Source organism: Physeter macrocephalus, chromosome 11, assembly GCF_002837175.3.
Source record: "Physeter macrocephalus isolate SW-GA chromosome 11, ASM283717v5, whole genome shotgun sequence".
Taxonomy (NCBI): Eukaryota; Metazoa; Chordata; class Mammalia; order Artiodactyla; family Physeteridae; genus Physeter; species Physeter macrocephalus.
This window is the reverse complement of record NC_041224.1, coordinates 24,520,445-24,576,282: the sequence shown is the minus strand read 5'-3', so window position 1 is coordinate 24,576,282 and position 55,838 is coordinate 24,520,445. Positions and strand designations below refer to the sequence as shown.

The 55,838-nt window shown below is 37.7% G+C and overlaps 3 protein-coding genes and 1 pseudogene across 16 annotated transcripts in view; 2 read left to right on the top strand and 2 right to left on the bottom strand.

The window, feature by feature from the left end:
• Nucleotides 1-4,153, bottom strand: part of ANKRD26 (ankyrin repeat domain containing 26) — a 93,413-nt gene extending 89,260 nt beyond the window's left edge. For 7 of the 11 annotated variants that reach the window (XM_028494976.2, XM_028494975.2, XM_028494977.2 and 4 more), the window contains exon 1: nucleotides 3,769-4,153. In XM_028494976.2, coding sequence (XP_028350777.1) covers nucleotides 3,769-3,998 — 230 coding nt within the window. In that variant the 5' untranslated portion in view covers nucleotides 3,999-4,153. The remainder of the gene's footprint in view (nucleotides 1-3,768) is intronic. The other 4 variants (XM_028494981.2, XM_055087822.1, XM_055087824.1 and 1 more) reach the window with 1 other exon arrangement.
• A 14,860-nt stretch (nucleotides 4,154-19,013) lies between these two features.
• Nucleotides 19,014-52,388, bottom strand: YME1L1 (YME1 like 1 ATPase). The gene is made up of 19 exons (XM_007113666.4): nucleotides 52,181-52,388; nucleotides 47,675-47,806; nucleotides 41,715-41,877; nucleotides 41,106-41,204; nucleotides 36,852-36,961; nucleotides 35,118-35,268; nucleotides 34,627-34,710; nucleotides 33,442-33,524; nucleotides 30,755-30,845; nucleotides 29,868-30,020; nucleotides 27,006-27,138; nucleotides 26,247-26,309; nucleotides 24,834-24,946; nucleotides 23,818-23,973; nucleotides 22,656-22,807; nucleotides 21,519-21,645; nucleotides 21,353-21,426; nucleotides 20,620-20,706; nucleotides 19,014-19,379 (listed from the first exon to the last, which is right to left on the bottom strand). The coding sequence occupies exons 1-19, from the start codon at nucleotides 52,211-52,213 to the stop codon at nucleotides 19,236-19,238; spliced, it is 2,148 nt and encodes a 715-aa protein (XP_007113728.1). The 5' UTR covers nucleotides 52,214-52,388; the 3' UTR covers nucleotides 19,014-19,235.
• LOC102979989 (synaptophysin-like protein 1) lies at nucleotides 27,504-28,715 on the top strand (annotated as a pseudogene).
• An 858-nt stretch (nucleotides 52,389-53,246) lies between the features above and the next one.
• MASTL (microtubule associated serine/threonine kinase like) overlaps nucleotides 53,247-55,838 on the top strand; it is a 59,262-nt gene continuing 56,670 nt past the window's right edge. For 3 of the 4 annotated variants that reach the window (XM_028494838.2, XM_007113676.4, XM_055087820.1), the window contains exon 1: nucleotides 53,274-53,525. In XM_028494838.2, the coding sequence (XP_028350639.1) occupies nucleotides 53,340-53,525 (186 nt within the window). In that variant the 5' untranslated portion in view covers nucleotides 53,274-53,339. Of the gene's footprint in view, nucleotides 53,526-55,838 lie in introns of all 4 variants that reach the window. The other variant, XM_007113675.3, reaches the window with a different exon arrangement.

Below are 55,838 nucleotides of genomic sequence, written 5' to 3'. Positions count from 1 at the left end.
CATTGATTAGCTCTAGTAGTTTTCTGGTAGCATCTTCAGGATTCTCTATGTATAGTATCATGTCATCTGCAAACAGTGACAGCTTTAATTCTTCTTTTCCGATTTGGATTCCTTTTATTTCTTTTTCTTCTCTGATTGCTGTGGCTAAAACTTCCAAAACTATGTTGAATAACAGTGGTGAGAGTGGGCATCCTTGTCTTATTCCTGATTTTAGAGGAAATGGTTTCAGTTTTTCACCATTGAGAACAATGTTGGCTGTGGGTTTGTCATATATGCCCCTCTTTATTATGTTGAGGTAAGTTCCCTCTATGCCTACTTTCTGGAGAGTTTTTATCATAAACAGGTGTTGAATTTTGTTGAAAGCTTTTTCTGCATCTACTGAGATTATCATATGGTTTTTATCCTTCAGTTTGTTAATGTGGTGTATCACATTGATTGGTGTATATTGAAGAATCCTTGCATTCCTGGGATAAACCCCAGTTGATCATGGTGTACGATCCTTTTAATGTGCTTTTGGATTCTGTTTGCCAGTGTTTTTTTGAGAATTTTTGCATCTACGTTCATCAGTGATATTGGTTTGTAGTTTTCTTTTTTGTTACATCTTTGTCTAGTTTTGGTATCAGGGTGATGGTGGCCTTGTAGAATGAGTTTGGGAGTGTTCCCCCCTCTGCTATATTTTGGAAGAGTTTGAGAAGGACAGGTGTTAGCTCTTCTCTAAATATTTGATGGAATTCTCCTGTGAAGCCATCTGGTCCTGGGCTTTTGTTTGTTGGAAGACTTTTTTTTTCCATTTTTTCCAGGTTGTCCATTTTATTGGCATATAGTTGCTTGTAGTAATCTCTCATGATTCTTTGTACTTCTGATGTCAGTTGTTACTTTGGAGAGTTCGATATTTTTAAAGAAAACTTTTGGGAAGTAAAGCAATACTTTTGCAATAGTAATAATCATTTACATTTATATTTTTGATTTTTTATTTTCATAAGTACACAACTAAAACTCTATAAACTTTTGCAATAGTAATAATCACCACTTATATTTACTATTTTTTATTTTCATAAGACTGCAATAAAGTAAAATGATTAATTTATAATCATTTACATATTATAGGTAATAAAGTTACACAAAATCAAAAACGTGTATATAGCGAAATGTATACCTAGTAAAATCTACAGGCACGGATAAAAAGATTCCCTTCTGAAGAGGCTAAAAGTTGCCAGAAGATATCAATCCTTGAAAAACTTCCAAAAAAAAATAGAAAGTGAGAAAATATTTTTATCTGTACAAGATTCATATTCCTGCTCTCTCCCAGGATTATTTCACTAATACTAAACATTTACTAGAATTTTTGTACATGTTCACTGTAGAAATCACAGATTTTTTTAAAGGAAAAGAATGCTTCACTTATAATACAAGTGCTCAGAAATAACAAATTTTATCATATTTTTGTACATATTTTTGGCTAAGATAAGACCATAGTCTTCTTGTGTTTCTATATAATGAAACTGATTTTTTTTTCTCAGTGATCTACCAAAGTACATCTCTGTGGGTCAACATACATCTGTTATCTATGCCACCTTCAATGGTCACATATTACTCCATACCAGATACACTGCAATTTATTTATAAAATCCTTTGAGTTCGTCTTAATACATTGCTATTTTAAGCAGTGTTGAGAACAACAAATTGTATGTTACCTATCTCTAATTTATCTCTAATTATTTACCTCTAATTTGTATAAAGAGAATTGATGTGTAAAGGGAATATACATTTTTTAAATGTGGTACTTGTCACCAAATTGCCTATTTGAAAAGTCAAAAGCAACTTAAACTTTAAACAGCAGTATAAGTACCACTGTTCTTCATCTTCACAAACTTTGTGAAGGGAAAATGGTTTTTCATTCCTCTTTAACTTAAATTCCTTTTCTTACCAGAAATGCTAATTTTTTTTCCTATATCCATTGGTCACTTATGGATATGCAAAAAAGTACTTTGCTCAATTTCAAATTAGAGGTTTTTTCCCCTTACTGATTTCAAAGAATTCTCTGTAAAATGAAGATATGTTTTCTTGCCTGATACAAATACGTTGCTATATTTTAAAAGCTCATTGTCTTTTATTTTGTTAATCTTCTTTTCTGATCTACAGAGGGTTTTAATTTTTTTATGTTGTTAAATCAACCTCCAGAATTCTTGCTTTTGAAGTCATCCTTAGGAAGGTCTTTGACAGCACAAAAAATGTATAAATAGGAATTCTGTTTTCTTCTGGTCGTTTTCTCACTTTGTATATTTAAAATTTGTGATCTGTACTCCATCTGAAACTTATTTTTGTGAGATAAAAATCTAGTTACTTTTCTCTAAATAGTTAGCAGTTTACTTCTCCACCATTTACAAACAATTTATTTTTTCCTTCTAATATGAAATGTCATCAGTTCAAGTTCTAAAGTCTTACATATATTTGGGTGTTTGGGCATTTTCTATTCTGTTCCATTCACTTATCTGTCTTTTCAGTTGTTAGTAAACGAATAATTTGTGGGAACTTACAGCACATTTTGATATCTAGAAGGGCAAATCTTTGTCTACTACATAAAACTTTTAATTTCATCACAACAAATAAAGAAAGCATGAGTAACTCAAAAATTTTTAAACCACCATATGCTTATCTGGTTTAAATATGGGAAGACCATACATTTTAAGAAAATGAGTCTTCCTATTCAAGGACACAGCCATCTTCACACTTCAAAGCTGTCTTCTAAGGTCCTTCAGTAGAGAACATATATACATAGGTGTACACTGATATAAAACGGATACTGCAGGCTTCCCTGGTGGCACAGAGGTTAAGAATCCGCCTGGGAATGCAGGGGACACAGGTTTGAGCCCTGGTCCGGGAAGATCCCACATACCGTGGAGCAACTAAGCCCGTGCGCCACAATTACTGAGCCTGCGCTCTAGAGCCCGCAAACCACAACTACTGAGCCCGAATGCCACAACTACTGAAGCCCGCGCACCTAGAGCCCATGCTCCACAACAACAGAAGCCACCCCAATGAGAAGCCCACCCGCTGCAACTAGAGAAAGCGCACGTGCAACAGTGAAGACCCAACGCAGCCAAAAATAAATAAATTAAAAAAAAAAGAATCCTCCTGCTAATGCAGGGGACACGGGTTCAAGCCCTGGTCCAGGAAGATCCCACATGCTGCAGAGCAACTAAGCCCATGCGCCACAACTACTGAGCCTGCGCTCTAGAGCCGGCAAGCCACAACTACCAAGCCCACGTTCCACAACTAACTGAGCTCGCGCACCTAGAGCCCGTGCTCCACAGCAAGAGAAGCCACCACTATGAGAAGCCCGCGGCACGGCAATGAAGACCCAACACAGCAATAAATAAATTAATTTTTTTAAAAAAGATATTGGATTGTATCTTAAGAATTTTTAGTCCAGAAGTTGATCTGTCATGAGAATTATTTTCCTCATTATGCACTTCTCTGTAACATATTACATTACGGTATAAAAATGTGTACATTAAAAATAAGATGCTGTTCATGTTTCATTTCGTTTCTGTGATTACTGACATTCAGTCAAATGACTTTAAAACTGTCAGTAAAGTGCTCTATAAGGGGAATCATGAGCGGGTCCGAAACCAGCTAAGGCTTTTGCTGCCTATAAAGTCTGCGGGGCGCGGGACCCCACGTAGGTGTGCACGAGCCTCGGAGGGGAAACTGACAGCAGGGGCCCCACCCAGGCCCGCTCCGCCTCCTCCCGCCCGCCCCGGTTACCTGTTCATCTTGTCCCTGTCGTTCAAGCCATTCTTCCCAAGCAACAGAATCTGCTGCACTTTGGCTACGTTGCCCACGCTGGCAGCTTTGTGGATCTTCCCGAGATCCTTGTCTCGGATGTGGTACTCGGGCCGGGAGTTGACTCTATTACCGCTTTCTCTCCGTGGGCTGGTGGAGGAGCCGAAGGGCGACTCGCCCTTCTTACTTCCGAAGCCAAAAATCTTCTTCATCGCAGAGCCTACAGGCTTCAGACACACCTCACCTCCCCCTCGGCTTCTCACAGTCTCCTGAGCCTAACACTAGCGGTACAGATAAGCCAACGCGGTCTGGCCACAACATCCCAGCTGGGAAGCTCCGCGGTTTCTCATCTTTCAGCCCAGAATAACCCTAGCCAAGCGATACAGCTAAACACAGTGCGCGTGCGCGCCTTGTAGGAAGGCGTCACTGCGCTTGCGCACAGAGGCCCGGAGAGCAGGAGTGCCCAATGCGCATGTGCGACGCCCAAGCGTCTGAAATCTCTGCGATTCTCTGTGGGCCGCGCTGGGTTCTTTTCCGATGTTGGTGCGCGCTGGGTTCTTTTCCAACGTTGGTGCGAGTTGGCTGAGCGTTTCTGGACATTTGCAAATGTTAGAATCTCCCGTGAGAAAGTCGCCTTCGCATGCCACTGGGGCTAGAGTGGCGTGGATCTTCAGGATGCTGAAGGCCTCGTCCCCCAGAGAACTCCCCTAAAATAACTCTCAAAATCTCCTTATCCCTCAGTTTATTCCTTTCCACATCCCTCTGGGCCCCAGGCTTTCTCCATGGAATTTAACAGATGTAACTACAGAAAGCTGTTTTCATGGTTCCAGAGATTGTGGCAACAGGTGTCATAAAGTGCAAACTTAGGAGAAACCAACGCAGTTTCTCCAGATGAGACGAAGACGCATTTCCGCATGCCTCCTGACCCTCCCCTGTGGCCCAGCGTTGCGTCTGCACATTTTCTTCACTTATATTTTAGCTTTTGCTTTTATTTTCCCCTAATTAAATCTTTAATCAATTCAAGATTTATTTTGGAGCATGGTGTAACGTTTGAGAAAAAATGGTTATTCACATGTCCCAAACAATCCATCTTTCCTCATCTAGTTTACCCCTTAACCTTACATTTAATTCTCGGATGTTTTTTTCTGTTTCTGGGTTTTCCATTCTGGTCTGCTTCTTCTAGCGTCAGTAGTGTATAAAATATAAATATCTATTACAGGTTCCCCTCATTCTTCCTTTTCAGTATTCTCTTGGAAATGTTTACCTCTACATTATTAGAGATGAATTTTTAATCACTATGCCAAGCTAAAGAGAGTTCTTAGTGAGATTTTGATTGTAATTAAGAGAATTTTAACTGAGAATCCGTCTCTTGTATCAGTGTATCCAGGTACATGTTATGTCTCTCAATTTGTCTTATGTCCTTCATTAGCCTTTGGTAGCTTTTTTCATTATGTAAATCCTGTACACTTCTTGATATATCTGTATCTGGGCTTTTTTTTTGTAATGGTATATTATTCTTTCATTATAATTTGTAAATGATTATTGTTTGATATCTGTATTCTTTTGACAACCAGAGTGAAGAACTTTTTTAAACTATAATTTTGTAACAGGAGAAAGAGTTGATAGTTTCTGGCAGTACTTAAGGAAGGCACAAACTGGTTGGTATAGATTGAAGAATATTGAAGAATAGTATGCAGATAAAAAAAATCAAGTAGAATGCAAAGAAGATACTCTGTTTTTATTGAAGTATAAGATCGTTGCTACAAATTTTAAAAATCAATATAGCTAAATTTCCCTAAAATTCTACTAGCCAAATTTTTCAGTAATTAGCTAACTAATAGGGACATCTAACTTTTTTTTTTTTTTTTTTTTTTTTTGCAGTACGCAGGCCTCTCACTGTTGTGGTCTCTCCCGTTGCGGAGCACAGGTTCCGGACGCGCAGGCTCAGCGGCCATGGCTCACGGGCCCAGCCGCTCCGCGGCATGTGGGATCTTCCCAGACCGGGGCACGAACCCGTGTCCGCTGCATCGGCAGGCGGACTCTCAATCACTGCGCCACCAGGGAAGCCCCGGGACATCTAACTTTTGTGTTTCCTTTTAATAGTTTCTTTGCTCCTTTGCTTTATCCACCCAAATCTGTTTCCCACTCCTAAATCTAATCATCATAGTGACCCTGTGGAATCTTATCATCTCCATTTTTATGAAACCTCTTATGCTTTATACTTGTCCCATATTCTTTAAAATTTCCCAAACTTTAAATAATCTTTTCCCTTGCTTCCATCTTTCTCTATCTGCAATTTGTGTTTCCATCTTTATTCCATTTCTTAGGAATAAAGCAAAATAGGTTGACTCCATACTCCATACTGGTAGAAACAGGCGACTGTATACAGAAACTCCTTTTAATGTAGTACTTGATCCAGTAATTATACAATTACTGTAATTATACAGTTACAATACAATTAAACCAAGCCTGGTATTGTGGGTGAAACAGACAAGCAGAAGCAGGCTCACAACAACAGTTAATACAAAACCAGCTATCCCCAAACTCAGCAGCTTCCTATTACATTTGTTAATGATTTCAAGATCAAAATCATGTTAATGATTTTAAGAATTTTGATTAACCAAATTAAAAAGTAACAGATACCACCATTGCACAAGATGCACCAGCAAAATTTGAAAGTTTGGCAGCCATGTTTTACAGCAAGACAAATGCATAGATATTAATTTAGGTACTTATTCTTCAGAGGCCATTTAATGCCATTTTGTGCTTTGTAGGTTGAATGATTTGACAACAAATTGTTTGGAATTAGTGACTCAGAAGTCAGATGTCCAGACCTTCAGCAGAAATTGCTGCTGGGGGAATTCCCTGGAGGTCCAGAGGTTAGGACTCCTCGCTTCCACTGCAGCAAGCATGAGTTCCATCCCTGGTTGGGGAACACGTCACAGCCAAAAAAAAAAAAAAAGAAAGAAAGAAAGAAAGCAATTGCACCGAAAAACTCTGGAGGGAGGCAGGGTCCCTGTTGAAGTGATAGCTGGTTCCAGGACAGTGTCTTCACTGGTGAAAGAGCAATGAACAAAAACAGAACAAAAAACAAACAAACATTTCTCAGGTCTATCCAGCTTAGCTGGACCAAATGGTTTTGGTGTGTGTGACTGGTTTCAACGCTGATCACCCACAATTTTCTTCCTATAATAGCCCAACCAGAAAATTATCTTTTGTCCTCTATTTGTCTCCGCAGTACTCCCCACGGTGACCTATGAGACCAGTAAAGGCTCCCTATAGTGATATCTGAAGAAGACTCTGACACTTGCTGATGCAGCCTGGAATGGGGGTCAAAGACACTACCAAGCTGTAGGGAGATAAGAACCACACACCAGCACTCCAGGTAGGGTGTCAAGATTTGGTTGACTCTAGTGTTTCTGTATATTCCAGAGATACTCAAGGAGTATATGCTAGGCCAACTCTGAACTTTCGTATGTCCTTTGTCAAATGCTATCTGGATCCCCAAGCACTTGAAAGCTAAGATTCCCAGATTTCTTTGCAAACAGATGCCTTCTAGAAAGTTGTTTCTTAGGGACTTCCCTGGTGGTCCAGGGGTTAAGGTTTCATGCTCCCAGTGCCAGGGGCCCAGGTTCGATCCCTGGTCAGGGAACTAGATGCCACATGCTGCAACTAAAAGAGCCCACGTGCTGCCAACTAAGACCTGGCACAGCCAAATAAATAAATAAATTTTTTTTTTAAAAAAGGAAAGTTGTTGCTTAGAGCTCCCATGCCTATCTTAAGACTCAAATAATGCCCTGGTGGTTTCCTGCATACTTATTTAATAGATATGCTAATAGAATTAATAATATCAGAGTAATACCTGTTTTATGATGAAAGACATGTTATGGATGCCTTAACAAATTCAGGTGGGTCCAGTGTAATCACAAGGGTCCTTCAAATGTGGAAGGAGGAGGCAGAAGTGTCAGAATGATGTGAGAAAGACTCGACAGGTCACTGCTGGCTTTGAAGATGGAAGGGGCCACAAGCCACGGAATACATGTGGCCTCTACAAGTCAGAAAAGACAAGAAAACTAATTGTCCTCTAGAACCTCCAGAAAGGAATGCAGCCTTGAGTTTAGCTCAGTGAGAATCATTTCAGACCTCTGACCTCCAGAACTATACTATAAATATGTGTGGTTTTAAGCCACAAAATTTGTGGTAATATGTTAAGTGGCCATAGAAAATTATGGAGGGAGGGAGCTAGGAAGAATGGAAGAAGTGGAGGTAGAGGGAAACAAAGAGGATTGGGTAGAGAGAGTCTAAAACTGCAGCACAGTTCTAACAACATTTCTGGCCAGGCCAAAGGGGAATCCTGGAGCCAAAGTCATATGATAAATAAATCCCACATCTTCCAGGAATGGGCCTGTATTTTACCCCTATGTGGGTACAATGGCTAGGAGCAGTCGTGGGAAGCATGGGCATAGGACAGACACAGACGTGAATCCAGAAGGACAGCTGCTGGGGCTGTCAGTCTACTATGTGTCCCAAGTAGGTTCCCCAGTTTGCCCAGGACTGGGGCATTCTTGGGACACAGGATTATCAGTGATAAAACCAAGACAGTCCTGGGAAAACTGGCACGGTTGGTTACCCTGTCCCTAGCACTGGAGACCTGATCTGAGCATTTTCATGCCCAACATACCCCTCATCTCTGTGGCCCCCTTAGGATAATTTCTGCTTATCATGGCAGTTTATAGCCAGAAAAAAATTTTCACCCTCTTCCTACCTTCGCTACCTAGCCAGAGCAGACACCATCTGTGACTCCCGAGTCCGAGTCCGTAGGCAGACTGGGGTGTTTGTAACTTTTCTTTGTAACTCTCAAACATTGAAACTCATTAGGAATGCAAGTTAAAATTTCAGCTGTTTTACTTCCATACTTCTCTCCCATAGAATCCAGACTCTCCCCTGTGTCCCTGACCCTCCAGCATTGTGAGGATATGGAGCATCAGTTGGCAACGTGCCTACTTTAGCCCTTCCAACGAGGGTCTTTGCTTCCTATGAGGAGAAGGCACTGAGCTTATTTTCTCTTATTCTTATTATTATTCTCTTATTGGTACCGAGCTTATTTTCTCATGACTACAGTCAGCCAGCAGTGCGCGTCCATCTACGAGAAAAATGGGTCGGCATCTCTACTTCATAAAGTCTTAAGCCGTTTTTTGCTCCAGAGTCTGTGGCAAACATAGGACCTCTTAGTTTTATAGGGAGTTGGTACCAAGAAAGGTGTTATGGCCATCCCCTTTGTGGCCAAACTTTTTTCACTGGAAACAAATTAGGTGCCTCAGTCACCAACCTGGGACCCAACTGGGTTCTAAGAGGGGAAGGAGGTAGGGCAAAAGCTTAGCATCACCCCTCAGAACCTTGCACGTGGGGGACCCAGTGTTAGGAGAATGAGGCATAGCTACATCCACTCTCACTACTAAGGTCTTCCTTCTTTCATATTTATTTTCTTATTTATATTTTCTAACTTTTCAGCAAAAAACATATGTTGCTTTTGCATAGACATATAGTGATTTGTTTCTAGTTAAAATAAAATAGCTTTAAATGTTTAAAGTTAAAATAAATTAAATTTTTTCTGTTAGATTATAAAATATATAATTAGTAAATATAAAAATATAATTATTAAATACTAGCCTACAGAAGAATAAGCATATTACTGGAAAACAGTAAGAGGTGAGAACTTATTAACATAAGAGAAACTATACAAATCAATGAGAATGATATAGATTATTAATAAATGGTTTGGGAAATATCAATTAGTGATAAGAAGTTAACTACATATCTCAACATATACACCAAAAGAAACTCTAGGTTAGTAAAAATGTTTGGTCTTTTTAATGAAACCATTAAATATTTTAGAAGAAAATATGGATGAGTGGTATTATTTATAAGTTTTTGAAGATTTTTCAACAAAAACAATGGAAGTGTCAAAGTATCAGTACATTTGGCCACATAAAATTTGTGACCAAAAAATTTAGTATAGGGCATTCCCTGGCGGTCCAGTGGTTAGGACTTGGCGCTTTCGCTGCCAGGGCCGGTGCAGCCACAAAAAAAAAAAAAAGAAAAAGAAAAAAATCAGTATAAATGCAAATATAGAGAAGGCATTAACATGCATAATTAATAAAACATTCTTTCTTTGTTTACCATCAAGGAACTAAATTTTTTAAAAAGATTTTTTGATGTGGACCATTTTTAAAGTCTTCACTGAATTTGTTACAATATTGCTTGTTTTATGTTTTGGTTATTTTGGCTGTGAGGCGTGAAGGATCTTAGCTCCCCAACCAGGGATCAAACCCACACCCGCTGCATTGGAAGGCGAAGTCTTAACCACTGCACTGCCTGGGAAGTCCCCTAAATTTTTTTTTTAATGATCAAAGGATACAATCAGTTCACAAATTAACCATGGGTACCAGAAGCTTTCTACTCTTACTTGATATGGTTAGGGGTTCAACTTCATCATCTTGCCTCAAGACAACATTTGCTCATCAAATGCTGATAATTCTGTGGTAATTTAATCCACCAAGATCTTGATATTCTCACTACCTTACAGGACATCAAATTTACCCATTATGTGGATGACTTCATGCTGATGGTATTAGGTGCATAGGAAATAGGAGATAGTTAGAAAGTTCTGGTACAAATTTATTTTCCCACTGTTATGATTTATGTTAACCCTCTTTAAAAAATCAGCATTATCCATTTAAAGAAATATTTCCCCCAGAGTTAAGCACAAATCCTAAACATCACCTTGGCATCACAAGTAATTTACAAAATATAATGCTAACCATATAATCAGTTCTAACAGTGACCAACAGCAGCTTTGGTGGATAAATGAAATTTGTGATTCGGGGTACTGAGAAGCATAGTTAACAGTTCACTTGTAGAAAAGGTGTATTTAAAAAAAAAAAGAAAAGGTGTATTTTTTATAAAACCTAACCAAGAGAGACATTCTTTTTACCTTATATGTACTCCTTTAACAACTCTTTCTTCAAATTTTATATGAGAGGATTTGAGGAGCTCTTATGACACTAAGAAGTATGAACTTAAGAATCTTAAAATCTAACAAGGATGAAGAAGCATACAGAAAGTGGAACCAGGGTACAAGTATGTACTTGCCCTCCTATCAACTTCCCAAACAGGAAGAAAAAAAATCACATTAAGTTTTGATAAATTTTGAAGTCAGTTTTCTTTGTGCTATAACGGTATAAAACATTATCTTTCAGCAAAATTAAAAATAAAAAATTATGAACCTTTTGGCCTAGCAGAGTTAATGCTGACAAGATGCTTCTACCTGGAAACCAGGAAACACTGTGCATCAGGCTTTGCATAGTTGTTTTTTTTTTAATTAATTAATTAATTTAGGCTGCGTTGGGTCTTCATTGCTGCGCACAGGCTTTCTCTAGTTGCGGCGAGCGGGGGCTACTCTTCATTGCGGTGCGTGGGCTTTTCACTGCAGTGGCTTCTCTTGTTGCAGAGCACGGGCTCTAGGAGCGTGGGCTTCAGTAGTTGTGGCTCGCAGGCTCTAGAGCACAGGCTCAGTAGTTGTGGCACATGGGCTTAGTTGCTCCGAGGCACTTGGAATCTTCCAGGACCAGGGATCGAACCCGTGTCCCCTGCATTGGCAGCAGATTCTCAACCACTGCGCTACCAGGGAAGCCCCAGGCTTTGCATAGTTTGATTCACAAATTTCTTATAATCAGTCATTTGATATTTTGGTTATAGTTGATTTGGGTTTCTTTTTAGATAACGATGCTTATTTCCGAATAATATAAACATAGTCTCTCTTTTGTTCTTCCTGCAAACCCTTTAGCAACCATCTTCTGCAATCCTCTATATTTTGTCTCTTCTTTCTCTGTCTTCTTGCACCTCTGTCTCTTTCATCACCTAGTTCAGAACTTCCAGGAGAGTTATACAGACATTCCTAACATCTCAAGTTTACCAACAACTGGTCTTTAACATGCCTCAGGACTGTGAATGGAGGCAACTGGTTGATCAAAGATAAAACACATCTTGTATGAAATCAATCCAGAATACTTAAGGAATTTCATACGCTGCAGGTCTTAAAGTTATCTTTTTAACCAGTTAACAGATCCTTCTATGTAAAAGATACTGTTAACCTGGCACTCAGTCCTACCTTGCACATTTTATCTTCCAAAAAAGAAGGCAGATTTTCCTCAGGAAGACATTCCATCTTCTTTATTGTTATAGTCACTGCGGTATTTTCAAAGATGAAAAAACTGCTTACTGCTCATATTCTCTATGGCATTATTTAACCGTCTATGGAGAATCTGACCCATCTGTTCCAGTGCTCTGCCTGATGGGGGAATTAGGATCAATCTACTGAATGCCTATTATTCTTCCACTCACTGAAAATTTATTAGCTGTCTACCTATAAAGCACTCCATTTAGTCTTAGAGATACAAGTGTTCAAGATTTCTTCCTAGAACTCAATACCAGGTGGGAAACGGCAGACACAGAAACAATAAATTAGAGAACAGCTTTTTTTCTTCTTCTTCTTCTTTTTCTTTTGGCCGTGCCATGTGGCATGCAGGATCTTAGTTCCCGGACCAGGGTTTGAACCTGCGCCCCCTGCATTGGGAGTGCAGAGTCCTAACCACTGGACCACCAGGGAAGTCCCCAAGAACAGCTTCTTATGAACATACAAATCAAATGCTATGGAGAAAAACAGTTGGACATGTAGCCTAAATGGAAAAGGGCTGTTGAGAAAGACTAAGAAGTCATCAGCATACAGATGATACAAAAATACAGAGAGAAGCTAAAAGGACCAAGGATATATAACCTTAGAGTTTACCAATATAAAATGGAGAGCAAAGAATAAGAACCCACAAAACAAGATCCCATAAAATTGCTGAATTTTAACATAATCATAAGAATGTTATCAATAGAATAAAGGGGGAAATAAGAGCTGTAATCAACTAAAAGCAGTTTCTCTTGTCCCCATTTTAACAATAAATAGATCATTCTACTAAATCCCTAGATTAGCTATTTCAGTATTAAAAGCATTAAACTGATAATGATTATGGAAATATAACATGACTAAACTGCATAGGAATTTTAAGGGGAAGGAGGAAATAAAATCATATAAAAAATACCAAGACATTTATGTTGCTTCCATGATGTTTTGGATATTGCAAATAGTGCTGCTATGAACACTGGGGTACATGTATCTTTTCAATGAATGTCCACTGACAGGTGAATGGATAAAGAAGATGTAGTATACATATACAATGGAATATTACTCAGCCATAAAAAAGAATGAAATAATGCCATTTGCAGCAACATGGATGGACCTAGAGATTATTATATTAAGTGAAGTCAAGTCAGAGAAAGACATCATATCACTTATATGTGGAATCTAAAAAAAATATGATACAAATGAACTTATTTTATTTACGAAGCAGAAATAGACTCACAAACATAGAAAACAAATTTATGGTTACCAAAGGGTATAGCAGGGGGGCGGTGGTGGGAGATAAATTAGGAGTTTGGGATTAACATATACATACTACGATGTATAAAACAGATAAACAAGGACCTACTGTATAGCACAGGGAACTATACTCAATATCTTGTAATAACCTATAATGGAAAGGAATCTGGAAAAGAATATATAGAGATATATATGTATAACTGAATCACTTTGCTGTACACTTGAAATACAACACTGTAAATTAACTATACTTCAATAAAAATTTAAAAAAATACCAAGACATTAGAAGCTTTGTTAAAAATTACTCACACACATATCCCATACATGATTATGATGGAAATTACACAAATATTTCAATTTTGAAAAATCTTATGAATAGAATTATATCACCCAGAAAAGTGTTCAAACAAAAATCTGTTAGGGCTTCCATGGTGGCGCAGTGGTTGAGAGTCCGCCTGCCGATGCAGGGGACATGGGTTTGTGCCCCGGTCCGGGAGGATCCCACATGCCGCGGAGCGGCTGGGCCTGTGAGCCATGGCTGCTGAGCCTGTGCATCCGGAGCCTGTGCTCCACGGCGGGAGAGGCCACAGCAGTGAGAGGCCCGCGTACCACAAAAAATACCAAAAAAACAAAACCCTGTTAATATAAGTAACCACTATTTTTGACTCATGGGATATAATTAGAAGGCAACTTCATCTCCCACTACGCTTTTAAATATTCAGAGGCTCTTCTCCCAACCCAGGTTGAAAACACTTACTCTCAAGTAATAAGAAGTCCAGAGTTGCTTTAACTCACAAAGCACTGAAAAAGAATGTCCAGCCCCACATAACTATACAGAACTATAAAAATGTCAAGTCAGAGTTAATCAGCTAGGCCATGCTACAGGCAGACCACCTGCAGTAGGGGTGGAAAGCAGGCATGGTCCCCTTCTTTCCTGCCTCATCCCATCCTTCCTCCTTCAGCTGGCTAATTATGGTTTCCCATACTGCCAGGTTCAAAACTGCAGGGGACGGTAGAGTTCTTATGTGAGATGGTTTTGAGCAGTCTGGATCTGGCAATTGTTTTAAAGCTGACTCTTTCTCTCAGGGGCGTTTCTGTGCCCACAGCTGTTCTCACCTGTAACTCCCTTGACCTAAGTGAATGTAATCCATTCTTTCTTCTTAGCTCTTAAGGAATCCAGAGCCCCACTTTGGACTATCCTGTTCTGAGGCCTGTTCACGCCTCTAAGTGGCCCTTTTGTGCAGTATCCAACGTGGATCCACCACCATGGCTCACTTTCTCTCTTTCACGCTTGACTAACATCTGGTCCTCGGTAAGCACTCAAAGTGTTTGTCAAAGCAAATGCTGAGAGTGCAGAACAGTCTCAACACATTAGCAGTTCTTCTCCTGTCCTGAGCCAAAGTAACCTACCAGTTCCTTCAGATTCCAGGTTCCCTGGGTATGAGTTACATACCTGCTCCCAGAACTGCAGATTAGATTCATATCGAGTTCCCCAAACTAGGTTTTACGACCTCTCTCCCTCTCACCCTGTCTCTTTGGCAGCTCTGTAATTTCTTTTTTTCATGAAATACATTCTCAAATTCGTAACGGATTAGCCACCCATTATATTCCCATATGAAGCATTGATACATAACTAAATTAAGTTTCTGTTTTAAAAGGTGGGGAGGAGTGTGTGTCGGGGAATCACATTCTTGCCCAAAATAGGGATTCATGTGACAGAATGGGGGCAGGGGAGAATCTGCATAGAAATAAAATCCTCGGTTCAAATGTATCAACTCTCCAAATTTTATGTCCACGACTAGGTGTTATTTCTTCAGTTCAAAGATCAAGTCTACATTCCAACATATTTTATTAAAATATTACATACTTACATTAAGAAAAATGCTTATAACTAGCCAAATTGTAGTAACTCAGTATTTACTTTAAAATGAATATGAACAAAGAATATCTAAAAATAAAACATGTATCAATTACCACAAGTAATCTATTTAATAGGTATAGGTTACTTGTAAAACTCTGGCATTGTGGTAGCTTTCAATGGACAGCTTTAACAAGTTTACAAGTCCTCTCAAAGTCCATTCTTATTAAACTGATTTGGTTGAAATGTGATTCAGAATAAGCTGGGGAAATACACTTTCAGCATAATGAGGGGAGGAGCTTGACAAATCATCTCCATTTTTTAAAAAGCAGCTATAAATTTGGATTAACTGTTTAATAAAACAACCATTTCAGCACTCTGGAAATTAACTGAAGATCTACAACAAACTAAGAAGTACTTATTTATGAAACCCAGTTAGGGAAAGAACCTGTGAGCCTGTGGGATTCCTGTGCTGCCACATCCTGGGCCAGGTCTACAGGTGCAGTAGTTCAACCAGGGCAACAGCAGACCCAGGGAACAAGGCTTGTTGTCACTGCCAGAGGGGACTCATTTGATATGATGCATTGTAAGTTAACCTGGGAGCTCAGTGGTAAGCAAACAAGGCTCAATGAGGTTGTAGTCCTGTTTGGGGCAAACAACAGAGTAGCTAGGGATTTCACTGGAAGTTCTAGGAGGTAAGACAGCCATCTGGGTTTGATAAGCACTCTATATACTCCAGATGTACAGGCATGCAAAGCGGAAACTGAAGCTGGTTCAGGCCACCCACATACCCATGGCTGCTAAAGCCTGCACATATGCACAAGGGAGAAGAAAAAAAGCCCATCAGAAAGCACAGACCAGGGCAGACTTGAAAATGACCTGAACACTGAATGTACTTGCCAGCCCACACAGATCCATTGGCAGAGTGGAGGCCTGACTGATGGGGTTTGAACACAACCTCTGTCCAGTCTTTGGTTATATGCTAAGCTATGCAATCCAGCAGCAACGCTTAGGAAGCAAGATTTATTATTTTAAAAAATGAGTAGAGACATCGGTGACTGCACACTGCCATGGAGACAGAAAGTATACCCTTACTGAGGAAGAAAAGCATTCAATAGGAACTGAGTATCTCCAGATGTTAGAATGAGCAAAGACTCAAAAGCAGCTATTATGAACATGTTCAAAGAGCTAATGGAATTCATGTTTAAAGAATTAATGAAAAAAAAAAAAAAAGAATTAATGAGAGCTATGATGAAAATGACGCAATGCATGAAGAAACTTCAGTAAAGAGATACAAGGTATATGAAAGAACCAGATAGAAACTTTGAGCTGAAAAATATAATATCTGAAATGAAAAATTCAGTTGAAAGAAGAAGAAAGAATCAGTGAACTTGAAGCTGAATCAACAGAAAGTATTCAATCTGAAGAGGAGAGGGAGAAAAGCAATGAAAAAAACGAACAAAGTCTTTCCTAAAGGCACCAACACATGTGAAAGGAGAATCCCAGAAGAAGAAAGGGCAAATAAATATATTTGAAGAAATAATTGCCAAAAACATCTCAAATCTGATTAAAAACATTAATCTACAGATCCAAGAAGTTCAACGAATCCCAAGTAGGAAAAACTCAAGGATATCCACACTTATACACATCATAGTCAAACTGTTAAAAGACAAGGCTAAGAAAAAATTCTTGAAAACAGCAAGTGAAAAACAACCTATCGGAAAAGGAGACCAAAATTACCATTAACAGCTGACTTTTCACCAAAAATAATGGAAGTCAGAGGCTGTGGGACGACACATTCAAAGTGATTAAAGAATAAACTGTTAATCATGTATTCTATATCCAGCAAAAATATCCTTAAAAAACAAAGGCAAAATAAAGACATCCTCAGATAAAGACAGAGGACTTACGATTATATAAACCAGTAGTTAATCATTGTATTTGTTGTAACACGTACAGATGTAACATGACAACAACAGCACAAAGAAAAGAAAAGGAGATATACTGGAACAAATTTACTACATTTTGACAGAATTAAACTTGTATTATTTTGAAGGAGACTGTGATTAAGAGTGATAAATGCATATTGTCATCCCTAGAGCAACTGCTAAGACATAACTCACAATAGGAGGAACAGGGAATTTCCTGTTAGTCCAGTGGTTAGGACTCTGTGCTCTCACTGCCAAGGGCCCGGGTTCAATTCCTGTTGGGGAACTAAGATCCCATAAGCCATGCTGTGCAGCCAAAAAAAAAGAAGAGGAACACAGGGATCTCTTTCGGTATGACAAAAACAGAAAACAAATAGCAAATGGCAGATGTTAAAGCAACTACATAAATATTAAATATGAATGAACTAAACACCCTACTCAAACAACAGAGATTTTCAGACTGGATTAAAAAAAAAACAAGATCCATATGATAAAGGACTTGTCTTTAGAATATATGATGTCTTACAACACAGAAGACAACAACCCAAAGAGGGGAGGGAGGATGATTTCAACAGACATTTCTCCAAAGACGATATACAAATGACCAAAAGCCTAGCAGAGGATGTTCAAAATCACTAGTCCTAGGGAAATGTAAATTAAATCCACAATGAGATTCTACTTCATACCCACTAGATTGGCTTTGTCAGAAAGACAAGACTATAAGAAACACTGTACAAGATATGGAGAAACGGGAACCTTCATACACTGGTAGTTGGAACATAAAATTATATAGTTACTTTCAAAACAGTTCATCAGGTTCTTAAAAAGTTAAACAGAAACTCACCACATCACACAGCAATTTCTAGAAGTCTACCAAGACAAATGAAAACGTGTCCACGCAAAGACATGTATACTCATATATATATAAACACAGAGAGAAGGGAGGGAAGAAGGGAGGGAGGGAAGAGAGGAGAAAGGGAGAAAGGAAGCAGGGGCAATAAAAAAAGGGCAAATGAAAATAACTGGTATATCTGAATCAAGGGTGTATGGGAATTCCTTGTATTATTCTGGTAATGTTTCTCTAAGTTTGAAAGTACATCAAAATTTTAAATTACCCAAATAAAAGGGCAAGAATATCATGTAGCAAGCTCCCTCTACCAACCTCAACGAAGACCATATACAGCTTAAAAGTTACTAGAAAACGGTAGGTAATTTTAATAAAATCACTTAAAGAATATAATATGGTTGTAAAACCAATACAAGGTGCTCTAAAATAATTTTTCTACTGAGTTAAATAAAGTCATCTGTAAATCCTATAACAACACATTCATATTTACAAAATCTGACTGAAAAATAAACACAACTTTCCATTTCTAACACAGCATAATTCAAAAGTTCACTCTGAACTGGACTGGGTTTTTGGTTTTATTTTGGTTTTAATGCAAAGCATAATTACATAGTTATTCATAATTTGAGGTGTGTTACTTGTTTATTTAACAAAATACTGCTGCTCTGAAATAAACTTCATTTTCAGAGTGACAGTAATGTTAAAAAAAAAAAAAGACCATGAAAATGCAAGCTGCATTTTAAAAAGCTTATAATAATCATTTAAATTCCGATTGTATCTGTAGGTTCACAATTCTCTACTCTTAGATTTTTAAAAAAACACTCTATATATGGTCAATCTAGATCATAATTAAGTGCATCTTAATGAAGTTTCCACTGATGTATGTAGAAATATGATTTACCAATAGCCAAATAGCATCATTTCTTTATCAAAGATAAGTGGTACTATCTAGAAATAAAGACAATCCTTCAAGAATTTTATTTTCCTAAGTAAAAATACTTCCCAAGAGCTAAAGGCACAATTTCTATTCACATCTAGCACTGTAACCAACCATAAAATCATTACTTATTTTCAACTTCATAACTGATTGACATTTCTCAAACAAGCTGTTTTCAATCCTGATAGTTCTTTATTTTCTTTAATAAATTGCTATTTGCAGTAGGTGTCCATCATGAGAATAATCAAAATTAGATAAATGTGACAAAAGACTGACAAAGTGTTTCACACCCTTGAGTGAGATACCAAGAATGGGAGAAAAGTGTTGCAAAATACGACTACTGCAGTGCTACTTATGGTCTTGCAATAAAACCAACAATGCATCAAAAGCTATCATCTCACATCCAATTTCTTCCCCTCAAGAACAATCTGAATCTCTTTGGCATCCAAAGTCTCATAGGTCAATAAAGCTTCTGCTAGATTCTTGTGCTCTTTTGCATGAGTCTTCAAGATATGTTTTGCTCGCTCATATGAATCCTGAAATACAAAGCAGATATGTAAGAGGCAGAAACCTTAGGAGAAGCAAAAACCCTAAATGAGATAAAAAGCCTTTATGTACCCTAAAAAAACCATAAAATCTATTGACTTCTATTTATAAAAGATAAAAGCATTTAAAAGCTTGGTTCCCTAAAGATAACTCTTTCATACTTTCAAATGTTGTATTTTTAACCTCAAAATCTATCATGGAGATAACTGAGGACTACTTAAACAAAAAGCTACTTTAGAATTAAAAGTATACATTGTACTCATCTGCTTTCTAAATAAGGTCTGTGAACAAAGAAATCTATTTCTCTTTTCAATATACGTGCTGAAAGGAAAGGGAGTTTGCTCCTTTTGCCTCTTGAGATTTCACCAATTTACTCAATCTAGAATGGCCAGAAAAGATATAATGTCCATTCTTTTACTTGGTAACACACTCACCTCTCAATACTGTAATACAGTATCATTAAAGGTGATCCCTGACTTCCATATATTTGATTTTTTTTTTTGCAACCCACCTTGAACTCTTCCCTTAAATCCTTCAACTCTCTTCCAAAGGTGAGTCTGAATTAAGTTTATCAGCTTATGAATAACGGCAGTAATAACAGTTCATTTTTGGCAGTGTCATATTTGCCTGTACAATGTTTATGCCAATATTTAACTAGCGAATTATATTTTTGTCCTTATAAAATTGGGTGGAAAATGTAAAAATGAATTTACCAATACCAAGAAGCATAGGTCATATAAACACAATACAATTACTAGACATTTTGAACATAACCATGTCCAAGTAAAATAATCAAACTAAAGAAAATACATAAAATATTAGAAATATATGAGCTAAAGTAGAACTGAATATTTAAATCACAATGTAAATTGTTCTGGGCTTCCCTAGTGGCACAGTGGTTAAGAATCCACCTGCCAATGCAGGGGACACGAGTTCAATCCCTGGTCCGGGAAGATCCCACATGTCGTGGAGCAACTAAGCCCATGCGCCACAACCACTGAACCCCCGCACCACAACCACTGAAGCCCGCGCCCTAGACCCCGTGCTCAGCAACAAGAGAAGCCACCGCAATGAAGAGCAGCCCCAGTCTACGACATATTTAATCACGGCAGCAACGGTGCACCTATTAACTTTATAAAACAGAGGAACTTTAGTTTTTTTGCAAGCACCCAAATATTTAGGCACGTTTTGACTAAATAGATAACATTAAAAAAAAAAAGAGATCATTACCCTCAGAAGGATTCTGATTTCCTGTTCAATAGCAGATTGCGTTTCTGGACTCAGTTTCCCTGTATCACTGTAGGTCATAACTCCAAGCTAAAATAATGAAAAGAAAGAAACCCAACAGAAAAACCTCCAACACTAATGTACGTCACAGAGGAAGTACTATCCTATACATGAGAAAATAAATATCATGGGGGCAAGGAAAAAATACAATATAAAAATGCCCTTGAGGGCAAAAAAACTTCATTATTCTTCTGAAAGTATAATACTAAAAAGTGTGAGCAAGAGAGAAAATTTTAAATTCTAAGTATCGTTCTGAGTACCTTCTTAGAAAACCTTAGCAGCTATTCTAGTCCAGAAATCCACAATTCACAGAGTATTGGAATTGCTTTATGGAGCCACAGTGATAATGTAGGAACGTGAAATATGTGGAAAGGGCAAAGTAAAGCAAGCTCAACAAGTAGGTCTTCGATGTCATATGAATTTAAAAAGCTAAAGAATTTATATTATCATTTGGTTAATTCATGAAGTAATAACTCTTACTGTTTGAGCAGCTGGAATGGAAAGAGTATGTTACATTTCTCAGAAAATGACATTTAGTTTAGAGTAAGCTTTGTTAAATCCATTTGGAATGAGACAGGGGAAAATCTATCAATTTATAATGAGAACCCTATCTAACAAAGAGACACTTGGCACATCAACATTTGATACATGAGGAAGGATTAAAATTAGCCATTACCTTTTCACTCATTCCAAATTTGGTGACCATCCGCTTTGCTATTTTGGTTGCATTATCAAAATCACTGGAAGCACCTAAAATTTTAAAATATACATAAAACTCAAGTTAAAAAAAATCTTTAAACCAACAAACACAATTTGAACCAAAGCTATTCTTTACAGCCAACCTGTTGTAATATGATCAGCTCCAAATATAAGTTCCTCTGCCACTCTTCCCCCCATACTGACATCCATCTGAGCAAGAAGCTGAGCTCTAGTTTCGTTCCATCGATCATTCTCAGGCAACAGGGACACCTAGACAATTGAAAAACAAAGAAAAAATTCAGACACAGTTTTGAAACACTTACATTAATAACCTGAATTATCATTTGTCTCTCATGACCTTACTTAATACCATGATGCTGAAAGCTCAGCGGCATTTAATAGAAATGGTCATGGTGATTGATGACCAAACCAGCTATGTATAAAATGAGGAAAGCAAAAGTGCAGTTTATAAATAATAAGTAGTTAATGCTGCAATACAACTGTTTGTCCCTCGTTGCACAAAAATGTTTAAAACGTCTATAGGGACGTCCCCGGAAGTGCAGTGGTTAAGAATCCGCCTGCCAATGCAGGGGACATGGTTCGAGCCCTGGTCTGGGAACATCCCACATGCCACGGAGCAACTCAGCCTGTGTGCCACAACTACTGGGCCTGCGCTCTAGAGCCTGCAAGCCACAACCACTGAGCCCATGTACCACAACTACTGAAGCCCGCGCGCCTAGAGCCTGTGCTCTGCAACAAGAGAAGCCACTGCAATGAGAAGCCCACGCACCGCAATGAAGAACAGCCCCCTCTCGCTTCAACTAGAGAAAGCCCGCGTGCAGCAAAGAAGATCCAACGTAGCCAAAAATAAAATTTTAAAAAAATAAAAAAATAAAACGTCTATAATTAGAAAGATATGAAAATGAAACTTGTACTCAATGAGAAAAAACTTAGAAAAACTATTGAACCAGTCACTATGATACCTAATTTCTTTTGAGGGGAAAAGAGCAACTACATACTTAAGAATTATATTTTGCTGTCATTCCTGAATTACATTTCATAATGTAAATATATTATCTGAAATATTAAGGATATGCTTTATTAGCAGATAAATTTCACAAGTATGTCTGATTTCAAGACAGTTGAGGAAGTTAAAGAAGAAAGTATCAACACACCGAGGAAGTAGCTGAATTTTCTTTTGAAATGTTTTCATCAGCAATTTCCTACATAAGCTCCTGGGGAGCACTATTTGAAAGAAAAGAAAAACTAAAGATACTCACATGTCCAAGTGTTGGCCCTCGTGGCATGATTGTAGCTTTGTTGATAGGCATTGCATCTTTAGTGTAATATGCAATAATAGCATGGCCAGATTCATGATACGCTGTGATCGTTTTGTTTTTGTTATCAATTTCCACACTTCTACGCTCAGGCCCTAAGAATAAAAATTTACTTAAGTAAAATACTCCATTAGGAAGGTATATTTAAATGAATGAAGCTCCTTTGCTTCAAAGTCATTCTTAGAGTAATATGATTTAATATCATTAATAAATATTTTAAAAGTGTGAAAGTTTAAAAAATGAGTAGACTCCACTCTACAACACATGTAAACCATAATTTGTCAACTGAAAACCAAACTGTAAAAACTATCATCTTAATCCTTCTATCAAAAGGAAAAGCTTAATTCTATTTCTAGAAAATAAACTTCTTATTTAATAGGAATATCATAACTAACCTGTTTTGAAGGCAATTCAAGATTTAAAATAAAAATTAAATACTGAAAAACAGTAAAATTAACTATTCTTTTATCAGCAATATCAGACAAGAGGAAAGACATGGGCACTCATGCCCCCCAAAAAGTGTAATATAAGTTATAATATATTTGTTCTGTAAGAGGCCAAACTGTGTTGCTCTGTTAGAGTATATATTTGCATGTTTCTATACCTTTCTTTTTTATAAACTTTCTCTCAAAATTAAGAGTTTTTTCTTGGACTTCCCTGGTGGCGCAGTGGTTAAGAATCGCCTGCCAACGCAGGGGACACGGGTTCGAGCTCTGGTCCAGGAAGACTCCACATGCCGCGGAGCAACTAAGCCTGTGCGCCACAGCTACTGAGCCTGAGTTCTAGAGCCCATGAGCCACAATTACTGAAGCCCACGCACCTAGAGCCCGTGTTCCACAAAAGAGAAGCCACTGCAATGAGAAGCCCGTGCAACACAATGAAGAGTAGCCCCCGCTCACCGCAACTAGAGAAAGCCCGCATGCACCAACGAAGACCCAATGCAGCCAATAAATAAATAAATAAAAATTAAAAAAAAAAAAAAAAAAGAGTGAAGTACCACCAAACCAAAAATTACCAAGTGGCAATTTTAAAAAAAAGAATTTTTTCTCTAACATAATGAACAGTATAAGACAGGGGAAAAAAAGAAGAAAAAAAGAAAACCTACCCATTAGGATTTTATCTTTGGAAAACTCTAGTTCCTTCATGGTAACCATTTCTTTTCCATCAACAGCTGCCTTTAAAGCAGCTTGGTTCACAAGATTCTCCAACTCTGCTCCAGAAAAGCCAACAGTACCTCGAGCTATGATTTCTGGATCAACAGCTATATGCAGACAGGACACAATATTAAAATTTCAGAAGAGCTAATAAAAAGCTCTTCTTAAAGAACTCACATTGCAAAAGAAAAAAGAAGATAGCCATCATGAACTGTAATTTTACAAAAGCTTACTTCACTAAATTCTAAGGGGAAAAAGCCAAAACTGCTATTAAACACACCATTAAAATTGTCATTGGGACAAATCACAAAAGTTCTTATATTTAAATAACTTTGTGATAAACAAAGAAAGGTAGAGTTGCTAGATAACGATTTACAAACCTTTAATTATGGCCTAACCACAAACAGAAAAAGCACATTCATAGACAACATTTTGTTTTCAAAATTTCATCTTGAAATAACTTTGGACATAAAAGCCCCCCTTATTATCGGAAACATATTTGGTTTTATGAATTGATTCAGATATCTTTGAAAATACTGCAGCTTTAATAGCTGCTTTTATTACTCAGGTGGTTCCATAATATTTCCATGTGTTTTGTTTTATAGTTTGCTTCCCCTCTTTTGGCCCCCAAGTGACTATATCATGAGGTACTATGCTCATAATATACAGGTGCTTTTTATATTATTTTATATTTTACATTCATCTAAAGAAACATTTATACATAGATTCATCAAGTATTATCTAAGTACTCAAAAGAAAACTTTCTTTAGAATCGGGATTCAAAATGACAGAATCTCTGGATACACATTAATTGAGAAATGGACTTTATGGACAAACAAGAGGAGAGAAAAATAGACATTTAAAGGAATTTGTCTTTTAAGACATCCTGAGTAAGGACCACAAACAGGGTGGATTGATATATTACCATTTTATGGAGATAATGTCTGTATCATTGAATTAGACTTACACTGATCAAACTTTATTTTATTGAGATACCACTTCAAGATTTCTGTTCGACCTTTTACATCTGGCCTTGGAACTGTAACCTGCATGTCAAAACGACCAGGACGTATTAAGGCGCTAAAGGGAGAAAACAAAAAGAAAATATAAATTAATAAGCTGACTGTGCTGAAGGTCAAGTTAAACAGGACTGACATCCTAAAGAGAAGATGGAAAGACAACGGCAACCAATATTTATTTTGAACATAAATATTCAGATTGGTTCCTTATAAAACGCAGCTCAAATAACAGTTTCAATAACCGGAAGGCAGAACAAAGGTTCATATAGATAAATGTGTGCATCTAGATAGCATACAACCCTTCAGAGACAAAGACATGCAAGTCAGCCAGTCAAGGAACAAATAATTCTACAGAAATCTATTATGAGAGCTACACATCCATTTTACTGCTATTAAGTACAAAATGTTAAACTAGAGTCTTAGGCAAGAACCAACTATTAGATCAAATGAAAGTATGAATAACTTCTATATAATAAAATCAATAAAAATTTTAAACTGTAGTAAATTTTATTCTAAAAATCCTCTCCACCCCCCACCCAAAAGCTTTGTGATGTTTAAGTTGTGAGAAGATTCTTTTAGCAGCTTTACTGAGATACAATTTTCATATCATAGAATTTGAAGTCAAAAACCCAGTGTTGTTTTTTTTTAACATCATTATTGGAGTATAATTTGCTTTACAATGTTGTGTTATTTTCTGCTGTATAACAAAGTGAATCAGTTATACATATACATATATCCCCATATCCCCTCCCTCTTGTGCCTCCCCCCCCACCCTCCCTATCCCACCCCTCTAGGTGGTCACAAAGCACCGAGCTGATCTCCCTGTGCTGTGCCGCTGCTTTCCACTAGCTATCTATTTTACGTTTGGTAGTGTAACCCAGTGGTTTTTAATATATTCAGAGTTGCCCAACCATCACCACAATCTAATTTTAGAGAATTTTTACCCCCTCACCCTCTTCTCCCGCTGAAAGAAACCCCAAATCTACTGGCAGTTATTCCCCATTTTTCCTAACCTCTGGCAACCACTAAATTACTTTCTGTTGCTATGGATCTGCTTATTCTAGACATTTCATATAAAAGCAATCATATAATATGTGACATTTTGTGATGGGTTTCCTTCACTTAGCACTATGTTTTTAAAGTTCATCACTATTCTAGAATATATCACAAATTTTTTTTTTTTTTTTTTTTTGCACAGGCTCTGGACGCGCAGGCTCAGCGGCCATGGCTCACGGGCCCAGCCACTCCGCGGCATGTGGGATCTCCCCGGACCAGGGCACAAACCCGTGTTGCCTGCATCAGCAGGTGGACTCTCAACCACTGCACAACCAGGGAAGCCACACAAAAATTTTAATACTTACTTATCTAATGCCTCTGGGAAGTTTGTGGCTCCTATGATGATAACTCCTTCATTGGGTTTAAAACTATTAAAAAAAAAAGTACCTTTTCATTGAAAATTAAAACAGCACACATGTAGAAATGTTCTATGCAAAACTGTTTATCATTAATCTTACTAACAGCAAAGAAAAGGGATTGATCTTTTTAATGCCCAAGATGATAAGGCATCTAAAATGCCAGTGCACTTCAATAAAACTGTTAATAATAAATCACCAAATCATCTGTGGTTACATACCTTCATAATAATTTTTCTAGTTAGGAAGAGATGACCTGACACAAAAAGCTTGAGTCCCCGACTAATTTTTGAAAAATTATTTTCAAGTTTACCAATTCAAATTATTTGCTCCTAGACTTCCAGAATGTCTTATATGACTTTAAGAAACATTTTTTGGATCTACAGCAACACTCAAAGCTAGTCACAAACAGTGCAGGGATAAGGGTATTCTCCCTTTACATCTCCAGAGAGACTACTACTTTCAGCTGGAATCACTGCTTTCCTGTCATGCTACAGTAAATGAAAAATCTGTTTTTTAATTTAAGAGAAGTTGATATAACAATTATCAATGATCCCATTAGTAAAAACAATACAATAGTCAAAATAGCTTGTCTTTACTTCTTGCACGAGGGACTACTCTGTTGCCTATAAACATAAAATTTTTCCTATCTCTGGTATGCTACCAAATATATCACCAAATTCTAAAGCCAGAGGAAGATTCAATTACCCATCCATTTCAGCAAGAAGTTGATTTATGGTCTGCCGTGAATATGGATGCATTGGAGATTCAATTCGCTTCCCACCAACAGAATCTAATTCATCAATAAATATAACACACGGGGCATTTGCTTTTGCTTCCCCTAAGAAGACAGAAAAGATTCAAATAAGTTTAATAAAATCAACACTTTTAAAATAAAATTGCATAAATATTTCACAACTTGTAAGATAGTTAAAAAGCCAAAAAAAGACATTCAGTAGGGAGAAAATACATAAAAGGAGGTCCTTCTTAACTGATTTAAGAACAGTAGCCTCAGAAGAAAAAAAAAAAATTACACCATTGAGTATTCATTCTTCCTAGCTGTACAAACCATATACAATGAGATTTGAGGCAAATACTTTTTAAATACATACTAAAGAATTGATAGGCCCGCCCCGCTCGCCCTTTCTCACGGCCGGGCAGCTCTGTCTCTTCGGTCTCCCTCCTCCTCCACCCCACTGTCCTGACTCTCTTTCCCTCCTTCCCTCAGAGGATGTCCTCCTTCCAGCTCAACCTCAACCCGCTCAAGGAGCCCCTCGGCTTCATCTGGGTCCTCGAGTGGATTGCTTCTATCTTTGCTTTTGCCACCTGTGGAGGTTTTAAGGGCAAAACAGAAATTCAAGTGGCTTGTCATCCTAAAGTTTCTGACAATAGAACGATTACAGCTTCTTTTGGTTATCAATTCAGGTTGAATGAAGCATCATTTCAGGCACCTCAAGGTGTAAATATGTGTGATGTAGATTGGAAAAATCATGTCCTTATCGGAGATTACTCTTCTTCTGCACAATTCTATGTTACTTTTGCAGTCTTTGTCTTCCTGTACTGCATCGCTGCTCTATGTTGGTTACATGAACCTGTATCGTGATAGTCGAAAACTTCCCATGGTTGACTTTGTTGTTACTCTTGTTGCCACTTTTTTTGTGGTTGGCGAGCACTTCAGCCTGGGCTAAAGCTCTTACAGATACTAAAACAGCTACTGGTCGCATTATTGTTCAGGAACTTCTGCTTTGTAATCAACAAGGAGTGATAAGTCATTTTGGCTCTGTGACTAGTATGGGATCCATAAATGTATCTGTGATCTTTGGCTTTCTGAATATGATACTTTGGGGAGGAACTGCATGGTTTGTGTACAAGGAGACCATCTTACACAGTCCCTCAAATACTTCTACTTCCCATGGCCAAGGAGGTATTCCTCCTCCAACTGGAATATAATTTATAATTGAAGAGAGAAGTACACTGTTTGAAACAGATGTCTATACTATGACTTGTTGCCAACATCTTGAGAAGCATTTTTTGTTTCTAATAAAAGTAACGGCTTTTTCAGTAAATTGGTGGGTTTAAAATTTTGCTTTTTTACATAAAGCTTGTGCCTTTCCTAGAAATTGAAGATGTAAATGTATTCTCACATGTGAATTTGAAAATTCTGGGGCCTATTATGAGATGATACATATTTTTAAATGAACAGTAATTTCTTCACTAAGTAATTTGCCTTCCAAAGTGTTTACACCTTAAGCCTTAACATATATCTTCACTCAGAAAAGAGTTATATTGTTATATCATAATAGGAAGAAAATCTCTATTGGAATATACACTACTGTAAGTTTGTACAGATCATATTCCTTAGACCTGTCTTCGTTTAAGAAAGTCTTGATTACATAAATCATATTTAGAAAAAACATTCAGTTTAGTTTATATCTGAATATTGTTTATAGGTTATGAAAATTTTTAATACAAAGGCTGTGTGTTATGTTTTATTTCTGTTTTTCTAAATGACCTACAGTACTTGATAGGACTAAAATTGTTTTGGGAGTGGGGTTTAGAAATTTCTAATAGATATATAGTTAATTTAGTAATTCTCTTGCATGAGGTGTCAGCTTCCATTATGCTGGTTATTTAATAGATCGGCTATATAAGTAGAACGTGGTTCACCAAGATGTTTTGATATGTACGGGCATTACTCCTCATGATATTTGCTCGCTGTCCTTTGTTGCCCATACTCCTTCAGTGCAGGCTGAGGCTAGTCTCGTCATAAGTACAGTAAAATAATCTATCTTTTTTTGCAGACTCTATTCATAGGGTTACAAAAAATTAAGATTGCCTTTTACTTTAGAAACATTTAACATTTATGTTCAATGAAGTTGCTATTTTGAGTTTAGTACTGATATTGTGAAAATGAATGCAATTTGGATCTCATGTTTCTTAATGTTTATTCTTATTTCACAAATGGATAATTAAGGAATTACACGTAATAAACAAGGAACCTAAGTGGGTTCTATTATGGGTGTGCTGTCTTTGCTCACACATTTGGGTATCTTCTGAATACAGGGCTTATTCACATTTTGCTACCTAATATTTTTGTTGTACAGGGCCAGATTTCCTACTACCGCATGATTGTTTATATGTGAAGCACATCTTACTATTGCCTTATTTTTGTTGCTTTTGTTCATGACAAGAATAGTCAATATGAGAACGTATATCTTTTATGCAACCAGCTTAATAAAGAAGTTAAAAGAAAAAAAGAATTGATAAATAAGGTGAAAACAAAACACACCCCAAAAACCCCCAAAACAAAACAAACAAAAACCCAGCTTTTCAGTAGCCCCCAGCCTCACCCAGTAATCTAGCACTTCCACTAGCTCTTCCGACTAATTGGGGAAAAAAAGTACAGTTCTATTTTAGCTCACACACTAAGTTACCTGAAACCAGAACCCTACAATGGCTATTTCAGCCAACTATATCAATCAGAAACAGGTAGCAAAGAAAGGGTAAGAAACCCTCTTCCCCTAAAGTTAAGAGAAATTAGTACTGTATGAAAGATACATTAAAACCTACTAAAAAGATTTCTTATACGGCTGGCTCCCACACCCACAAACATCTCATCAAATTCTGATCCAGAAGCATAATAAAAAGGAACATCAGCTTCTCCAGCCACAGCTCGGGCAAGAAGTGTCTTTCCCGTCCCTGGTGGTCCAACTAAAAGAATTCCTAAAAGAAAAAATAAACAAGAATGGTTCAAATTAAAAATCAGAAACAAAGCCAGACATGAACTTATAACAAATAATTATTAATTTATATAGCTTTGCAGTTGAAGGCACATCAATGACCAATATTTTGAAACATAGCCAAAACGTATTTGTCTCTACTAATGATTCACTTCAGGATCTGCTCCTTAACTAATTCTCCTATATCATTTAAATACTGTTTACATATTGGGACAAATGCTGAAAGTTGAATATGACTTTGAATTTGATAATAGTTTTGGATCTATGTTAAATTTCCTGATTTTAATAACTGTACTGAAGCGGTATAAAGAGAATATACATAATTTTTAGGAAATACACAATGAGGTATTTAGGGGCAAAGGAGCATGACATCTATAATTTACTTGCAAATGGTTTAAAAAATACATGTTACGTAAAGAAAGGAATGAGCAAATAGAACAAAATGTTAAAAAAATTTTGAGTCTCATGAGTTAAAAGTATGGAGGGAGTTCTTTGTACTATTTATTGTTGTAATTTACTTAAAGTTTGAAATTATAACAAAATTTTAAATTACCAAAAATTAAAAAAAAAAGATTACAGAACAGTATGTTCAGAATGAGCACTTATTTGTAAAATAGCAATTAAGAATTAAACTTTGATCAGTCAAATCTGATAAAAGTTAAATTAGTGACATATTACAGTATTTTGTCAAGTTATGTGAAAGGGAAGATATCTTACCTTTCGGAAGTTTACCTCCAAGAACAGTAAATTTTTGTGGATTTTTCAAGAATTCAACAACTTCTTGTAATTCTTGTTTAGCTTCCTCCACCTAAAGTGATACAATTTACCAAATAATTATTATATTACCAAGATACCCTCTTTGAATATCATAAATTTAACTGCAGATTAAATTAACTTGGCTTTTTGTTTCAGTGAAAGTATACAAAAAGGCCCCTTTAGAAATACTCAAAGAGTTTTCTCCCGACCCTCAATGCCAGTTATATGAAGTCTCCTTATATATCCCAACAAAAACCCTTTTTAACTGCTTCCTTTGGTTAAAAAGAACTGTTATATTCAAAATTCTCGTTAAATGTGTCAGTGGCATTTAATATAAAGAGTCACCTAGTAAGTTTCAAATCCAAAACTTTTTTGGACCTGGTTATAAGCTTCAAGGGCAAATTATGTGGACTTACTATATATTAATGATAAGAGAGTCTATGTTTAAGTTATAACATTAATTTGTGATTAGTTATGAGATCATTTTCATTATAAACGATTTACTTCCTGACAAATGCCAAAGGATAGTGACAAAAATTAAGCTATAGTGTACTAATATTGTTTTATAAATGGCTGTGGTTAAAAAAAATTTTTAAGATTTAATCTCCAAAATATAAAATATTGCAGAATTGAGATCCCTAGCAAAAATAAAGCCCAATCTGGCCAACAAAAATGGCAATCAGAATACTAGTTCAACTTTAAAAGTCTGATATAAGATTAAGAAAGCTGCCTATCAGAAATGGTGAGCCATTTTCCTAGTCAGCATATAACCAGAAGTCACAAATGCAAATTCCTAGTGGCAAAACGGTATCAATCAATGAGTGCAGAAGGCCAGATGTAAAACAATAGTGGTGGCAATGTGCTGAACTGGAAAGCAACAGTCCCTTTAAAGACAACCACAACATGGCTCTGCCAAAGAATACAGGCCTAGCGCTCCAGACTTCAATGTTCAAAAAACAAATGAACAAACAACCAGGAAATCTTTTTGTGGGTGAAACTTCAATTTAAAAATGTTGGCTACCAATGTAAATTAAAAATGCCTCTGCATGTGTACTTTCACATATGTATGTATGTATTTATTTATTTATTTTTGTGCGGTACGCGGGCCTCTCACTGTTGTGGCCTCTCCCTTCGCGGAGCACAGGCTCCAGACGTGCAGGCTCAGCGGTCATGGCTCACGGGCCCAACCGCTCCACGGCATGTGGGATCCTCCCGGACCGGGGCACAAACCCGCATCCCCTGCATCAGCAGGCGAACTTGCAACCACTGCGCCACCAGGGAAGCCCTGTATTTATTTTAAATTACACTGCCGTAATAACATATTTGCAGCCAACCGGCAACCTCACATTACACAACTTTAAATAACTCTCAGTGAGAAAGCTCAAGTACATTGGGCAGTGTTAAAAAGAAAGTACCTGGGAAGGGGTGAACATGAAACACATCTTTGGGCGGGCCCAGCCGCTCCGCGGCATGTGGGATCTTCCCGGACCGGGGCACGAACCCGTGTCCCCTGCATCAGCAGGCGAACTCGCAACCACTGCGCCACCAGGGAAGCCCTGTATTTATTTTAAATTACACTGCCGTAATAACATATTTGCAGCCAACCGGCAACCTCACATTACACAACTTTAAATAACTCTCAGTGAGAAAGCTCAAGTACATTGGGCAGTGTTAAAAAGAAAGTACCTGGGAAGGGGTGAACATGAAACACATCTTTGGGCCAAAGTCCCACAAGACTTAGCACCACACACACACACACACACCTCAGATGCCAATCCCAAGTCTAGGTTGTCTCTTTGCTTCTACCAATTGGCTATAAATTGGAGGTTCCCACAACCCCTCCTTGTGTTTGATTAATTTGCTAGAGCAGCTCAGAGAACTCAGGAAACCAGTTTAGGTGCCAGACTACTGGTTTATTATGAAAGGATATAACTCAGAACAGCCAGAAGGAAGAGACAGGTAGGGCAAGGGACATAGGAAGAGGCATAGGCCCCTCCACGTCCTCTTTGAAAACGCTACTCTCCTCACACCTCCACGTGTTCACCAACTGAAAGCTCCCTGAACCCGGACCTGTTGGGATTTTTATGGGAGTTTCCTCACATAGGCATGATCAATTATTAAATCCCTTTCCAGCCCCTCTCCCCTCTCTGGAGAACAGAGTGGAGGTGAAAGTTCTAAGACCCTAATCATGGCTGGGTCCTTGTGGTGACCGGCCCCATCCAGGCGCCCACCCAGAACCACCTCATTGGAACAAAAGACACTGCAGGAATTCCCTGGTGGTCCAGTGGTTAGGACTCCCACTGCCGTGGGCCCGGGTTCAATCCCTGGTTGGGACACTAAGATCTGGCAAGCTGTGTGCAATGTGGCCAAGGGGGAAAATAAAAAAGAACAAAGGACACTGCTATCACCCAGGAAATTCTGAGGGACTCAGAAGCCCTGTGTCAGGAACCGGGGTCAAAGACCAAACAGTAAAACAAAAGATGCTCCTGGTGCTCTTCGCACCTCGGAAATTACAAGGGTTTTAGGACCTCTGTGCCAGGAACATGGGGCAGAGACCAATATATATATTTTCTATTATTTCAACCTTTAGAATAATAAAATACAATTAAGATAATGTTTGAGGAGATCAGGTTAACTTTTTAACTTACTCCTTTAACATGTTCAAAGGTAACATTTTTCATCTGCACAGGATCTACGGCAGAATCAAGCCCTGTTGTTGTCCGGAAGCGGACTAAAGGGACAAAAACAAATGTTTACATATTTGATAGATTCATAAAATTCGAACTACCTTATTTTTCACATGCAAGAACGCCCAGAAAAATTAAATATCTAAGTTCACATATATTTAATCAGTGTGAGGAGTAGATATTAGGTCTTCTGGATTTTGAGACGGTGTTCAAGGAATAAATGATTCATAATAAAATGACATCTTTGCCTTTCCAATTAAAACTAAGAATTTTCCTCTTCTTATATCGAATAATAAAAATTTAAAACAATGGCTCTCAAACTCCATTGTACATAATTAAGAAACACAAAGGAATAATCATCAGAGCTCATCCCCTCCACCACCCTGCTGATATCACCTATCATCCCTATATTGGTTTTTTTTTTGAAAAAAAGGAAACAAGAGAAGGCAGATCTAGATATAAAAAGGCTATTCCTAGATGTTAAAACCTCATCTCAGGTTTGATGCCACTAACAACTTTTAAAATAACTGGGGCTACATGCAAGTTCTGGGAATGATTCCTTATACAGGTCAACCAATGTTCTTAATTGTAAATCAGTTTTTTTCTCTCAAGGTAATCCATCATAAAGAAAGGAGAAAACACGGGGTAAAAACTGAATGATAGTTGAAAAAGCAACTGGAACCGCTTAAACCTGACATTATTACTTCATTTTACACTTGCAAACTGAGAAAATCTGTGACTCTATTTAAAGTAATTTTCCATTTAAGTTAATTTTTGAAATTCAATTATTGTCTTTGAAATAGATGACTATTACACTTTGTATTGCTATTTTAAAATTCTTGTACGTTTTTAAAATTTTATTATTGGACAGGTATCATTTTCTAAAAATCTGGGGAACTAACCACTACCAGAAGTAGATCTAACATTTCCACTCTAACATAATCCTTGGAACTTTAATTTCAATGCAAAAAACAATCTTAAAGTGACCCAATCTGAGAAGTCTTGACTTAGGAATGAAAGACCTAGACCCTGGAACTATAAACATTAATGTTTTCTTATCTCTAAGTCTTAGATAGACTAACTATAAAAAATAAATGAGTATATAAAAGACAAAAAAAAAGTCAGATAAATATAAAGAGCCTCTACCAGATAAAAATGGGTTTTTTAAGAGTCCATAAATGCCAACTACCAGCAGAATAAAGACAATCAGGCGAGTTCTTCTTAGAGAATCTGGAGAAAAAAGAAAAAGCCTTAAATCAAATTATATCAATGAGAAATGACAGCTCAATGAAATGCAAATATTAGGTTACTGATGGTAATCACATTTCACCACATGCAATATTGGAGCCTGGCATGTTTTGCATCATCTCCATGATTGCCTTTCAGCACCTGTTACCAAAAACTTCATGAAGCCACTCATGCTTCTATCGCTGACTTTGGCTTCTCACTTCAGAAAGTGAAAAGTGCCAGCAGATATTCCCACTTCTACACCACAGCTTAAGATACAAATATAACGAAATATAACCAATAAAATGTTGGAAAATTGTTAGAAAAGTTATTATAATCACTTAAAGGCAGGACTATAACTTTCTTTCAGATATTCTTCCCTAAATATGGACGCTGTCAAATCAACTCACCATTGGTTTTTTGTGTCAGTGCTTGAGCTTTCAGAAAACCCTCTGCAAAACCAGTTTTAAATGCATCTTGGTGAGCTTCAGGTATGTTTTTGGTTTTCATGAGTTTGTCCAAACTCTCAATGTCTGATCCTCTGTCCCGCAAAAGAAACCCCTAAATACGCAAACAACACATCAGTATCAGCTGACTATACAGATAATACTCCCCCAAAATATAACAACCACTCACAAAAAAATTCATTAAAATTCCAGAATTAAAAATTTTTATTGTCAATGTGAAGAATTAAGATTCGACAATAAATAATCAATGGCTAGGAAACACTGGACCCTATACTTGCATCAATTAATATAGAGAAACTCTCTACATAAGACCACTAACTATACTGAAAACAGTTAACAGGTCACATGTTGACTTAGGGTTCTAATGGCTTAGAATAGGTCACATTCCTTTATTTCTGCTGGAGGAAAAACCTCATTCATTTATTAAATGTTTACTGAGCACCTTTTATATACTTGGTCCTGTATAAGTTCTGAAGATGTAAAGATAAATAACCAATCATCTGAATGTTTTCAGTCTATTGGGCAGAGATACACAAATAACTAAGTTTTTGAAGTCATTTTGATACTATGTTAGAGGTACTAGGTATGGTGGTAAAACAAATGCTACCTAAGAAGTCAGTAAAGGCCTTACAGAGAATGGCATAGCTAAACCATGGGAACACAGAGCATGAATAATTTGACAGAGCCATGAAACAGCAGCCTTTAGTGCTCAAGAGCTATAAACAATCTTGTTTGACAGGACTGTAAAAAACCAAGAGATGAGGTGGGTAGGAGGAGAGGAGGGGGCACACTGAAAGATGAGAACACAAAAATGGTAGGCAGGGGCTTCCCTGGTGGCGCAGCGGTTGCGCGTCCGCCTGCCGATGCAGGGGAACCGGGTTCGTGCCCCGGTCTGGGAGGATCCCACATGCCGCGGAGCGGCTGGGCCCGTGAGCCATGGCCGCTGGGCCTGCGCGTCCGGAGCCTGTGCTCCGCAACGGGAGAGGCCACAGCGGAGGGAGGCCCGCATACCACAAAAAAAAAAAAAAAAAAAAAAAAAAAAAAAAAAAAATGGTAGGCAGAATGCCAAATGATGAAATGCCATATGTACCATGGCAGAAGTCTGACAATAACGCAGAGGAATACAACCATTACACTGACACATTTCAGACAGTCTGGTGGACGGCAGTCTGGAGGCTGGGCTAAAGGTAGCAAAACTAAAGGCAAGGAGACTAAATGAGTGTTTATGAGAGGAATCTAGGCAAGAAATAACTATGGTCTATCTATGCAGTGGAACTGGGGATGAAGACAGATTTAAGAAATAAATACTTAAGAGGCTGGATCAACAGGATTTTAGTGATTAATGGATGTGGGAGGTGAGAGAAGATGGACAGATCATAGCTGTCCAGCCGGTTTCTAGCTTGGGTGAATGCTATTTATCCAAGAATGCATAAGCAGGTGTAGATTGATAGGGAAAAAAAACAACAGAGGAAGATGTCTAATAGGCTACTGGAAAGATAAGCTTGGCACCCAGGAGAGTTCTAGCTATACTGATTACACGGGATATTAATCCTTTATCCTAAGTAGAAAGATGGAAGGAAATCTATTAGTCTGCAGTAGAAATCAGATATTGAAGGTTCTTTTTAATAACTTGAAAATTACTGCTTTTTCAAACAACAGCATAAAAGGTCTAATTACCTTCACGAATGATGGTGCTGTATGTTGTGTTTCTGCTAATCTTTCAGAAGTGGACTGTAGACGTCGTGTCCTTGATTTTAAAGTTTTAAAACCCCGAGACTGTACGAAAACTGAATCAAACAGTATCACATTTACTTCTCATTTTAAATTTTTACAAGGAAAGTGCATAAGAATCAAAACTCTGACACTATTCCAGTACATACTAGTTATTTTCTTATTTTTTTAACACAGTTCTTTGTTGTTGTTTTTACATTTTAAAATTACCAAGAAAAAGTAAAGTTGATGTACAGATTCAATCCGTTTTAATGACTTTAATTACAAGTGTGCTGAAGTGTTCCAGAAGTAACCAATTGAACAATTACATGACTATACTTCTATGTATTAAAACATGCTCTTTCTAAAAAATAGTACATAACTTTTTGCAATTGTCTTCTTTCCCTTAACAATTTATCATGGACATTTTTCAGAACAGATCAGACAGTGCATTCAGTTTAATGGCTGTTTACAGTTTTCCCATTTATCAGGATATGGCAATTTACTCAACTACTTCCCTACTATGGGCATTAGCTGTTTCCTAGTTTTTATTGCTAAAAATAATGCTGCAGTTAAAAATCTAGTACATGTTATCTTTCACCACACACAGACTACATTCCTAAAAGTGACACTGTGAGACTTGAATTGTTTAACACCAAGAGACTGTCCTCCAAAAGGATGTTGTCGAGAATTTATACACCCAGCAATGAATATGAGTGTCCTTTCCTCCATATCCTTTGCAGTACTGAATATAAATAAAAATCTTTTTAATTTGTACAAAATCTGATGGGCAGAAAGTAACATTTTGTTTCAATTTGCAATTCAGATTAGAAGTGAGGAAAATTTTTGAAAACATTTTTAATTTTTATTGATTATTTTTATTTCTTTAGTGAACTGAGCACTCATGACCTTTCATATTTTTCCATTTTCATTTGCAGAATATGGATGTTATATATACTTTTAGTCATGTATATTTCAAACATTTATTTTAATGTCTTTGTCTTTTAATTAAGTGATACAGTAATTTGTAAGGTTAATGAAGCCGTGTCTTTTAATCTTTAGTGTTTTCTTCACTGTGCTTTGATTAAAGAGTCTCATCCTCACACTAAGATTTTAAAGGCAGTTTACTGACTTCATCTAATACTTCTACTTGTTTTCAGTTCTTCGGAACTTTTTAAAGGTGTAAGAAAATAATCTGATTCCCTTTTTATCCCCAAGTTTAAAATCAACTTCTTTATTTTCCTAACCAATGTTTTGAGTTTTGATTGGAGTTGCACTGAAAATCTGGGTGCAAATTGATAATGTTAGAACACTAAGTTCTTCTGAAAAGGACTACAGTACTCTCTCCCTTTATTTTACTCAGCTCTTCTTTTATTTCCTTCAGTCAGGTTTCATATGCATACATATATACATCTGTGTGTGTATATATATATCATGTTGCATATTTCTTGTCAGGATACAAGATTTAATGGATTTTGAATGAACTGTAAATAAAACCTATTGCTAGGATAAAAAAGAAAAAGCTATTGATTTTTATGCATTTACCTTCTATGGCACCAGAGCAGCCTTTCAGTTGATTTTATTGAATTTTCTGGTAAACAATCGTATCACCTAATTATAATTTTGCCCCTTTTAACTTACATAAAACTTCCTTTTTCTTTTTAATCAGATATTTCAGGATCTCCAAATTACTGAACAAAAACAGGATACTAGACATTCTGTTTCTCATATTAATGAGAACCTAACAGATACACTTCAGAAATTTTAAAAGTATTCTACAAGTTTTTAGGAAGCATAATAATTAGGATATATCACATGCCTTTTTATCATACAAATAATCCTTTTCTTGTCTATAATCAATTAACATGATAAATTAACATACTTCCTAATGTTAAATCATTCTTGTATTCCTTAATCATAAATTTTAGTATATTTCTATATGTGCTTTTTTTAGACTTTACTTAGGATTTCTATATCTATATTAAGTGAAATTAATCTACTGTATTCTTTTTTGTACTAATATTTTAGTATCAGTAATCTCATGGAATAAACAGGGAAGCCTAGTCTATCTTTTTCTTTATTAAAAAAGTTTTAAATAACAGGAAGACTCCTGACATTGGAAAACAGAATACAGCCATAAAACCATCTGAGCCTAGTGCCTTTGGGGCAAAGAGATTATATTCGAAAGATATTACCTTTCAAATTTTTTTTTTTTTTTTTTTTTGTGGTATGCGGGCCTCTCACTGCTGTGGCCTCTCCCGTTGAGGAGCACAGGCTCCGGACACACAGGCCCAGCGGCCATGGCTCATGGGCCCAGCCGCTCCACAGCATGTGGGATCCTCCCGGACCAGGGCACGAACCCGTGTCCCCTGCATCAGCAGGTAGACTCTCAACCACTGTGCCACCAGGGAAGCCCTACCTTTCAAATTTTATAGCTATTGTCTTATCTCTTCCTGGGTCAATTTTGCTAATAATTTATAACTCAAATAATTATCTGTTTCAACATATTTTTATTTACAATATAAAATTATATACATTTTAATTTAAAAATCTTCATTATCTGTGACAGTTCCCACTTTTCACTTCTAACACTGTATTTTCTCATAATTTCTTTATCAGACTGTTCTATTTTCTTTTCAAATTAAATTTATTCTTGATTTAATTAAGTGAAACCATTTCTTGCCGTTATATTCATTTAATTTAATGTGTCTTATCCATATTAATTTCTCAGGTTCTTTTAAAGAAATTCTAAAAATAAATAATCAATTTATTTCCCATCTTCCTTATTTCCTAAAATTCATACAATGCCTTCAGCTTCAGTTTGTCCTCAACCCAAAGATTCAGATATGCAGATTTTCATTGTGGTTCAGGAATAATTGTCTGTAATTTGTTTTCAATTCCCTTCAGCCACAAGACACTTAAAAAAGTATCTTTAAAATTTTCCACATATTTAGGAATTTTTTTTAGGTATCTTTTCTATTATTTGACTTCAGTTTTATCATATGATCAGAGAATCTGACCTTTGAGTTATAACTTTTTAAAAATTTATTAAGATATTTTTTATACCCTATACATGCTCAGTTTTTTTCTTCCTTGAATATATAAAAATGAGTGTATCATCCTTAAGTAGTCTTCTGTCTTCTACATTAACCATTTCTTCAAAGTACAAAAGAGATTTCTTTGCCCACCCTGGTGCCTCTCCTTCATGCTATAAATTCTCCTCAAACATGTGGAGATTCTTGCACACCATTTGTATTGTAAAGAAGAATACAGTGATTAGTACTGACTGCAGACAGGTGTCCTCAAAACTATCCAAGTGGTAAATATAGTTAGACTACAAAACATGGACTTATGGTAAATGAGCAGGTACCTTTAGTGTATGATTCAAGTCCAAAGTTAACCTGGGTTACTATCTTGTTTCTCTCTTTGGCATCAACCCTCAAACCAGGAGTCCCCTTTCAACATACATACACGGACACCTTATTACAAATGTGTTCTTTTGTCTAAAAGTTGCAAGCCAGATCTGTTCTGTGACTGGCCCACTTTTCGCAATCTTTCAACTGTTTCACTAAATCAGCTACCCTAGAGCTCACTATTATTGACTTAGAACTTGGGGATTTTTCCTAAGTTCTACTGGAATTAGCATTACACACCTCTTTCATGTCACTCTACTATAAGCGTCATGAGGGTTGATAACATATGTCTTTTTCAGTTACATAACTATCACTCTTGCCTAACACCTATCAGTAGTGCCTGATATTAAATAAATATGAATGAATACATATTGGATTTTGATTATCAATGGGGTTTCATCTACTTTACAAGTTCCAGAAAGTCATCAAATTTCTGGTCTATTTATAAAACCCCTCTGCTGCTGCCCTGACTTTTTTCTCATTTTTATCTTTTTTTTTCATTGCAATGGGATTTTGAAAATGAGAGAAGTAAACAAATGTGCTTAATTGTTTTGGAGCAGGTATAGGTGAGCTCCCTAGAGTTTCCTTTACTGTGGCACTTGTCACTCACATTCAAAAACTAGTTATATTTCCCAGGTTAAAAATTACACAGATATACCCAGACTAGTTGACTCCAAATATTCTAGAAGTTCTACTGTGAGCTACAAATGAATGTTTCTAATCATTAATATCATTAAGAAAGACAAATCTGAATAGATTAAATAAATCTATTATTTTTTTCAAAATAAATACAACTGTTGCTTCATACCTGGCCAGTACTGAAGATCTGAACAAATTCTTTTAAGAGTTCTTGAATGTTGTCTGTACAAGCAAGAGGAACGTAAAGTACTAAATATATCTAAGCAACCTGGAGGGAAATTGTAAAAAGTAAATTTTCTAACTGTCAAACAAACAAAAGTCATGAAATACAAATAATTTTACCGAATATTAGAAAAACCAAAATGAGTTTTGCCTTTCATTTGTCCATGTATGACTCTGCTTTTTGATATCTTTATCTAAAAGCATTGCAAATTTAATCACATTTCTTCATCATATTACTGTCTATCACTTGTCCATTGCATTATCTTTTTTTATATGATATACAAATATAGCTGCCAATGAAATTAAATTCAAACCAAGAGGTAAAAATATATATGTCTAGTGAAAGTTACTTTTAGCTAAGAGCACGGAGAAACAAAAAATTGCTATTTCCTAGAGACAATTTCAAAACTCTAATCAAAAAATAAAAAAAAACCTCTAATCAACAATGTAATGAAACACTGGAAACCAGAGGTGTATTAATAAGTGGTATCAATTAAATTATCAATAGTACTGGAATGGCTTACCTTCATTGGGACACAAAATAATATTAACTTACCATATTTATTTTCAAAGAAGGACTGTGCAGATACATGAGATGTATGCCAATGGGAAGAAACGTTTTTGTCCTTACAAATTCCAGGAAGTAGACTGTCTACCAGTTGATCAATTTGTCCAATTTTTAATTCCGATAATCCAAGGTCCCTTAAGTTAAGTATAGGCTGTAAAAGATTAATTCAACCAAGTTAGCATTATTATTTTTTAACTTTTATTTTTTTACTGACATATAGTTGATTTACAATGTTTCAGGTATACAGCAGTGATTCAGTTATATATACATATACTTATATATGTATAAATATATGTATTCTTTTTCAGATTATTTTCCATTACAAGTTATTACAAGATAGTGAATACAGTTCCCTGTGCTATACAGTAGGTCCTTGTTGTTTATCTCAAGTAAGCATTATTATCAAGCTATTTAACTTGAAGAGTACTTATCAATTGAAATAATGTGAATTTTTAAAATCTAACAAATGTATTGATTCCCCGTTTCTTTCAAATATTTAAAAAATAAATTTGTATGAATATTTTTCTAGTTCTAATTTTACTGAGGTCAGTCATGTGAGGTTTGACACAGGTTAAAAAAATCATATTCCCAATAGTATCACCAGTCTATGGAGCTTTAAAGCTTCCTCCAGTCCCTAGTGACCATAAACAAAAGCCCATCCAATAAAGAATTGCTGAGATTCTTATTTGAACTGAAAGGTTCTGTTAGGTTAGCCATATCTAACTTCTAATAAGGAGGGAAATTAAACAAAGAAGATGTGTGAAAACCAGTCAAGAAAATACACTCACCTTAAAACAGTTCTAAAATAACTAGAAATAGGATGGGGTGAGCTATTTTCTTGTCCAAATGAGCTGACAGGGAGACACTAAGGACAAGCCCCAAACAGCTAAAACTTCAAGTAAGGAGAGCAAAAATAAACAGACCAAGTAAAGCATCAACTTTTTATGACTGATGTAGTCAGATCCCCGGACTACATAGCTCTGGATTGATGTTCAGGAGTTTGTCAAATATTAGCTTTGTGACAAGTCATTCATATTCTTAGAATCCCTTTCTTCATTAGGAAAATGACTATAAAATATATCCTGCCTATTTCACAACAAGATAATATGGATCAATGGAAGAGATGATGCCTTGCTCATCTACATATCCTAGGATATACAGTAAGATAAAGGCAGGATGAAATAAAATACTTAAAAGGTGCTTTTTTTTTTTTTTTTTTTTTTTTTGGCGGTACGCAGGCCTCTCACTGTTGTGGCCTCTCCTGTCGCGGAGCACAGGCTCCGGACGCACAGGGAGCTTCCCGGACCGGGGCATGAACCCGTATCCCCTGCATCGGCATGCGGACTCTCAACCACTGCGCCACCAGGGAAGCCCAAAAGGTGCTTTTTAAGGTAATAAAAACTGTAGAACATAAAGCACATTATTATAATGGAATCAGAAGGACTACAATATTCAAGAGCTACAAAGATGTTTTATCTTTTAAAATGGGGAAACCAAAAAGTCTATTTATAATACAAAGGGAAATGCAGATTTTTAACTAAGACAGAAATTTATGCCCCTTACATATTGAGTATGAAGTCCTAGGAACATAAAGAGAAATAAGGTACATATGACTATGATAATTATCATACAATAAGGTAACTGCTATTACAGAGATATTTTTTAAAAAGTCGTAAGAGAACCCAACAACTAATTTCCTAAGTGATAAGGCTTCACTGAAGTAACACTTAATTCACAAATGATGGGGGCAGAAACCTTGGGGAAGAGGGCAAACAAAAAGTCATCAAAGGGCTTGGAATGTTTGAGATGCAGTAAAAAGTTTAGTGACCGAAGAAAGCACTAGAAAGATGGGCTATGGCCATATTGCGAAAAGCCTTGTTTGAATTTAATTCTATAGCTAATATCATTAGTTTTGCTTTATAGGAAGAAAATAAAGACAAAGATGATAAGCTGGAGAACAGAAGGCTGATGTAACAAGAGAAAAATGGTATAAACCCGAACTGAGCCCTGACTAAGAAGGATGCAAATACCAAGTCACAGACAACAGACATATGAAGAAACCAGTAAAGTATAGGGATTGTGAGGGAGAAGGGTTCTGGATGGATGTTCTGGTTATTGATTTGTTGTCTCTTAGCTCCTCTTCATCCTTTTTTTGGCTCCATGTTCATGGATCTGGGCCCTTTAAATATTTTTCCTTTGGGCTTCCCTGGTGGCGCAGTGGTTGAGAGTCCGCCTGCCGATGCGGGGGACACGGGTTCGTGCCCCGGTCCGGGAAGATCCCACATGCCGCGGAGCGGCTGGGCCCGTGAGCCATGGCCGCTGAGCCTGAGCGTCCGGAGCCTGTGCTCCGCAACGGGAGAGGCCACGGCAGTGAGAGGCCCGCGTACCGCAAAAAAAAAAAAATTTTCCTTTGTTGGCTAGAACATTAAGCTGTCAGTAGAGGGCACTGGAGAGACACTGTAGGAGGAGTTTCTGCTCCTGGTTCAGGCTATGGTGTTCACTCAGCAGGCTCCTGTGTGCAACATAACACCCATGGTTTCTCCAGGAGTGGTTCCTGCCACTCCTACAGCTTCTCCAAAGCCTGGCTCCTACAGTGCACAGTTGCCAGCAGTACCCAGAAGCTTTTCCAGTAACACACATCCCCATGAACAGCTTCTCCTGGTACCCGAGGGGGCAGATTTCCATCAGGTTCAGCTGGCACGGCACCAATGACTCCTGTGCCATTCAGTGAGCCAAGGCCATGCCCTCTCCAACAACCTCAGAACCTCAGCCCAGCGGTGGAGAACTCTTCCTGGGAAGCTCTCAGTCCTGGGAGGATTAGCTGCTTCTTGAATCCACAAGTCTTATATATTTGAATTTTCTTTACTTATTACTAGCCAATCCCTAGTTATTCTAATCCCCTGTTAGACCAGGGTTTTTAAAATATTAAACTAAAAAATTATATATTTTTTATATTAAACATTCACTGTTCAAATGACTATGTGGTCTCTCTCTCTTGGTTGGACCCAGACTGATGAAGAGGGGCTAAAACCACTCTAAGATCAAATACACTGGAATCTGGGGAAGCAGCTCAGTTTTAGACATCTTAATTTCGAGGTCCTTGGAGCCTATCCAGAGGGGTATTTTAATAAGCCACCAGATAATTACTTTAAAACTTTAGAGATACTTCAGAGTTGGAGATAGATTTGGGAGTTATCAGCATATAAATATATATAGACATTAAGATATATAATCTGGGAGACTATGCAAAATGAAAATTAGATTACAGATAAATGTACACACACTATGTAAAAGGCTGGCAATAAAAAAGCCCAGCAAAACAGAAAGAGAAAAAAAAAAACCATCAATGTAGTATCACTCAATTTATGAAAGTATTTTGAAAGCAGTGGATGTTCAGCAAGGTCAAATGTGAAGGAAAAGATGAAAAAGATGTGGATTTTTAAAAAGGCCTGGCTTCCCTGGTGGCGCAGTGGTTGAGAGTCCGCCTGCCGATGCAGGGGACACGGGTTCGTGCCCCGGTCCGGGAAGATCCCACATGCCGCGGAGCGGCTGGGCCCGTGAGCCATGGCCGCTGGGCCTGCGCGTCCAGAGCCTGTGCTCCTCAACGGGAGAGGCCACAACAGTGAGAGGCCCACGTGCCGCAAAAAAATAAAATAAAATAAAATAAAATAAAAAGGCCTGTACTTACTGCTAAGGAAGTCAACAAAATATACCAAAACAATTCTATAAAATGGTAATAGTAGTAACCAAACTATAATGGGATGTAGTATGAATAAAAGTTTAGCAAGAATAGATATTAAGTTCAGAGTACTACTTTTTCAAGAAGTCTGAAAGCAACAGGAAAAGAAGTCAGTAGCTTGAAGGAAGTTGCAAGTTTTTTGCTTGCACTGTGAAGTGGGTGTTTTGATGAGCAAGACTTGATGAAAGCAATGTAACCTCAGAGCAAAGGAAGTGCGAGTAGAGATGAGGGAGGATGCTTAAGAAGAATGAAAATGTTTGTGAAGCAATAACAAACAGTCATCAATGATAAACCATAGGAATAATGAAGGTAAATCAGAGGATAAGACAACAATTCTGTATTTGAGACCATTAGTCTTAAGCTCAACATTGGCTTCTAGAGTTTAGCTACTTTTCAAGCCGCCAAAATGTACTTCACTAAGGACCTAGCCATTTCACTTGATGAAATAGTCAAACATTTAGCACCACGGAGAGTACAAATGGTGTTGTTTAGAGCAGCAAAAAATTGGAAACAATATCCAACAACAGAACATCATAAAATGAACACTCTGAAAGTCATTAAAAATAAAGAAAATGTATGGAATAAAAAGTTCTTAAGACTATTAAATGATCAAGCAAAATCTAAATCAGCATATACAGTATGATCCAACTATTATAAAATATAAAAGTACAAGTGAGAAAAAGAGAAGCAGGATCATAGGTTAATTTAATTTCTTCTACCTACATAATATTTTCCAAAATTTCTAAAATGAACATAATATTGCTGCATGTAGCAATTTTGATACACGCAGTCTTATCATTAGGAAAGCTCTCGGGCTGTAACTTGGAAGAAGGGTGTCACAACAGAAGACAAGAATGGATTGCCTATAGACAGAGGCAATAGGAATTTTGCAGATAATATAAAAGGAAAGCATAGGGGCTTCCCTTGTGGCGCGGTGGTTAAGAATCCGCCTGCCAGTGCAGGGAACATGGGTTCGAACCCTGATCCGGGAAGATCCCACATGCCGCGGAGCAACTAAGCCCGTGCGCCATAACTACTGAGCCTGCGCTCCAGAGCCCGCAAGCCACAACTACTGAGCCCACGAGCCACAACTACTGAAGCTGGCGCGCCTAGAGCCCGTGCTCTGCAACAAGAGAAGCCACTGCAATGAGAAGCCTGCGCACCGCAATGAAGAGTAGCCCCTGCTCACCACAACTAGAGAAAGCCCACACACAACAACGAAGACCCAACACAGCCAAAAATAAATAAATTAATTAATCAATTTTTTTTTTTAAAAAAAGGAAAGCATAAAGACAAACTTTTCACCTAAGTAAAATTGTATCCCAAGACTCACCTTACAACCACCCCCCATCCCACCCCCACCAAAAGCAGACTTTTTTTTTTTTTTGGCTGCACCACGTGGCATGTGGGATTGTAGTTCCCCGAACGGGGATCGAACCCGGGCCCCCTGCATTGGAAGCGTGGAGTCTTAACCACTGGGCCACCAGGGAAGTCCCGCAAACATTTTTTCAACTCCTCCTCTACTGTCCTTTGCCATAGCCCCTGATATCAGGACTAAGAACATAAGCTATTTATGGTTAAAGAGGCTTCTGAGAAACTTAACTATAGATTATAATGTTTACTATGAAAAATGTATTCTGAGCTAAAAGCAATTATCTTATTAATGAATCTTGTAAACACACGGTTCCTAGGTTGGGAATTCGCTATATCCTAGGCCACAATGATTTTATAATTCTCTGAATACTCAAAGTACGGTTTCATAGCTTACACATTTCACTTTCAGGTATCTATATTCTAATTGTTCAATTACACTGAAAGCTCCTATAAGGCGGTAGATGATAACTTCTTGCTATTCTATCTTTCCTGAGAATTATGGGAATTATGGAGTTAACTGTAGGTTCCCTGCTACCATTGAAGCAACACAAAAGAATATCTAAATGATATTACACAAGCAGTGATGTAGGAAGTGAATACCAATACACTGCCACGTGAAATTTTTTATAAATTAAATGTTAAAAATAAAACAAAGTAATATTTCTATCTGTACAACAAAGCCAGAGTTGGACATCTTTAATCGTAAAAGGGAGATTAAGCTGAAGACAGAAATCACCCTGTTACAAACGCCTAAACATAGAAAGTTATTTCAGGCATGTTTACAATGCACTAAACCAAAAAAACTTTCTCACACATCCAGGGTAAAAACTATTACCTCATTGCTGGGAGCCTCATGCTCAGACACTACATCTCGATGCTGGTTTTGAGAAATTGATGCACTGACAGAAACAGATGTGTTTTTCGGTGAATGGAAGGCATTGATGAGATGACTCAGAGGAACTGTAACCTATAAAAAGACAGAAGCTGAAAATAAGTAGTGCTTTTTAAAATAAAAACAGAAAAAAACACTTTTATTGTCAGGATTGGGTATTGTAAAAAGTTAAATATACACCGTATATCAAAACTATACATTAAAAATTATAAATACTCAGATTATTGCTGGTAGAAAGAAAACTGGTATATCCCTTCAGGATAGTATAGGGGTTATATACAGCAAAAGTATTAAAAATACATACATTTCACCATTCGCGCAATCTAACTTCTAGGGATTTATTCCAAGGAAATAATCTAGTAAGTAATGATCTATGCTTGCATATGCACAGAAGACAGTTTTCATCAAAATATTTAAAAATTTGTGGAAAGCTAGAAATGTCCAATAGGGGAGTGGCTACACAAATGATACCACCACAAAAATGAAATATTTCGCAGACATGAAACAAGTAAGCATATACCCAGAATTTTATACTTTTCAACTTCCCCACTGCACCACCCTATTCTAAGTCACCATCATCTATATGTGGATTTTTACAACTGTGTCCTAACTTCTCTCCCTGAATCTGCTCTATTAAAGCCAGTCAGATCTCATCACTCCTCTGCTCAAAACCCTCCAATGGCTATTCTCACAATAAAAGTCAACGTCCTAACAACACAGAAAGCCCTCCCTGGCTCTTTATCACCTCTCTGAATTGATCCACCACTAAGTTCCCCTTCCTTCTCTCTGCTCCCACCACCGCATCCCCCTTTCTGTTCCTGGAACACACCTAACCCTCCAACGGCTATTCTCACAATAAAAGTCAACGTCCTAACAACGAGAACACAGAAAGCCCTCCCTGGCTCTTTATCACCTCTCTGAATTGATCCACCACTAAGTTCCCCTTCCTTCTCTCTGCTCCCACCACCGCATCCCCCTTTCTGTTCCTGGAACACACCTGGCAGGCCCTTACCTCAAGTACTTTGCACTGCTGTTTATTCCCTCCTGTCCAGTTAGTCACATAGTTTGCTCTCCTTTCAGTTCTTAACTCACAAGTCATCTTTCCATGTATCTTCTCCCTGGACAACCTTGTAAGATTTCAGCAACCCTCCCCTAAAAAATATTCCTTATTGCCTTCCTCTGCTCTATTTTTCCTTCTTGACATTTTCACACTTCATATATTTACTTATTTACCTATATATTGTTTACTAGAAACCCCAATCTAAGTCACCTCATTAGCGTAAATCCAGGTGTGATCCAAAGAGGGGCTTTAAGAATAAAGACACGCCCATCACACAAGAAATTTCAAGGGTTTTAGGAGCTCTGTTCCAAGAATTGGGAGCAAAGACCAAATAGTTTTTATTTATTATACCACATTCTCCCACTGGAGCATAAGTTTCACGTGGCAAGGGGTTTTTTCCTCTATTTTATTATTTTTCTCTATTTTATTTATAAATTATTTAATATAAACTGTTTTTACGTTATACTTAATATAACTTAACACTTTATATTTTATTTTTCTCTACCTTACTTTCTCTATCTCATTCAATACTGTATCCCAGTGCAATAATGCACACAGTAGATGCTAAATAAATACGTGTTGAGTAAATGATTAAATTAAATGGGCTCTTACTATATGCCACATTTTGAACTATGTACTTTACTTATATTCTCTCATTTAATTCTCCTAACAGCTATAAACATTAGTTACTATTACATTTCTATAACACTACTACACTTTCTCAGCAAGAAAGTACTATAGGAAGAAGGATTATAACATAGATAATCTGACTCCAGTTTCACTTAAAGACTTTTCATCCCATGGTTATTGATACAGAAATAAATTCATAATATTGTTTTTTAAATGACAAAAGCGAGCTGTAAACCTTTATGTAACATTTTTTTAAAAAGTATGCATACACATATTTGTGTAGAGTTAAAAGGATGAAAGAACTTATTCTAAAATGTGATCTATTGGGATGATGAAATTATAGGTGATCTTTCTTATTTATATTTTTCTTTTCAGGATTTTTGGCCATTAGTGTGTATTATTTTTAGAGTCAGAAAGAAACGATAAGCTCTTTTAAAACTATTACAAGAATCAGGGAATTCCCTGGTGGTACAGCAGTTAGGACTCCACGCTTTCACTGCTTAGGACCTGGGTTCAATGCCACAAGCTGCGCAGCGTGACCAAAAAACAAGAACAACAAACAAGCAAAAAAAAATTATAGGAATCAAATTATTTTAAGATACATATTTTCTGTCTATACTTTTTTTTGTTGTTTTTTTGGCCTCCCTGTGTGGCTTCTGGGAATTTAGTTCCCCAAGCAGGGATTGAACCTGGGTCCTCGGCGAGATTGTGAAGTCCTAACCACTGGACCGCCAGGGAATTCCCTGTCTATAACCTTGAAAAGTTTTATTTTAATTAGTTGTACCTCTTCTCATTCAATAAAGAATTTAAACTGCTAAAAGATGGTTTGATCTCTCCTCAATGAAAAGGTTGAACTTCTGTGTCATATAACGGTCCTACATGAGTCCAGTTAGGACTACCTATAGTACAGAAAATTCCTTCACTACCTCTACCGACATTGCATACCACTAACTCCATTCAGCTAATGATAAATTCTCCTAAAATCCGATCTTCTTGACATCAATTTCTTGCAGTTCGGTTTCAAAAGGTTTAATATTGTATTCAGCAAGCTAAGTCAAATTCTTTTTCAAACAGTTGGTAAGACTCCTCCAGACACCGGTCATCTTGGTAAATAACACCTACTTGCATCCAGCTGATCAAACCCAGAAACACCTTTTTCCATCATCCCTCATGAAATTCTATTCTTTTTTCTTTCTTTCTTTTTTGGCCGCACCGCGCGGCTTCTGGGATCTTAGTTTCCCGACCAGGGATTGAACCCCAGTCCTTGGCAGTGAAAGCATGAAGTCCTAACCACTGGACCACCAGGGAATTCCCTCTGTTCTTTTTTCAAAATAAATCTCATCCCCTTCGTTCCATAACCGCTGTCACCACTTAGCGGTGCATTATCCCTCTCTGGATTAGTGCAATAACATCCTAAACTGAAAACATTTCCACTCTGTCCTTCCACACAGCAAGAAGCCAGAGTAATCTATTACTCTGTAATAGACAGTAATGTAAATCTGATCATGTTACTCCTTAACATGCTTAAAAGCATTCAATGGTTTCCAACAAACTTAAAATGAAGCCCAAAGGCCCTTCTTGTAACACCCTGTATGATCTGCATCAAGTATTCTCCCCAACCTCCTTTCCGTCACTGGCCCTTTAATCACCACGCTCTAGCCACACTGGCCTTATTCTTGTTCCTCCAATCAGCTAGGCTTGTCACTATCTCAGAACCTCCAGATGTTCTGTCTACCTGTTCACATCTATTCACTCTTCACTTGGCTAACTCCTACTCATTTTTTACTTCATATCATCAAGATTCCACGTTTGCTTTGTTCACCTAGCACATTACTGATGCCCAATAAATAACTAACCACTTCATTTATTACCCCACCAGTACTAGCAAAATTCAAAACAAAACAAAACAAAAGGGAGTGGAGGTTACACAGAGGGACATAATTATATGCTTTCACCAAGAAACTAAAGAACGTCAAAAATTATTTTTAAAACGGAATGTTTTCAAAAACTGTTTATTTGCAAAACTGTGAAGAACTCTCAAAAAAATTAAAATGTCACCATCAAAAAAGATTTTTAAATGAACTAAGAACAAAACATTGCCACTGTTGATTACTCCTGAAAGAAGAATTTAAAATAAAAACGCTTGGAATCTTTTTTCTTTGCCCTTTTGCTTCAAAAATGAAAAGATGGGGAGAAGGCTGAATCAAAATTTTAACTGCAAGCAATCAAAAACTTAAATATATCAATATATATTTATTAATTACTTTTAGTCAAAAAAAGAGAGAAAGCATTCATAGAAGATTATTCAAATTTTTATAGCATGTTTGGGTTAAATTCCATTTAAAAGAAAGAGTAGAGAATCGGGGTTGTGAAGACGAAAGTCTTTGAAGAGGCGAAAGGATGGAAAAGGAACATCACTTGCTCCCTTTACATCTACGGCAGTCGTTTCCCCTGCCCCCTCCCCCTCCCCACCCCCACCCCAGAATGTCTAGCACTGAACAATGCTTGATGGATTCTGCAGCAAAAATTCCACGCAATCAAATCGATAAGCCAAGGTCTCCATCACGCTCGTATTTTGCTTCTGCTTCATCGTCAGCCCTTTACTCTCTGCGTTGCCCCGATCCCTTCTCAACCCCAGGACTCCAACTGGATTAAACGCTTCCCTCCTACGATCCCTTAAGAGAAACCACTTCCAAGAAACGCAAACGGCAAACGCGGGCAGGGCGGGGGGAGAAAAATGGACTGGATGCCAGACCCACCTGGGGCTGAACGGTGCTCGACAGAGAAAACATCTTCTCCAGGCCGTCAGCGACCTCACCCGCCCGCCGAAACTGTCCCTCTTGTCCACGGCCCGGCGGGGAGGCGCTGAGCCCTTTTTTCCTCTTCTTTTCTCTCTCCTCTCGCCCTCACTCTTCCTAGAAACGGAAAATGGCCTCCCCTGCCTACAGCTGCTGCAAAGACAGACAATCTGCCCCGGAAGGCAAGGCGCTAACGCAACAGTACTTCCGGGGCAGGTGAGGCCACCACCCAGGGGCGTGCGTCAACGCTCCGCTTTTTCGGGGGCAGCTGACGCCCCCCAAGGTAGTTCACGTTCACGTTGAGTAATGCACGCGCCGGAGCCCCAAAGCTCATTGGCTGTAGTTTTCTTTTTAAAGGGGAAAGACACGGACCCTGTTAAAATCTTTCTCCAGCTTTGTTATCAATACTTCCAATATATTCTCCTGTTCTGACTGGGCCTTGAGCTATGATAACCTCTTTTGCTACAATTAAGAGCTCTTTATCTTCCCCACAGTAAATAAAAAACTCTTCCTATTTCAGATAGGCAAGTTACAGTCTGTTAAAATGTCAAATTACAGGACCAGTCATGCGCATCCTGCTCATCCAGTTTCTCCACATTCTGTGATTTCACTGGCCATTGTTTCACGGACCAGACAGAACTGGTTTACGTTTCTCCCGCGGGTGGGAGGCCGCAAAGGAGTTTAAAAAACAAAACAAAAAAAAGTGGGATGAGGGCCGGGTCCCACCAGCCTCGTTTGGAGGTCGGGAGAAAACTCTTCAAATCCCTCGATTCAGATTCAAGCGCCCGTAATCCCTTTCCCCTTCTACCAAGAACTATTTGTGCCGCCCTCTGTCACTACAAAGGAGGTACTTGAGCCACTGTCACCCTGGAAGAGTCTGTGGTTGGTTCAAGAATTTCCCAGCTGCCCCGCCTTCACGTTCATTGGCTTCTGCGTCGACGCAGAGCAGGTGACAGGGGCGAGGCCGCACTGGATTGGGCGTGGCGTGCGCAGCGACGGGGTGACGTCACGGAGGAAGCGCGGCGTGGGCGGAGCCTCACTTTGAAAGCAATTGGCGGGAGTTGCGGCTCCGGAAGGGGCCTTGGTCGCTGACAGAGACTTGCATCCGTGCTGGCCTGCTATGGAGACCACCGCTGGCGGCGAGATGGAGAGTGGAGGAGGCAAGCCGACAGGGGAGTTCGTGAATAGGATCCCGGTGCCACGACCTCCCTCCATTGAAGAGTTCACCATAGTGAAGCCCATTAGCCGCGGCGCCTTCGGGAAGGTGTATCTGGGGCAGAAAGGCAACAGGTTGTACGCGGTGAAGGTAAGTCAAGGAATAAAGAAAGCGAAAGAGGCCGGCCCTTCGGCCCTCCTTCCCGCCCCCTGAAGTGGGCAGGCCCCAGGGCCGCTGGAACGACTAGACGGGTGCCTGGCTCGTTGAAACCTCTGGAGCCCTGTGGGATGACTTCTCACTTGGGGTGAGAGCGCGGGCAAGTCGGTGCCACCTCTGCCCCGTCCTTCTCTTCGCACCACGAAAGCTTAGGAGACGCCAGAACTTCTGAATCCTTTTTACTAATTTGGGCTTTACTAGGATTAGGGTTGAAACTTTAAATTTGAAACAGTTATTTCCATGTTATATTTTAATTCTATCAGTTTGACATATTCATTTTTTTATTGAGATGTAACTGACATTTACTAGTTTCAGGTGTACAACATAATGATTCAGTATTTGTCTATGGCGAATTGATCTCCACAGTAAGTCTAGTTAACAGCCATCATGACACAGCTACAAATTTTTTTTCTTGTGATGAGAACTTTTAAGATCTCTCTCAGCAGCTTTCAAATATACAATGTAGGATTAACTGTAGTCAGCATGCTGTGATGTAGATTAATTTGTGAGCTATATAACCAAAAGATCTCATTAAACCCCACTTTTCTCTTCATTCTATAAATCTAGAATGTACTTATATTTAAAGACGGAGCTGAAATATGTCCCAAATCACTCCTTTATCCTTGCAGTAGTGTATATCATTCCAAAACATTCAAGAGCTTTCAATATATTTGAAGCTGTTCTGGCCACTCTTGATTCTCATCCACTCCCATAGCTTCAGATTACTCACATCTCAGCACTGAGTGATGGTGATAAAGGAAAGAAGCCAGCAGTCTGTTTTGATGCAGTTTCAACTTCCTGTCGGACATTGCTGTGTGAATATCTAGCAGGCACCTCGGAATTGTGCTTGCCTAACTTCGAACAATCCTCTCCACCTAACTGCCTCCTGTATTCCTTCTCTCCATGTAATATTACCACCATCTCTGTCATTCAGGCTAGAAACTTCAGTCATTTTAACTTTTCTCTACTTCATCTGTATATTCTCTCTCTCAACTAGGCCTGTCAATTCTGTCTCATATTCATTCGTATTACCCCTTCCATTCCATTCCCAAGTCTGCCCAAGTACAGGACTTCATTTTTTCCATTTTTCTTTCTTTCTTTCCCTTTCTTTCTTTCTTTCTTTCTTTCTCTTTCCTTCCTTTCTTCCTTTTCTTTCTTTCTTTCTTTCTTTTTCTTTCTTTCTTTCTTTCTCTTTCTAAAAGTACAATTCAGTTTTTAGTAAATTAAAGATAGAGTAACCATGACCACATTCCAATTTTAGAACATTCCCATCACCCTGAATAGACCTCTCTTGCTCATCTGCAGTGTTTCCCCCCCTTAACACCCCTAGCCCCAGGTAATCATCAGTCTACTTTCTATCACTATAGGGTTGCCTTTTCTGGACATTGCATATAAATGGAATCATGAAATATATGGTCTTTTGCATCTGGCTTTTTTCACTTGATATGATGGTTTTGAGGTTCATCAGGCCTTCATGTCTATACCTAGTCTATAGGAACGGGCCCCTAACTGGAATCACTATTTTATTCCTTTGGCTGTACCATGCAAGCTAAAGTCCAAACTCCTTAGAAAATCAGTCATGCTCCAAGTTCTGGCTCTAAACTTCCACTGTATCTTCTACATATTCTATGTTCTAATCACGCCAGACAATTGGCTAGTCCTTGAATGCTGTGTATTGTCTTGCTTCCAAACTTATGTTTATTCTGTTTCCTCCTTAACTGCCTTCCTTCCACCCTTCTCTGCTCTTCTCCACCTATGTTATTTATGTATTAAGGTTCATCTTAGCCCCCCTTCAAACCTTTCCTGACCTTTCAGACCCACCCTATTGAAATTAATTCTCCCTCACTTCATATGTTCCCAAGATTTTTTTGCGTTTCCTTCTATTATACTAACCAGTCATTATTAGCTGTTGAAATGAAAGCACCAATACACTTTTTGATAAGTATTTGTGAGTATCCTCTTTGTGTGTAGAGTCTGTGTACAGTGGTAACAAAACGAACATGCCCTCATAGAGCTTGCAATCTAGTGGAATGATAGGTGAAATCATGTTTCAGACTGGCTTTGTCAGTTTCCCTTGTTTACTTATGGAAAGGCTCTAAGGCTGGAATTTACAGCATATTAATGATTTTATTACATGTTCTATTGAATCTTTGGAAGAAATATGCCTTTTTTTGACTTGTAATCTTCCTGAGAATTGATCTCTTTTTTTTTTTTTTTTTTTTTTTTTTTTTGGTATGCGGGCCTCTC

Coding starts and splice junctions, on each gene's coding strand:
- YME1L1 (XM_007113666.4), bottom strand. CDS start 52,213: ATGTTTTCTCTGTCGAGCACCGTTCAGCCCCAG. Junction 36,962..41,105: donor AGATCTTCAGTACTGGCCAG/GTATGAAGCAAC, acceptor TGTTTGATTCAG/TTTTCGTACAGTCTCGGGGT. Junction 30,021..30,754: donor TGGAGGTAAACTTCCGAAAG/GTAAGATATCTT, acceptor TTTTTCTTTTAG/GAATTCTTTTAGTTGGACCA.